This window comes from Triplophysa dalaica, chromosome 23 (genome assembly GCF_015846415.1).
Source record: "Triplophysa dalaica isolate WHDGS20190420 chromosome 23, ASM1584641v1, whole genome shotgun sequence".
NCBI lineage: Eukaryota > Metazoa > Chordata > Actinopteri > Cypriniformes > Nemacheilidae > Triplophysa > Triplophysa dalaica.
Window position 1 is genome coordinate 13,214,247 of NC_079564.1, and position 72,089 is coordinate 13,286,335.

General features: G+C 38.0%; 2 protein-coding genes across 5 annotated transcripts; one reads left to right on the top strand and one right to left on the bottom strand.

Annotated features, from left to right (window-relative positions):
* Positions 1-1,749: 1,749 nt before the first annotated feature.
* On the bottom strand, positions 1,750-7,825 carry LOC130413676 (uncharacterized). 4 transcript variants are annotated; one of them, XR_008905521.1, is made up of 3 exons: positions 7,598-7,825; positions 1,910-7,511; positions 1,750-1,823 (listed from the first exon to the last, which is right to left on the bottom strand). XR_008905521.1 is itself a non-coding variant. In XM_056739063.1 (3 exons), the coding sequence occupies exon 3, from the start codon at positions 6,667-6,669 to the stop codon at positions 2,584-2,586; it is 4,086 nt and encodes a 1,361-aa protein (XP_056595041.1). In that variant the 5' UTR covers positions 6,670-6,803; positions 7,266-7,511; positions 7,598-7,825; the 3' UTR covers positions 1,762-2,583. The 4 variants fall into 4 exon arrangements, 3 of the variants coding, with proteins under 3 accessions (XP_056595041.1, XP_056595040.1, XP_056595039.1); XM_056739063.1 differs by having other exon boundaries at positions 1,762-6,803; positions 7,266-7,511; XM_056739062.1 differs by having other exon boundaries at positions 1,762-6,803; positions 7,079-7,511.
* A 2,152-nt stretch (positions 7,826-9,977) lies between these two features.
* Positions 9,978-47,493, top strand: dipk2ab (divergent protein kinase domain 2Ab). The gene is made up of 4 exons (XM_056738996.1): positions 9,978-10,416; positions 22,178-23,059; positions 41,382-41,685; positions 45,842-47,493. Exons 2-4 carry the CDS (start codon positions 22,406-22,408, stop codon positions 46,171-46,173), a joined length of 1,290 nt encoding a protein of 429 aa, XP_056594974.1. The 5' UTR covers positions 9,978-10,416; positions 22,178-22,405; the 3' UTR covers positions 46,174-47,493.
* The last annotated feature ends 24,596 nt before the right edge of the window (positions 47,494-72,089 follow it).

Sequence of the window (72,089 nt, forward strand, 5' to 3'; positions counted from 1 at the left end):
TCTTTGCGGAGGTCTACCAGAAGTTAAGTTTGAGCCACATAATGATTGTTAATGTTGGTGCAGCTAAAGATCTGTCTAAAGATCCAGAGTTATTAGGGGTCAAGCCACGAAAGACATAAACACCTTTGCTTCCGTTAGTGTTCTTATTATTCTGCTTCTTCTTCTGCCATGGAAGTCTATGGCATCCCATGGAACCGTAGATGGGAAAGTTGTTAAATTTGGCACGCCCAGAGATGATAGTCTGAACCGATACCATGGTAAGTCTCTAACCCAAACTCCATAGCGTCACCAACAGTCCAAACTTCCACATACATTTTTGCCTATTACTTTTGAACCATTCATCCTAGAAACAACATTTTTCCCTCTGAACCCTTGACTCATGCCAATTCTATACTTCTTCATTTTCCGAAAATTGTCCCGACATTTTGAATTTGACTAAATACTTACTTTTTCAAACTCCTCCTAGACGGTTTAACCGATTTGCACGAAATTTGTTGAACAACATCTAGAGACACTGCTGACAAAAAGTTATTAGAATAATTTTAATTGGTCAATCCATTCTTCTATAGCGCATCTACGAATGTGAAGACGAACACCAAAATGGATTTGATGATGTATCTTAGCCAAACTTTGGGGAATCGACTAGGGCTGCAACAAACTATTATTTTGATAATCTATTAACCTATCGATTAATATAATGATTATTCGACTAATCATCGATTCTTTGGCAGATTAATCAGTAGGTTTTGATTTATTATTCAATATTGAGATTATGCCTATTTTAACTAATAAATAAACAAAGTCATTATTTCATCTTTTGTAAGTAGTGTTTTAGTGAACGTCAAGCCATATGAATGGAGAAATTTCCTTCAGGTGTCTGTCTTCCAACAATAGTTATCAATAGTCAAACTGCTGCTACTATGTTTTAAACTAGGAAGGACATTGACACATTTCAGAGAATGATTTCTAAACTTGCAATTTTTTTCCAAATTTCAGCTTAAATCAATATCAGTTAATTTGGATATTTAAAGTAGTCTCTAAAGAGCCGGTGGCGTGAGTGACAGTGGGAATCAGCCGTGTGCAAACAGGTCCTGCAAATCTCAAGGAGGAGATCGGGAGCACAAGAGGACGAGCGACGGGACTACGGACGAGAGAAGACTGTTAAGTCTGTTTTTGATCTTGTGGCCGGAAGTCGACCGTGAGGTGGCTGCCAGTCTTTTACTTCCGTGTTATTGTTTGTTTATTCTGATTAAACTTTGCTTAAATGTTCGACGGTTCCAGCCTCCTTCCTTCCCTACTTTTAACTTTGTTACAGTATACAACTGCATATACTGTCCATTTTGAAATAATAATGTTCTAATAATAACTAATGATTCTAAAGACTGACCAATTAGATGATTTATTTAAGATGAATATAGGCTACCCCAGCTGGGAAAAAAAAACAATAAAAACTCAGTAAAACCAATCAAAGAAATCTGAATGGTTTCCATTCAAATAGTGTTAATTATCTGAGACAGGGCTGACAAAAGGTTATTGAATATGATTGGACAATCTGTTCTCGAATGGTGTGGTGTGTCGACGAATTCGACGAAGAGTGAGGCAATGTGGTATTGAGGCTGTATCTTCGCTAAACTTGCATGTGTCGAGATGAAAGATATAAAATATATAAATTTGATATAAATATTAATAAAAATAGCTATTTTGCTTATATCTTATGAAATAATGAATCTAAAATCATGACACTAGACTTATGCCGCCCATCGATTGAATGCGAGACTCCGGTTCCATACACAGATGTTTATTAACACTTTAACACCGTAGAACTAAAAGTTCAAGTAAACAAAATAAAAGACATCAAATATTGCAAAACAATACATAAATGACAAATAAAGAATACAGTAATACTGACCACTTTAGCCTGCTTCTCAACCAACGGCAGAGTCATTTCCCAGAAGCAATCTTCAAAGTCAAATATACTTAAACTTATACGCAGTTGAAACAGGGAGTATAAAGAATTAAACTAGCATGAATCGCTACATGTGCGCTTGGTCCCTGCGCTTTGGTTACGGGGCTTACTTCCGGTTTTCGGAATGTCAAAATAAAAGTACATGAGTATTTCAAATATATTCAAAATACCGGCTGCATTTACACTCCCACCATCACACAATGTGTGATTCACATCACAAAAATAGACTTTCTAAACAGAACATTCTAAAACAATGATGTAAATAAACGCATATACATTCAAATATAAACAAAACAATGAAGAACTAGGCTACTTATTCGGCCTCAAGCAGTAGTACTGTTTTGTGTATTGACCTTTCTAAATAAACTGGCTTATGTGAGCGTGCGCCTCTAATGTCTAGTGCTGTGTCACTAAGTAACAGTTTGAGTTTTCTGACTCTTCCGTCAGATCCTTGGAAGACTTCAACTACCTTCGCCAGCTTCCACTTATTTCTTGGTGCGTCATCATCTTGCAACAGGACAATGTCATTCACTTTAGCATTTCTCCTGTCCTTGTTCCATTTGCTCCTCTGCTGCAGATTCAGCAAATACTCCTTTCTCCATCTGGTCCAAAATTCATTAGACAAGAACTGAACTCTCTTCCATCTTCATTTCTCTCCTTAGCAGGTCACTCGACCTTGTGGCCACGACTGCAGCTGAGAGTTCCAGTCTTGGGATCGTTGTTAACTTTGTCAGTGAAAGATTATGAAGGTCTTGGAGCCACGCTTCCCAACGCGGCCTGAGATCATCAGGAAGCTGCTCATCCCATCCCACCTTGTCTTGGCACATCCTTTGTAGAATCTGTTTACCTTTTAGAATGATAGGTGCCACAAATCCAAGAGGATCAAAAATTGAGGCCACTGTTGACAATACTCCTCTTCTGGTGAAAGGATGATCCTTTACCCTCACTTTGAACTGGAACTTATCTGAGCTAATGCACCATTGGACCCCGAGAGCCCGCTCCATCTTGTGCTCACCCAAGGCCATGTCCAGGTCAGCTACAACTTCTGCAAGTTCTTGCTTTGGGATTGTGGCAAGCACCTTCTTGTTACTGGTAATGAATTTGTGTAAGTGGAGTTTACCAGTGTTGCAGAGGTCTCTTGCCTCTCTAACAAGCTCGATAGCTTCTTCTTCACTGTCCAAACTTGTTAATCCATCATCAACATAAAAATTGCGCTGAATAAACCTCACTGTAGCTTCACTAAACTTGCCTTCACCTTCTGCAGCCAGGTGTTTGAGCCCAAAGTTTGCGCATCCAGGTGACGATGCAGCACCGAACAAGTGAACCTTCATGCGGAACACTGAAGGTGGAGCCTCCATATCGCCTCTTTCCCACCACAGGAATCTGAGATAGTCTTGGTCACTTGGTGCGACATGAAATTGATGGAACATCCGCTCTACATCACACATGATGGCTACTCGTCCTTTGCGGAAGCGACACAAGACCCCTACAAGGGTATTTGTAAGGTCTGGCCCGGTGAGTAGATGCTCATTCAGCGATGTATTCTGAAACTTAGCCGAGCAATCAAATACCACGCGAATCTTTCCTGGCTTTTGGGGATGATAAACCCCATGGTGAGGGATATACCACGTGGTCCGATCGTTTAACTCTGACTCTGGAACCTTTTCAGCATCACCTCTTGTTATGATGTCCTCCATAAAAGCCACATAATCCTTGTGATATTGATTATCTTTCTTAAGACGTTTTCCCAGACATCTGAGTCGATGTTGTGCACACACTTTGTTGTTTGGCAGGCTTGGTTTCTCTTCCTTAAAAGGCAATGGCATTTCGTAATGTCCATTTGGCTTTTGCTTGATTCCTTCTTTCAGCTTCACCAAGAACTTAATATCTTCTTGTGATATTAGAACTTCTTCACTGAACTTCTCAGTAAAATCTGCCTCAAAGACCTTGAGTATATCTGCTGGAGTGATCATTTCCTTGACTTGAGTTCTATAAACAAAATGTACCTCAGACTTGAGCTCAGTAAAGGCCTTGGTAGCTGGCTGAACTTTCTTTATGATGATACGGTGGCTCACACCGATTTCATCCTCATGATCATAATCCACACCAGTGCTGCTGTAGCCGATAATGCTCCAACCCAACACAGACTTTTGTGCATATGGCTGGTTTTCATTGCCCGAGATGACATCTCTGGGAAGTAAGGCTTGTGGACAGTTATAGCCGATTAACAATCCCACTTCACAATCAAGCTCAGGAGACATTTCATCTGCCAAATGTTCTAAGTGAGGCCAAGACTTTGCGGTAGTTCTTGTGGGTATATGGGATCTGTTTGCTGGTATGTAATCTCTGGTATAAGTTGTTGGGAGTTTGATTTTAGTGTCAGAGCTGATGCCTCTTACCTGTAGTCCTTGCACCCTTTGGCTATTCACCACTTTTGTTTTTGATGTTATTGTGGACACTTTAAGTTTTACTGACTCTTTCCTGGCACCCAATGTAACAGCTGCATCCTTCAGGATGAAGGTTGTGTCACTCTGACTATCAAGTAACGCATACACTAAAACTTCCTTGTCTGGTTCCATTGCCGTGGAGACATAGACTGGAACAATAGATGAAGTGTGAGTGCTGCTTTTCTCTTGAACAACTCTGTTAGAGGTAGCTTGCTGTATTTCAATTGATTCAGACTGTTGGTTGGTGTGTCCTCCGTTTTCATTTTGCCTTTCTGGTTTTATTCTTACAGCTTGTTCTTGGTTTTTCTTCCCACGATCTTGATGTAGGCAAGTAGGGTGATGTTTTCCACATAAGTCACACACACTCCTGGATGTACACGCTCTGGAGTTATGGCCTATCCTAAGGCAACCAAAACACAATTTCTCCAGTTGTACAAATTTAACTCTTTCTTCAACAGGTTTTTCCCTAATCTTGAGACACCTATGGAGAGTATGGCCTTTCTTCTTACAAAACATGCATGTGCTGCTTGTCTTCTCAATTGTATTAGTGGTGAAAGTCTTAGCACTAAAGTTTTGATTTCGTTGATACTTAGACTGTTCTCGTTCTGTTGGCTTTGATCTTTCTTGGTCAGTTGACTTCACAGCATACAATGATGTGATGGGGTTGCATGCAATACGAGCCTCCATATTGAGAAATCTTACAAAATATCTAAAGTCCGGGAACATTTTGTGTCCATCCTGATAGATTGTTGCTTCTCTATTCCAGCGTGAGCTCAACCAATCCGGGAGCTTGACAGTAATCCTTTGGTTTTCCACACAGTCGTTGAGAGTTTGTAGACCTTGAACATATGGCATAGCTGATTCCACACTGCTCAGAAAATCAACAAACTCACGAAGATTTTCGCTATCCTTGGGGGCAATTTTATGCCATGTATGTATCTTGTCACGGTATGACTTGGCAACTATGAATGGATTACCAAATCTGTCTTCAAGTATGTCCCAGGCAGCACGATAAGCGGTTTCTGTTCCTACAAGGAAATGGCCTTCAATAGCTTTCTTGGCTGGGCCACCAACGTACTTGCGTAGAAAGAAGAGCTTTTCTTGAGCTAGCAGGTTCTTGCGCTCAATCAGAGTAAAGAAGGAAAGCTTCCAATCATTGTACTTGAGAGGATCTCCTTTGAACACTTCAGGTTCTGGGATTGGAACTCGATTAGCTGTGATTGCTTCAGCAAGAGTTCTCACAAGGTCATTGGTAGCTTCATGAGAGGTTAAAAAGGCTTGAGTGGTTGGCTGTGGAACAGAACATGAGGTGTACATGGAGGGATATAGGAGAGGGGATTTAGTGGCTGTAACCTCATGAGGGTGCTGGACTTGACTGGGCTTGGCTTGTTGCGCAAGTAGAGCTTGTGAGACTGGTGCTTGAGAGGGAAAAAATTGATCCATTAAAGGGTTAAGTGCTAGTGGTGGATCGACAGATTCTGAATAAACCTGCAGTCTTGCTTGAGCCGCAACATGCCCTTTAAGTTCTTCTAGCCTTTGTACTTCTCTCTTTTTTCCTTCCAGCTTCATTTTTCTATCAGCACTTTCTGCTATGAACTGAGCTCTTTTTTTAGCACTCTCTGCTTCAATTTCCTTTTCTATAGCTTCTCTTTCAGCCTTCAAGATTTGATCTTCCACCTCAAGTCTTTGAATTTCTTCCTTCTGCTGATGTTGTGCATTTGTTATCTTCATCATTTCTTGCGTAGCCACAACTTCGGCTGCCGCCTGTTTTGCATTAAGGGACAGGATAGAAGAGTGTCTGGATACTTGGGAAGGAACCTTTGACTTAGCGGTTTGAACGGAGGAAACACTAGACACTGTGCTTTCAAATACTGATTTAGCATCAGGCCAAGTTATGATTTGTGTATCATCATCACTGCGGAAATGTTGAACATTTGTATTTGCAATCCTAGTAAATGCCTGGCATGTGTCATTCATTCTCCGAATGTCTGGTTCAGGAGTTGAAATTGCTCTTATTTTGAGGTAAGTAATGTCCATGTCCACTTGTGCGGTATTGATTGCATTTACAATCTCCTCAATCAGATCATCAGCATCATTATTCTTAATGGACCGTTTTAAGCCATTGATATGATACTTCCATCTTCTGTACATCTTTACAAAACTTACAGTTAGATCTTTCAATTTGTCATCTAACAGAGCTTTGCCCTTTTCAGTGAGCTTTTGTATACGTCCAGATTTCCTAATTCCAGGAATCATTTGTGTGTCATCCACACCAACCTGAGATTGTGTGGCCTGCGATGTGTCTTCAACTTGCTCATCAGCGTCAGCTTGCTGTGATAGGGTAGTCCTTTCTGCGTCACTATCTTCTTGAAAGTCTCCATGAGTGACCTCTTCAGTAGGAAGAAAGGTGATTTCCTTTGAGTGTGACATATTAAATGCATGTGATGTATTTGATTAAACTGTATTCTGTTGTCTAATGTGTGCAAATATGAAATAAAATTAAATGCAAAACTAATCTCTTTGCTTCCCTTAGCTTAACCTTTGAATATTGCACATCAACACACTACAGTCTTATAATAACACACTTCAATAAATGAGCAATAAAAGGCAATTAACAAAGTGAGAAATAATAATAATTCGTCACAGTTTAAATATGAAAACTTACTTGTTGGAACAAACTTTGAATTTAACTTAGAACTTCTTAGATTCAACTGGGAGAATGGTTCATTTACATATCTGCTAAGTTTCTTTGTTTCTTACTAGATAATCAAACTGCAGCACAAAATAATGACGACTGCTGATTTAAGAGGAAAAAACACAAATGAAACGTCCGTGTGCTATCATGGCAGTACTTGCGCTACTTTCGACACACTCCTTTCGACGTGCTTGCTTGTGTAGCCTTGTCCACTTGCCCCTTTGGATTCACACGAACCATTCACAAGGTGACCTCTCGTTTACCGCACGCGGTCGCAGCCAGCCCGTATTCGTCCGCTCAGAGCCTTTACCGTTGCAGTAGTGTTCTACTATGCCGCCCATCGATTGAATGCGAGACTCCGGTTCCATACACAGATGTTTATTAACACTTTAACACCGTAGAACTAAAAGTTCAAGTAAACAAAATAAAAGACATCAAATATTGCAAAACAATACATAAATGACAAATAAAGAATACAGTAATACTGACCACTTTAGCCTGCTTCTCAACCAACGGCAGAGTCATTTCCCAGAAGCAATCTTCAAAGTCAAATATACTTAAACTTATACGCAGTTGAAACAGGGAGTATAAAGAATTAAACTAGCATGAATCGCTACATGTGCGCTTGGTCCCTGCGCTTTGGTTACGGGGCTTACTTCCGGTTTTCGGAATGTCAAAATAAAAGTACATGAGTATTTCAAATATATTCAAAATACCGGCTGCATTTACAAGACTCGTTTGATTCCTCTAGACATGCCGAGTCAAACCATATGTTCGTCGGTTTGCCATTCGGGGCGCCACTAATTCCAAATTTTGTCTCAAATGCAGTATTTTAAAAATTTAACGGCGAATCGCAACAAAACTTTGTAGGCTATGATTCGTCTTGGCGATATTCTTACTTCCTGTAAAGTTCTAAATCAGCATCTCCTTTTGGTCCAGAGATATAACAAAATGTGTTTAGTTGCTCATGGCATATGAACAATTCAACTTGATGGTATGTGATCAACATTAACATATTTGTTGGCTCAAGCCTAGTGCTTTGATATCAAACTATGGCATATTGTATACAACATCAGGAGCAGATCTTGTTCGCCTCATATTAATTATACAACAGCGCCGGATTGTGGACAAAAGTTATAAGCAATTGTATTGTGTTCTAACAGCCTTTCCCTGTGTTTTTAAACTTGGTTTTCAACATCTGACATGTCCAAAATGTTTCCCTTTCAGCCGTGGTTGAGCTTGACCCAGTAATTGCAGCTTGCAGCAATTTTATTTTAGTTATGTTTCAATTTAATTCATATTTAAAATGAACTTTTATTTTTATATTTTTATGTATATTTTAGTTAAAAATTTTCCAACTTTGTTATATGCTTTTGTCATTATATAGATTCTTTGTTTACTTTTGATGTTGCTTAATATTAATTAATTATAGTTTTATTATAATATTTTAGTGATTTATACTATTGGTTACAATTAAATCTTTTGTTCGTTTATTTTTTCAGGTAATGTTTATGCCAATCTCTTTTATTTCAAAAACAAAAACGCGTTAAAAGTTTTAATTTTTAGTAAACAAAAATAACCTTGTATAAATCTATGGAATTTCCTGCCCTGTCCAACAGCAATAGGATTCATACAAAACATGAAAACAGTCCTTAACATTCAACTTGTCAAGACAAACTTTATTTGAGGTGCTGTTTTCATATAATCTGTTTGAACAATGACTTCGTATCATCTAACTTTAAAAATCTCTCATCCACCACTAGGTGGAAGCAAATACAAACATTTCCCAGCAGCTCAGTTTTACTATCGCCTAGATATTATGAAGCTTTAATTAATTTATCAAGTTTTTGCTTACGAAACTAACGAAAAAGCAACAACAACATATGTATATTTCCACCAGGGTTGTCCTGCAGTTGATGCAAATGATTTTCATTCTTTTTTTTAAATGAATATGTTTCTTTAAGGAACATTTATCATCTTTCAAAGTATAAAAGGATGTTCCTGCCAGAGAGCAATTTTACAAGCAACAAAACCCTGTGTTGGTAATTTTATCAACCAAAACATTTGTCTAGATATCTTTTATAAATCAGTGGGATTTAACAGTAACACAGAGACAAAATATGCTTGTTGTCTGTAATATAATTAATAATTCAGAGCAGGTCCCATCTGTTTCCCCGTTTCAGCAGCTGATTCTGTGTTTTTGGGAACAGGTCCAGATCTGCCACTGCCTCCCCTGGTTTTGGCCTACATTCGTCCTTAAGGAATATGGCCACATGCTTTTACAGACATCATTTATGAGGAAATTGTGAGGAACCGAGTTTCCGACCACGACTCAGAAGTATCACTCCGTTAGGCAGTTTGCCAGCAGAAGCTCTTCTTTCTCCACAAGGCCAAACATGGAGATATTACCTCAAAGAGACACTGCTGGCAGGCAAACCCTTTGCTTTTATTTCATGAATACCATCGCATTTCTTTAACGCATCTCATAAGATTGCATCTTTCTTTCTTTCTTCTTTCTTTTTTACTTTTTTCTTTCTTTCTTTCTTTCTTTCTCAATTGATAGAGTACTGCATCACTAAGGCAAATGTTCCATTCACACAAATGTACTTTAGGTGAAAGCAGCAGCCAAATGCAATAATAACTGTACATTTCTTTCTTTATTTTTTCTCAATTATTTGTTACAAACAATAAAAGTTTTTATTTCATTTTTTATTTCACTCTCTTTTTATACTTTGCTCTCGCATGAATTTATCAGTGAAAAAAAAGAGGGCACTGCAGCTCCGTAGCGGGCACCATGACAACGCCCTCAAACCAATAACGTAAAGCGATGAGGGAAGTCGTAAAAACTAATGGTTCGCTGTTGGGAAGAGTCGGTCGCTGTGGTCGTTGTAGTGCTGGAGAGCAGCAGCAGTGGCGGGTAGGGAGACCGCGCTCGATCAAGCTCCTGTCCTCGATAGATCGACATGAGAAGCGGACTCTGACGCTCCGCCAGTTTTACGCAAATAAAGGACTGATGCATATTTAGTGGTTGAGAATTAGATGAGTTAAGAGGCTTAATCACTGGTTTTCTCTCTGGCTAGGTGGCTAACTGCCTCATCTTATGGAAAGACCATTTGAGTTTTTTTGATCCGTGAATTTGAGCTGCTGTGCGTCTGGGATACAATGTTTCTCGTGTTTCTTCTGTCGGAGCGTCTAACGCGCTACAAAGTAACATCAAAGCAAGCCATCCGCTCCAGTATGAAGAATGAGACAAAGTGAACCATCCAAAAGAAACACTCCTGCAAGACTGAGTACAGAAACTCTCTGAGGTTTGTTTGGCAGCTTTTTCTTCATTGTGCTGTTGCAGTGTCTGCTTTCCAGTCAGGTCACATTTGATTGTAATTTATGGTTGATGTGAATTTAATTTAATGTAATGGACATATGTTTCAATATAAAATGTTACGATTTTAAGACATAGATATTAATATATGTAGTTCCATACGAACATTGTAAACACGAGAATGTCAGGGAGTTTTGTAACTGTGGTTTACAGCTGTGAAAGGCACGGAAATGTATTACAAAGAGTCGTGGAAGAAAACTATAGAAATCAAGGTTTTAATAAACGTAATCGCCTGAATTAATCACAAACTATAGGGAAAATGTTAAATCGTTATGGAAAAAAAAGTTATGGATAAACACGGACATGTTCTGCATTAGAGAAGCCATATGTTTTCTATTTATATAAACATACTAAATCGTCTAGGAATTGGGTCGAGTTTAACTCGATTTATTAATGACATGCGACTAAAAAAAGTTATGGAAATTCTGGAAAGGAATGATAGTCCATGTTCTTTTTATCGTTCCTTCCTTTTCCTAAAGAAAATGACACCATGCGTGTATGACCTCATTACAATATAAAGTTTTCGTTTTTAATTATAGTCCCAAATTGTCTGTGGTAGAGTACATGACAAGCATCGTGTATTCCGAAACGGCACAGCTCAGTGTATCATGAAGTCAGCATCAGATTTCTTGGCACAGATTTGACACTTGAAATAACACGATAGAATTTAGCTGCTGACCTCAGACCAGTCTAAACGATACCTGCATTAAATATTTATATGTGCTGTGCTGATCATTAAGGCCATACATATTTGTTTCAATTGTAGACCTTTTCTGAAATGTTGTGTTTGAGTCGAGCCTGAAATATATACATAGGACTGATGTTTTTTAAATCAATTTTAAAGTAAAAAAAACATACTTTTTAAAATTAAAAGTGCATATGTTCCAATCTTTCAAAAAACGAAGTGATGTCCGATTAGCAAAGTGTATTAAAAAATGTTTTAGACTTTGAAATTGCTTTTCACGTTGCAGGCCATGTCATCTTTACAAAGATTTTTCAGGTTTACTATGAAGTACGGTTTTTATTTGGCACCTTGCGGTATTGTATGAATAAAGGAAAAACATGCCTTGCACATGTATGTTTGATGTAAAGTGATTATTATTTGCCAGGACACAGTGTGGTGAATGGGAGAACACCACACCTGTATGATAAACTGTGAGGAAAAAGCAGTGAAATCCATCCCACAATCAGGCGTTAACATGTTTTATTAAACATTCTTTTTTAAGTTGTCGGCACAACATGAGCTCTAAAAATATGAACAACAATATGTCAAGTGTTATCTTGCACTTAAATTTGTATACATTATGGCAGTTTTGTGAGTTTCAATATACACTTTTACTGTAGCCTAACTCGGCTCGGAATCTTAAAGGCTGCTTAAACTGATCATCTTGTCTCACAGTAATTGTGAACACAAGGTGAACATTGTATCGAAATGAACCGCAGCAATTGTTCGATTGTGTCAATTCAATGAGCTTATTTGCCTAAAGAACTCTCTAAAGGTTCCCGCTGTTTCTCTTCTGAAGGTAGAAAGTATCAAGATCAAGATCTATTAAGCTTCGGGGAAACTTGAGGAATCATTAAGTGAAAGTTTAACGTGTCACATTCGAATGCAAATGCGGTTAATCAGTAGTTTAGCGTGTTTGTATTTGTTAAGCGTATGAAAGAGAGAACTTGTTTCCATTCATCATTGTTTGTGCGGTTTGCTGGACAGAGGCGGCTCGGTTGTGGATGGCTGTTTTTGTGATCAAACATTATTGACTCTTGCAGTCGATAACCTTGGCAACTGCACTTCTTCACCAGAGCGCCTGCAGCTCCGCATGTGTGAAGCTAATGACACGGCCATTGTGAACTGCTTAACATAATGGGAATAAAGTTAGCAAACTCTGGCTTGAAATAGTATTGACTATAGTCTCTGTGCTTCTTGCTTCTCAAGGGTGTCAAAATTGCGTTTTTATTTTTTACTATTTAATAAAGAAATGATGGTCCTTCCATCTCAAATCAACCAAATCTTTAATATTTTTTGGAAATTTTGTTGGTGGCACTTTAGAGCCATATTGGCACACTTCATTCTGTAACCCATATCAGATGTAGGCTACATTTTTACCACCTCTGTCATGTATTCAAACTTGAATTTTCAAGCACGTTTAGGCTCTCGAATGCGTTTCATTTTGAAGATTATAACAAACGGAGCAATTCCTCACATCATCAGTGCTCAGGCTGTAATGAACAACATCCCTGTATTAAAATTTCCTTATAACTCATAATAATTTATTAAAAAAATTCTAAAAAAAAATTGAGCAAGTTAATGCCTCAACAAGGGGTGTAATGATACTTCGTACAATTTCTTTTACAATGCACATCGTAGAGTGAGGGTGATATTTATCATTATGATGTTTAATTCTATTTGTTGAGCGATCAAGACACCACCTACTCTGTGCCAGCGCTTCACTTGTGCTTATCTGACATATATGGTAGAGAGAAGTCTCTGGGAGAAGGGGAAGCACAAGAAAATCTGTGTCTCCACGTGGTTTACAAGAGTCTTATTTTCCTTCGCAATCGCCGGTAAAACACAGCAAACTTGAGGCGTAACTGCTTGTTAGTAACCCCGAAACTCTTTTCAAAGGCAAGCACAAACCTTTTCTATATGTTAAAGTTAATTTATACGTTAATGTGAGCTGCTACATAACGTGAAATCCAACATAAAGTAAGCCAAAAGAAAGCAGCGCTGTTCTGATTAGAGAAGTGATGAAGTGAGTCCTATTGTATGTTAAAAGATCGAATGACATGCTAATGATCGAACTAAGTATGTTATTTGCATGATTGAAGAAATGTAATACAGTTTATTTAATATGTCTTTTTGAAAGATTACTGTCTCGAGCAAAGACAGTTCAGCTTTTAAGATACATGAGCCAATAGCATTTGAGTTTGAGCTGTCAGGAAGTTTCATTGGTTGAATGTACTGAATAAATACACCCTTCACTGAACGAACAAGTTAATTGAGTCAAAAAGACTGAATGAACTGGTACATGTCGTTCATGGTCTAATATTTTCTGTATTGCAATAATGCATATCCAGTAGTCACTGAACTTTTCTGAAAAATAAAGGCAATGACCTGGTTTAATTTAATTCACAGGTAAAGTGAATTATGTCAAAACAGTTTAATCTTTGCATGGAACAATAGATTACACCAATAAAATGAGTTAAACCAGTTAGATTTTAGTACACTAAATATAATGTTGATTTTTTTTAATTAAACTAAAATGATGGGGATGATTAACATATGACTAAAACTAAATTGCATTTTAGTCAAAAGATTATGACTAAAACTAATTTATTTTAACTGATCTTAATTCAAATATTATTTTAAATTGCAAAAAAAAATCATTGACAAACCTGCAGTAAAGAATGTTAAGATTTTATGTGCAACAAAAAAGTAACTGAACTTGTTTATATTTTAAAAAATAAATCTTATTTGAATTTCAGTTTTATTGTTTCTTTTTGTTCAAAGTACCGCGATGCGTATCGTATCGAATCAGCACCAAGATATGTACCAAATCGTCTCAACCAGGTAATTTATGTCAATAACTCTGTGCCAAAAGGACACTGAAATGGTCATGTTCAATGCAATTGTTTTGTTTAAAGAAAAAACAATTAACTATCAGATTTTTGAAAAATCGCCCACATTTAGTTTTTTGATGACTCACTCTCATTTCATCTGATCGGTCAAAGTTGTTAAAAGAATTAAGTGACATTTGTTAATGTTGATTTACATTGAATAAAAGAAGCAGGTCTTACTGAAACAATTTTATAATATCCTGCAGAGACATTAATTAACAATTTAAATGCTGACACAAATTGAATATTGCATTACATTATAATAGAACCGATTTCAAAACGATTTAATAGAAAAAAATACTATTGTAGAAGAACATTGTAATACATCCATAAAAGAGAAGGAAGGAGGCGGGAACCGGCAGACATTAAACACAAAGTTTTAATATAAATAATAACAGCCGGAGGCCCCTCACAGACGACCGCCGGCGAAATAACATAAACAACAAATACAAAAACAAATACAAACGTAAAACAAGTTTGGGCCCGGTCATCTCTCTTCGACGGTCCGGTCGCTCGTTCCTTCTATATGCTCCCAATCTCCTACGTGATTCGAGCCCGATGTGCGCACAGCTGGCGCTAATTCACAATTACTCACCGGACTTGAACCACGGTCTCGCCCCGCCTACTCTACTACAAACATTTTTCTTTATTTTAAAGGATGCAAATTAAACTTAAAGCTGACCTTTTTCCTCAAGGTAGTATTGTATTTTGGTAGATGTTTATTTTCTCCTTGAATGTGGATGTTCTGTCCAAGCATGCATTACAATCTGACAATCAGCTCAAACTTCTAAGACGATCTGATCAGGGATTTTATGGAACAGCTACTACTCTTTTCCAGTGTTAATATCCTTCAGAAGGATATGAACAGGGACAAGTGCTAAACTGAACCAGAAACAGTAAAAGGTTTGATGGACTGTATTTACTGCATTTGACATTAACCAATCATTTCTCTAGTTGTGAAGAATAACAGTATCTCTTCTACTTGTATCTCGTTACTGTGACTGGACACTTCTGTCCCTCAGGCATTGCTCTGTCGATATCAATTCTGCTTTCATAGTACAATGTTCTCTATCAAAAATATCAAGAAAATATAGGCGGTTTCATCAGACACACGTCACTGACCCGAAGTTAACTTCTGGTCTGTGTTTGTTTAACAGTCTGGCTAGTGGCTTATAATATAACTATTTATATTCTATTTCGTGCTGTCAACGATATAACATTTTTATCGGATTGTAATACATCTCCATAAAATGGAAGGAAGGAGGCGGGAACCGGCAAACATTTAAACATTTAATAAAGTAATATAACAGCCGGCGGCCCCTCACGGACGACCGCCGGCGAACAAAACATAAATACAAATCACAAGAACATAATTATAAACATAACATAAGTTCGGGCCCGGTCCTCTCTATTCGACGGTCCGGTCGCTCGTTCCTTTTATATGCTCCCATCTCCTACGTGATTCGAGGCCGGTGTGCGCACAGCTGGCGCTAATTCACAATTACTCACCGGACTCGAACCACGGTCTCGCCCCGCCTACTCTACTACACGGATTATTCAAATTTTCTCAGTGATTAATCAAATATAAAATCAGTGTTTTTCATATATTTCATTCACATATTTCATCATACATTCTAATAATTTCACATTTAATCTTCAAATTAATGTTAGAGTTCTTTAACAGCATTGTTTTATGAATGAAAGCCAACCTTCTGATATTAGTACTGCAGCTAATGTCTCCATTAAATTGATTATTTATTTTAACATTAGCCATTCATCTGTATAATTGAGAGCTATCATGCCTAACAGGGAGGAAATATGTAGAAATTGAATTAAGTTCTCTTTACAGTCTTTAATGTTAAATTCTAAATTAAATACAGAAGAATTCTCATTAAAAATACAAAATGACACTGAATTCCTCTTTTCTTTTGTTCTTTGATTAAAATAAGCGACCGCGGCATGTTAAAAAGTGGAACCCCTTTAAGAGCTGTCTCTTTTCGGAGATCTGACGCCTCTTCCCTTTTCACTACTCTTTGCATTAATTTAACATTTAATTTGACACGTTGAAGACTGTGCTTACGAAAATGCTAGACAAAACGGCCTTTCTGGCATAATTGTGAGTTCCTATACAATTGTATTGCATACGTCGTATCTTCAAAAACAGATACAGCTGTACGATAATTTACGGAAAAAGACTAGCTGCTGGAGGCAGGCAGGGGGACGGAACTACGGCACGAGCACACAATACATCGTCACATTAACGATTCATGTTTTTTTACATTTTGCACGTACATGCCTATTGCCAACAAAACACAGACAGTGCAGCCAATCTTGATGTAGCGCAGCCAATCTTGATAAGCAGGTCTTCCTATCACTCGTTGGAAAAGCAAAGTGAGTCGAAGTGAAATAAACTGAACTGAGCCGAGTCGTACTAAACCTGACGGTACCATGCAGTGGAAAAGTGCCATTAGAGAAGAGGAAGAGCTGCTTGAGTGGTTTTTGGTTATCAGAGATTGTAAACATTTGACTTGCACCGTGTCCACACCGGATGCAACAGGCACGATGCGACATGACAAAAGACATTAGAAACGTATTAGAACCCAGTATAATTTCAAATTTTGTCCACACTGGATGCGAACAAGCAGGTTGTCGTGTTGCATCACGGCTGTCGCATACAGTATAGACACTGTGTTAGCTGCGCCAGGGCTCCAGACTACAACTAAATAATCGTTTTTTTATGTATCCCAGGCATTTTTATACAAGTACTCGCGCATGTATGACCTGCAAATTTGGAATTTCTTCTAGTTGTGATGTCATGTGGAAAGAATAATCAAACGCGAGCCCGCCTACCGTTGAGAAAAGACTTGATAAATGTGAAATATAAAGCAGTTTTTGATACTAGAAACATGACCATCCATTGTTAAACCAAAAAACATAATCAAATCTTCGAAAAGAGCCAAAGAATGGTACATTTAAATTGCGACCAAACTACAGGACTCATTCAACAAATTGTTTATATAATAAAATGAACATACAATAAAATAATAATATACATTAATATTAACATAAATTAAATATAAATAGTTATATTATTAGACACTAGCCAAACACAGATCGGAAGTTAACTGCAGTTCATGCATGCACTTCCGATGAAACGGTCTCTATGACTCGAGGGATCTCTCACGACAGGGAGAATCTGGATGTGTCGAACCATGGTAGTCAGACGAATATCCCACTCAAGTTGAATTTTTTTATACTTGCTTAGAGAATGCGATTGAAGCTAATCTCTCACATTTGTGGCAATCACGCCACCCTCAATTCATGTCATTTGTGTCACGAATTTGCGTCTATTTGCGTGTTGGCATTATCTTTGTATGCAACTTAATAACGTAAATAGTTCAATATACCCTTGATGTGAACACACCTTTAGTTCTGTGAAAAAGCCAAACTAATGTTACTCGCATGTTGATGTCAATAAAGCAACCTCGGGGTTGATTTTTTGAAGATTTTCCTCTCCAATGTCTCTGTGCTAGAAAGCTATCCCCATAGCATTGCGTCTTGTTTAGATGTGTTAGGTCTTCACGCATTTTTGTTTTAGTAAACCTGCAGCAGAGTTCGCACCAGTCGACCAAGATCCACTTAGACGTCTTGTTTGGTGCACAGCAAGGTTTGGCTGGCAGTGTTCACTTTAGAAAACATGTTAAGAAAACTACCCTACAAGGTACAAAACATATTATATACATTCAATGTGGCTTATTCTCAGTAGTGTTCCTTCACTGAGCCTGTTTGTTGTGCTGGGCAGACCTTGTTTTGGCATGTTTTGAGCTGCTTCTTGGTGGTAAGAAGCGTTTAGATGGCCTCCAGGCTTGGGCTTTCTTACATCCTTCATCACCTCAGCAGTGGGCGGGTAAGCAGAAGATGCTTTATGGGTAATGAAGTGTTAATTCAAAACAGAGGCCTGTGGGCAAGTTGAGTTTGTTGGAAATGAAAACATTTCTTCCTGGAATAAAGAAAAGAAAGTGAGTAAAGTTAATCCAAATGCATCTGCTTGCGAGTGAGGCAGATCTGGTTCTCCGCATCTGGTGAAGGCTTTCACTTGGCTCTCAGCTGACATACGAGCAGCCAATCATTTACCAGAGTGACTTAACGGAAAGCTTTTAAAGATTGTTTGAGAAAAGGAAAATCTAATTCCGCTGTCATTTTCAGTTTGCGCGAGTCTTGATCTGATTCGTACCCCCACCGGCTTATCCCGCTGAAGTCTGAAATAACCCTATAAATGTCAAAGTGAAAGAATCAACAGGAACCCTTATAAAATGCGTTGATTTCCCCCACCGAATCTTTCAAAGTGTCACTCATTTAAAAAAGGCCCCAGAGTCCTGAAATATTGTGATGGAGGCTCCCTGACTGTGGGTGGACATGGACTTGACTGCCGGAGCGAAAACTCTTTAATTTGCTGTGGTGTGAAGCCGGCAGCTCATGCAGCATAGCTTGTTTGCTTACTCTCTGCCAATCTTTAGTCAAGAGTAAGGCTGTGCATCACAAGCAGGGCTGCCTAAACCATAGATCATTGTGAAAATAGCTTACAGAAAATCATAAATATTGCTATCATTTTAATGCCGTTTTCTGCGACCCTTTAGTTTGCTGAAGGCTTTTAAAATCCTTCCTGTTTTCACAATTTCTGTAGAGAATTAGCATCTGTGTTTGTCAGTAGCAAAAGAAGAGCTGTTTAATTTTATATTAAAATAAACTTGATTCAATGAATCAATGGTGTCATCATTGAGTAACTTTCATGGAACTGTCATCGTGACATATTACCGTTACTATTCTACGCTTATATAGTGTTATGATGTTGCCTGGACGTTGTTAAATATCAGTTTCTCTTGTGCTCATTCAAAAGATATGAGGAAAGTACATATTTGCTATCACTCAGTCATAAACACACAGACCAAGGTTTTCCTTGACTACCTCATGTTTCTTGAGGAGATATGTGTATGGTTTATCTTCGTGAGTGAAAAGCACAAAATGTCTTCTGTTAAATGGCATGCAGAGATCATATCGCGCTCAGTTGTTCTAGGAACGTTCCATCAATCTCAGTCTCTGTAATAGACTGTGCACTGTGTTCTTATCAAGATATGTGTTTGTTTTTTCCCTTTTGTTTCATTTCACAGGAGATCCAGGTATCCAGAATTGAATCCGTATTGCACTTAAATGGTTACTTACTCTTTGTTTTGGCCCTGTTGAAATCTGCAGCTGTTTTCAAATTATTGTTCTTTTCCTGCTTTAAAGGGATACTTCACCCAAAAATGAAAATCCTGTCATTATTTACACACTTTTGAGTTGTTCCAAATGTGTATATATTTCTTTGTTCTGATGAACACAGAGAAAGATATTTGGAATAATGCTGATAACCAAACAGATCTCAACACCAATTGACTCCCATAGTAGGAAAAAAACAATGGTAGTCAAAAGTGCCCCGAGAACTGTTTGCTGTCCTAAATTCTTCAAAATGTTTGTGTTCAAAATAAGTTTTATTTTTTTATTTTAGTCCACTATGGTAGTATACCCTTACAGGGCATCTCTTAAACTAAACAGATGAGCTGGTTAAACTTCAGGAATGTGCGCAGCCTGTGTCTAAATTCTTTGAAATGTGTGAACAAATAAATCAACCCAAAATATACTATATGTAATATTTGATTACATTGAAAGCTTATTAATTCATTGCTTTACTTGCATAAAACAAACATGCATATACATCTGTCCATTGAAAAACATATTTAAACATTTAAAAAAGATTTTGGTCACACTTTATTTTAAGGTCCAATTGTAGGTATAAATAAGCCACAGCAAATTGCCACAGTAAATTGGCACGGTAATTTGCCACGTAAACTACTAATTTGTTGCTTATTAATAATTTGTAAGGTAGTTGTTGTTTTGGTATTAGGTAGGCCAATAAACAACCAATATAGTAAAAATAGGCATCTAATAATCAAAAAGTTAATAGTGAGAATTGGTCCTTATACTAAAGTGTTACCAAGATTTTGCAGGTATCTATGATGAGCCAACCCACTTTTAATATGGCTGGTCCAAGCTAAATACAATTTATTTAACATTATTTATTTTAAGAGTAGTAGTACCTTTAAAATCTTAATGATATCCATGCACCCTTTATGTTTGTCACTTGGTTTTGCAAATATCTATCCAATATTTTTTTTTTTTAAGTGCTAATTTAAAAAGTGCAATGTTTTTGTTCTTTTTGAAAAGCAAGGCATTTGGACATTCAGGTTTCAGAAGGACAGCAATTTCATTTGCATTTAGGCATTGGCTGGACAGTTTTATCCAAAATGACTTACAATGCATTCATGGTATACATTTGATCAGTTTGTGTAAACATCTGAATGTCTGAACAGTGTGGATATATTACTATTGTGGAAATACTATGTTGTATTCATTTTTAGAAAGAACATATTTATAATTACTAAACATTCACATATGATAAAATATTTATAATATTAACATCGGAATTTGAATACTTTGCATTAATTCTTATTAAACATCTTTCAACCCCTATTTGAAACATGAAGAGGTAATTGAACATATTGTCAGATAAAAAGAAGAATAGAAACAACTTTTTGAGGTAAATGAAAGTGCAAGACTGCAAACGGTCACATGGTCATTACTGTCATCCTTTTTAATCGTCAATTTGTTGAGTGTTTTTGACCTACATTTTTTTTTTTTTAAGATTTAATACTAAAAAGTACTGAGTCTCTTGACCTTGAGTTAGAATCAAGCGAGATGGAAATCCTGGTATAGATTATCTCTTTCACACATCGCTCAGGTCAATTAAAATGCGCAGAAATTCGTCAGCATGCTCGCTAATCACACTGACTTGTCCACTAATAAGCAGAGCCCTCGAAAGCCATTGCTTTTAATAGGCATGGTGTAATGAACTTTAATTGAAACGTTCCATTTGCATGGTAAGCAGCCATATAAGGTTTGCGCCAAGGGTCTGATTACCTGAATGGAAATGAAGTCTTGGGTGGCCATGTCATAGTGTGTTTAACTATAGTAAATAACACGCGTGTGGTATGTTACATTTACATTCACATTTAGGCATTTGGCAGACGCTTTTATCCAAAGCGACTAACAGTGCACTTATTACAGGGACAATCCCCCTGGAGCAACATGGAGTAAAGTGTCTTGCTCAAGGATACACTGGTGGTGGCTGCTGGGATCGAACCAGCAACCTTTTGATTTACCAGTTCAGTGGTTTAACCCACTAGACCACCATCTCCCCATGTCTGTTGCGTTAATCTCTCTATCACGGGCGTCCTCCTCCGATGAATCGTTTGAATGACCATTGGTGTGCTTTGGGTAACAGTGACACCCCTGCGTCCGATGGAGCCACACTGTTTGGTGTAAATCATTGATTCACCTCCCCACTTTTTTGTGGTGACACCAGGAATTTTCAAAGGGAATACTTCAAAGAGAGGTTAAAATTTCCAGGGCAACTCTGATCAAGGGTTAAACTACCCTTGGCACGATTGCGGGTGGTGGAAATAATCACAGTGCATTTCTTGGCTTTTCAGTAGCAATATGATGAACTGTTTCTAGCTGTACCCTGTTTCAGAGGGGTCATTAATACCTGTCACTTTTATGTTTGGAAGTGAAATTAGAGACCTTATGGAATGTACAGTTTTGCCATCGTTTTAACCTTATTTTTATCTGTGGTTGTTGGGAGTTATTCTGAGGGAAATTTGAGCTAGCAGTCTGGTACAGAGTGTCTTACTGTTTATTGGTCTGGCAGAAATCCATCTCGTTACAGTTCGGAAAGCAATGCATTCGCTCAAATGACCTGAACATTTCCAATTTTTTTAACATTTCGAAATGACACAACAACTAGCTGTTGCTTCATAGAGGTGAGTACCCTGGGACTGGAGAAATTTCAGACCGGGGAAACAGAAGCTAGCCTTACAAATAGCGTGGAGTTGTCCACAACTTGGTTTTGTAATTAGTTTCAGCCCTGGTGAAATTCAACTTCCTGTAATAAGTTTTTTTGTTCATGTGCTTCTTTGCAGGCAGGCTTCTATGCTCATCGGGACCATGTGCACCAGAGCAATTTCTGTGAGAATGTCTTAGCCCAACAAGTGATCACAAAGGGGGGACTCAGTTAGTTTCACCCCCTCCAGGAACTCCGGGTGATGAGTCGGCAGCAGAGATGGAGACCCATTGAGTCTTATCCCTGACATCGACTGCCCTATTCCCCTTCGCCCTTTAACCCTTCCCTGCCTGGCAAGTGGACGAACATGCTGCGCTTCGTCCCTCTCAAGCTCGGCCGTTTGTACCGGTGTTTGAAGCTTCTCTTCGTCGTGGGTCTCTTCGTCATTTTGCTGATGAACACGCATAACCTCTTCGCATCTTTCCAAAAGAACGAACTCACCGACAGGCGGTTCATACACCTCAACAAGTGCCCGGCCTGCTTCGGCACCAGCTGGTGTCGTAAATTCATGAACGGACAAATATCCCTTGAGACGTGGGGACGTCTTCGTTTTCTTGATGTCTTTAATGTTAAAAATGTGTTCTTTGCCCAGTACGGGGAGCCCCGGGAGGGCACGCGGAGGATTGTGCTCAAGCGTTTGGGTTCGAATCAAGAGCTTGCCGATATCGACCAGAAGATTTGCAAGCGGGCGACGGGTCGACCTCGTTGCGATCTCATCCAGGCCATGTACAAGACTGAGTTTGCCAGACTCAACGGGGACGTCAGACTCTTGACCCCGGATGTTGTCGAAGGATGGTCCGACCTTGTTCATTGTCCTTCCCAAAGATTGCTGGACAGAATAGTCAGGAGATATGCAGAGACAAAGGACTCTGGAAGCTTCCTGTTGAAGAACCTTAAAGATACAGAAAGGATGCAGCTGTTGATGACATTGGCTTTCAATCCAGAACCCCTAGTGCTTCAGGTAGGTTCAGCTGTAATTACACACTCGTCTCTCTCTCTTCCTCTCATATATTATTCTCTACAATCTAAATCATAACATATCAGCATTTCCCATACAATGCTTTTTCTTGGGTTGGACCGACCAGGTATATTTATTCCCGCCCAAGTATATTTGAAAACTATATTTTCCACTCCGCTCGCTCAATATATGCTCAGTCGCTTGCTCAGCCCTGTTGGTGATTAACTCTTTTGCTGCTGGTATTGTCCTATGTACACCGCAAGTATTACAATGAAGTATGAATATATGCACTGACAATGAGAGTACAGTATAAGACTGTTGTTATAAACTGTTGTTCATGGGGTCTGCACTCTTGGTCTTCATCGCTCTTCACTCTCTATTAGATGCACAGTTTTAGTGTGTTGCGACTCTCTGTCTTTAGGTTTGTTTATTCTCGCACTTTATTGTGCACTGCAAGTCTCTGGTCACTCCACATGTGTCTCGCAGTAGCAGCACATCACATTAAAAGCGCTCACATGGTGCACATGCGCATCATCGCGCGCTTCAATGGAAGTTTTGCCTTGGCTCGCCTAAAGTTCAACTTTATTAAAACTATTAACAGCTTAACAAAGCGATGTGAGAAATTGTTTTTTATATATGCACGCTCAGATCATTGCACCCCTGCACGAGCAATGCGAGAAAGTGCAGGACTAGAGCAGATCACAGAACTACAGACTGAAAGAAGGTCAAAAGAGTATTTGATTTGATAATATGTTATGGGAGAATTAATCCACGTGTTTTTTTCATAATTACGCCCTTCTTATTTACATTGAGAGGGAAATACGGAATAGTAAAATCTCTTACGGTTGACATTTTATTCTGCGGTAACAGAATATTCCGTCACTCCGCCCAGCCCTAACCAAAGTAATTATAAAGGTATAGTGCATTTAATCTTTTGTGCGTTTATTTTGAATGTTGCACTATGGCAGCTATATGTTCACGGAAATAAAGTAACGAAAATCAAATATACTTTATCAGTTATAATACAGTTATTTTAGGCACTCTTTAAATAAATATGACAAACAATGTCACAGAATGTTGGACTGAAGCATAACTGCTCTTTTTCAGCCTACTACTTAGACATTTATTCAAGAAGTGTATTATAAATTGAAAACAATTAAGGTTACTTGAAACATTTATGTCAGAGCGGGATCTGAGCTGGATTTGGTTATCCGGTGAGATGAGCGTAATGTGAGAGGAGCGTTTGCTTCGTCCGTGAGCGACTGAGCGATGTGCAGTCATTGAGAGAAATATTGAGACCGCTATGCACACATGCACTCTCTTCCGATGAGCTACATGTGTGTGTGCGAGGCCTCGGCCCCTCGTATTTAAATGGCACTTGCATTTAAAATCAAAGAAGCATTCGTAATATAGCAACACATTTTTTGATTTTGTCCGATGGTGTTGCGTTTATAAATCAGACTTTTAGCAGCGGTTAAAGTGACTGCTGGTGGTATCCTGATGTAAATACAGGATAATGTGACAGATAGGCGAGTAGAAGAAAAACAGATAACTGCTAACACTGACACAAATATGCTTTGTAGTTTTTGACGTCACCAGCGCCACAAGTCTGTCAAAATCCTATGGGAAACACTGCATATGCTCTTGAAATGCCCTTGATATTTCTGCCAGAAGAATAGAATCTGTTTGGTTTAACTATAGGGTGTGCTACTTTCCCTGCCTGTTTCCCCCAATTGATGGTTCCGTGTTGTTTGTAAGCCACAATTCTTGAGTTTGAAGTCTCTGTAATCTTGAAAGACCTTTAAAGGATAGTTCAGACAAAAACTCCAATTTGCCGTTTAGTTACTCGCCATCAGGGCATCCGAGATGTAGGTGACATTTTTTCTTGAGTAGAACCATAAAGAAGATTGTTTGGTAAATCAGCAGCCCTCTCTGCTTCATATAATGGGAGTATATGGGGTCCGCCGTTCTGAGAGAGGTTCTAAAGCACATCATTCCAAAAAGCGGCTCCTGGCGACATGTGGACGTTTCGTGAAGTGACTCGCTCGTTATTTTCATTTACTTGAACCTCATTTTTAATAATATTAGCCATACTGTACAGCCTCAACACTCCCTTTCTGCATGTGGTGCTAAACGTACCAGACCCTGGTATGCCATTCGCCACCAAATACTACAAGAAGAAGATTGTGCTCATTATGCCAAATATTATTTAAAATGACGTTCAGTTTTATGAAAATATCAAACGATTCGCTTCAGGAAATGTCGCCAGGAGCCGCTGTTTGGAATTATTTGCTTTAGGAACTCTTAGAACGGCAGACCCCATTGACTCCCATTATATGAAGCAGTGAGGGCTTCGGATTTACCAAACAATCTTCTTTATGGTTCTGCTCAAGAAAAAATATCACCTACATCTCTGATTATTAAAAAATGTAAAACTGTTAATACCCATTACTTTTTTATCTTTTAAACTGCACTTACGGAATAGCCTGGATTGCTATAGACCCGTTAGCTTTTCTCACTTACACAGTATCTTCCCTGTCCTTTATATCAAAGTTTGAGTATTGTTACATGCCATGCTTTTAACTGTGTTGACATGGCATTGTAATGACGGCGGCTGTCTGGCTGATTATTCGATACTGATTTACAATTGGCCGATCGATTCCAATTTCAGCTGTCATTGACTGCAGCTGATAAAGGCACAAAACATCAAAAGAACAGAAGGCCTGTGAAGACATTCACTTTCTTTCTGACCTCAAATCCATCACACAAGGTCTCAACATCCTCTGGCATTTGGTAGACAGAGGGGAGATCAGCGCAATCTATAAAATCTGATTAGGTGTGTGTGGTCCCTGTCATTGGGCCCCTTCCCTTTTGTCTGTCAATTTGTTTTTCATCTTTACTCTGTTATTCCTTCAATTTCTTCAAATTTGTAATGTCATTACATATCAGTTATCAGTGATCTATAATTCCATTCCTCAAACTAGGGCTGTCATGATGATTAAATAATCGTCTCGTCGCCATAGTTTGACCTCATGGCGGGGATTTCAGATCACCGCAATTATTGCAGATCTTTCCAGAAAACAAAAGGGGGAGCTGTATCGCCCTACATCCACTGCTCTCTCATCTGCTTGCAAAACAGTGCTCTGTTGATTTTGGTTTACGGGTATCATCTGACTCCGAGTGGTAAAGTATCCGCATTCAAAATGGATCTAGTTTCAAATCCGAATACGACGGCAGCGATCTGGAAATATTTTGGTTTCAAACCAGACGAAAAAGTGAAAGCAGCTGAAAAGACATTGACTGAAAGACATTGATACGGCAATATTTTGCTTGTTTAAGAGAGAAATAGCTGTGAAACACTAACACCACAAACTTACCGAATCAACTGAAGTCACATCACCCCACTGAATTTGCCGAACTGGTAAAAAAATCCTTGACCGCGCATACTTCTCGTCAATTGCCATAACGAAGCCTTTTGAATGAACGACTAAGTTTAAACGAGACCGTATCAGGTGGCGCTCCTTAACTTAACGGAAATGCAGCCATTCAATACGATGGAAAGAAATGCTGCAAAACTTTGATAAGCAATATGAACTGCCAGGAAAAACATACATTTCCAAATCAGCAATTCCAAATTAATACTGGGAAGTGAAGGATGCTATTCTCCAGGATTTGAAAGGAATTGCCTTTTTTGCAGCCACTACAGACATTTGGTCCAGTACTAATATGACCCCTTACATGAGCTTAATATGTATTAAGTGTATTTGTATTTACTGCCAGGGACAACTTGCAAAAGATTAACCTAAATAATGACAATAATGTGTGAAAATGATTTCACGAACAAACAAAACATTTTTTAGAATTAAATGCCAAAGCCATTAAACGGACAATTAATCGTCAAAGCCCCAAAACAGACAATTAACCGTTATAATCGCCACGATTAATTAGACAATTAACCAAATTTCATAATCGTGACAGCCCTACCTCAAACCATTTTGAAGACCTTATTTCATTCTTTTTGTATACCATTCTGCCCATCATTATTCTGTTTGATTATTCTATGTTTTTTCAAACCTCATAAATAGTTAATTCTGCAATGAACTTGTGAACCAATAGCATAGGGAATCTCTCCCCACGGGGTTAACTCTGGATAATATGAACTCTTGTGAGCTCCAGATGAGCTTCCAGGAGACCATGAGCGGTGGCGTGAGTGCCTTTGGCTGTGCTTTAAAGAAGAAACACTGTAAGTTTCAGAAAGAGTGGGAAACATATGGTGGTTACCCAGCAGCTAATAAAGAATTAATGGCATATACGGTTGTGTGCAGTGTTGTAATGTAACGGAGTACAAATACTTCGTTACTGTACTTAAGTAGAAATTTCACGTATCTGTACTTTACTTCGCTATTTAAATTTATGTCAACTTTCACTTTTACTCCACTACATTTCCTAGATAAAATATATACTTTTACTCCGATATATTTCCACTAAGCATCTTCTTTACTCGTTACTACTAAATAAAATAATCAGAAGAAGAAATGTGTGCGACTGCAATAAGGGAGGTTTGGCGAATAACTTCTCCTAGATTGCATTACGCACGCTCTGCACGCTCTATTTCAGCGTAGTGCTTATTTGTTGCCAAAGACGGAGGAAGCACAACTGAAACCGCCGGCGCCATGGAAGCACCTACTGGAGGACCTCCCGTTATCTTAGACGACCACACCCGGTTAACAGGGTGAAGATAACGTTATAAATCCGTGGCCGTATTTGCAAGAAATGTTTCTGTACATTGGAGTGTAAGATTCTTCCTACCGAAAGAAGTGCCTCATATGCCTACCGAAAGTCACTGAAATTTTGGCATTCAAAAACTCCCCGTCCAACCTGAAGAAGCACATCAAGGCAGGTTAAATTAATAGTTATTCAGTAAAGCCACAATGTCAATGTGTTTCAACATTAGTTATCATAAGCCGTATCAGATATCTAACGTGATGGCCAGGCTAACATGTTAGAACCCCCTTAGCTGTTCTAAATCCACTGTAAAACACGGCTTCAAGGGGCTTTTTGCTTTATAAAACAGTTACTCCATTAAAATATTCATTTTTATAAGTTACCTTCTCCTAATTCTCCTAATTTACAGGAAGTGCTTTCCAGGTCTTTCGGTAAATAGCTACACTACATTCCCTCATGAAAGTTAAACATGTCTATAGTAAACATTTTTTATTTTGGTTATTTGTAGTAAGACCGTTGTAACCACACATTTGCCAAGGTCTCACTATAGTAATCATAGTTAATCCACGATATTTGTAGTTTATCTGTGGTATTACAAATTGAAAATCATTAATAAAACCTCATTAACCATATTTACCTTAAGGGTGACCAGGCCAAGGCTGGCTCGACATTGGGGAATCAAATAGTCTGGATCAGCAAATATATAATCCTTCACGTTCATTACATACATAATTTTCACATTGTTCTTTGAATAGATTGACAGATCAATATTTAATAAAAATAGAAGCTTTTTCTTTTTTTTTAATCGTCAGCTGGATATCTTTGGAGGAGACCAAGACCCATAACTTGTCCTAACAAAAAGTATTTGACTAATTGAAATCTATTTGGGCTTTAACATCGTAACACATTTTTAAATTATGTAATATTCATTTAACAGTTCAAGTTAAAAAAACAAGTAAAATTTTGCAAAACATTCATACAACCCCCACACTCTTCATATAACCATGTTTAAATTAAATGTGCAAAAACACAATACTGCTATTCTCTAAAATACTGGTTGTATTGCGTTTCACTTTTCTTGTTTTTTCTTAGTATTGTAATTTAGCTGTTCAACTTTTCATTTTCTAAAATGTAATGAAAGCAGCACTTATTTTCTTTTACAAAACGTGCCTTCACTTGTCTCCCCCATTATACACTCTATTTTTGTTAAATAGCATGACACCATTCACTGCTGTTTTATTTTATAGCTCTGCTGTGAGGTTTCTGGCAGTAAAAATCACCTTTTTCTTCAGCTGGGTGAGAATGCAGCCTGTCTTTGTCAGTGGAAACCAATCGACAGTGCTCCTGTGAGGTTGACCCACAACAAGCTCCCTTTTTTGTGCAACAAATCACTTTAGTACAAAACCAAATTTTCAATATTCTTAGAAAGAAATACCTTAAACACTATTGTTTCCCCCTTCTTATTTAAATCTTGTGCATGCAAAAGACCACTGAAAAAGAGGCCAGTCCCAACATAACACCGACTGTGTCGTTACAGTAGGGATGTATGCCCCCAACGTTGCATATACCCGCAACATTCCTGGCCAGCCGGACGTGCACAGCCGAATCATCAGAAGTTCTGCAGGTATTGTGAATGGGGTTGATATTAATATTCATAACCCTTCCAAATATGGTAATAACAGACCTTTTCATCATAGGGACAAATCCTTGGGTTGTAAATTGACATGTAAAATGGTTTCTGGGTAATCTTTGCACTTAATAAAGCCTTCTATGTAGATACATACAAGAGAACAATTTAACATATTGTATCAATTCTTTAATTCTTTAACACCTTTAAGGGCAAAAGTCCTTCCACAAAAAGCTCAATCCAGCCGTTACTTTGTGTTCATTTTTCCTTATTTTGAAAAAGCACTACAATTTTACTATTTGAATAAGCCAGATTTATCCATAAAACCTTATTCTGTCCTTTGCTCATTCTTGAAGTTGAACTTATGTGAGGTTGAGGAGATTGTGTGGCCCACATTCTCTGCAGAGACTGTTATTAATTCACACTTTCTCGAGCTTTCCCTGCATTTCATCTTCTCTCTGTGAAGCTATGATCCACGAGGTCATGTTCGATAGATGAACAGGCTGGTTAATGTGACATTGCTCAAATTTAGCCAGGAGCGTGCTACTTTGTTAACATCCCCCGTGTCAGAAAAGGCTCTCCTTGCTCAGCCAGCTTGACAACAGGACATGACAGGCCTGTGGGGTTAACTCGGTCAAGGGTGCAGCGCTCGCCTCCAGACTGGAATGGCCGCTTGTCGAGACAGCCCTCCGTCGCTACACCTGACACACTTTTGAGTTCAGATGCCGAAAAAATGGCAAAACGGTTTCGCTGAAGTCTGCCTCTGGGCTGTTGAGTCAAAGGAGGGTTTTCCAACGTAAAATAACTTTAAATAAATATAACATGAAATGAGTTTCGGACACAGACGTCCATTGCCCTTTCATTTCCACATGGCTTGGTTATGTTTTTTTTTAATGTACGTCACAACATTAAACATAAATCTCACTCAGATGCTTCAAGTCCACCTTTTACAGTGACAAGGTGCCAATATCAGTACCAGTGCCAAGTCTGGATGTAGTATTCACACGTTTCCATCACAAACAGTATAACATGACTATATTGAATTGTGAGAGTAGTATGTAAAGTGGTGTACAAAATAAATATTCTCTAATGGCAGGACCATGCATAAATATAATGCTATTTTTGCATGTCTGGTTGAAATAGATCTAAAATATGTCCTCAGCTAATCTAAGTTAATGTTTTTTAAACACTGTGGCACTTTTAGATGAGTAAAACTCTGTAAAAAGCACAACAACACAGACTTGTTTCATAACATCATTTTTGGTTATTCATGATGAACTGTTGAATCATTTCCTCATAATTACACCTTTGTCTTTTTGACATTTTGTTTTGATTCCAGAATGTGATTCATCTTGGGGATGGTATTTGGTTTGGTTCAATGCATGAAACGATATATTAAAGTTTTCTTTTAATGCCTATGGAGAAAATGAATGGAGAAAGTTTCTCATCTTCTGCTCTGGTGGTCACTGTTGCCTCCCACGGTGATTGGTATTGCTCTTTTTCCACCCTGCAAGCTAATAAAACTCACACCTTCCAGATAAAGATGTAGCCTGCTTAGATGCGGGGTGGCTGTAAGCCAACTGCAGTCCTTTCTCTGGCGCTCCATAAGAGATAACGGAGGTTTACTTATCACCACTGCTGTTTTTTAGACATCTGACAAATATATTTCTAACATTTATGTGCAACAGGAGGGTCACTTGGGTTTAGAGAGTGTGTGGTTGAATTGAGCAAAATGACAGGAGTATGCAAAACTATGAAATGTTATTGGCCAAGCTTATAGCCGCCTGGTTTATCTGGATGGCATAAAGACCGGCAGAAAATCCTTTACAACCAGTTAACAGACCAGTTTAACCAGGTTAAGACCAACCAAGATTTGCAAACTTTCAAAATTCTTCAAAAACGCCTACTCTGTAAGAAATCACTGTAAAAAATGTAATTTTATGGTTCATATTACATTACTTTGAAACAATGAAAATATCAAATTACAGAAATTGACTGCAACTTACAAATTGACTTATTTTCAAGTTTGGTGTAAAATAACAAAGAGTTTGAATTTTACTTTGCAAAAACGGTTATTTTACTGTATTTTTCGGCTGCCCCACAATGCCAGAAATTACTGTTTTGAGGTATTAGGAACGTGTAATGGTAAAATAAAATTGGTTAAAAAACTAAATACATATCACCTATCTTAGGTTCATGTCTTCTTGCTTGTCTCATGACTACAACATGATCTTTAAGATGGTGTTCGTCTTGCTTTTTAGATTTCTTTTGGTGCACTGTTCCTTTTAAAAACGTTGCCTTTCACACAAATCGGTCTGTATAAGAAGCATCTGGTAAAATGACAAGCAATCAAAATGACACATGAGCATTACTATGTAAGTTTTGCCCACCTACTTAGCACCTCCCGTCGTTTTCACACATAAAAAGACAGATTGCACATCTCTCTTCTCTTATTGTCTTCAGTCGTCCCTAGTCTAGGATCGGATGTTGAGGGATTATTGGGGGGGGTGAGGGGTAGAGAAAAGTCTGGCAAACCGTAGAATTAGCACAGCACCCCGCAGGGATCAGCGTTCTCTGCAGACTGGCTGGGTTTTAAACTTTAATGGCCAAGCAAAATGCCAGACACGGGCTGTTCTGCTTTCACGCTTGTGTGGCGGACCGTAGGTCAACGAGTGAGTTTGAGGGAAAAGGTCAGGCGATTAATGTGAAGAACAAAACAACTTATGTAGTTCTTCCTCCACTGCTCTTTAAATTGGCCTATCAGACTGTGTAATGCGTGTTACACAGTCAGTGAGATCATTGTGTTTTTTTATGGTGTTATCCGTCATCTGAACTGATGCTAGACGCTTGTTCTGACCTGTTTGTTGCAGGTCTGAGGGATTGAGGGCGGAAATGTGGAGAATTTCACCGCACCCTGCCGGAGTGTTTTAAATGAGGAAGGTTGGCTGATAATTAATGCTGTGTGTAATTTAGCTGTTTATGCTTTAGAGCTGCGTCAACAGCTCTTCTGGTAATTATTGTGTAAGTGGTCTCCATACAGTAGCTCGACTGGGGATTGCAACATTTATTCTTGCATGGTATAGTAGTGGATTTCAATAAAAGTCTTTTATTAAAGAGGGATAGGCTTTTGGGTTAAACACAAGGATCAACCTAGCAACCACCCAGAACACCCTAGCAACCACATAAACAACACAGCATTGTCTCGACAAGAGTTGCACAGGCAATCTCATGCTTTTAAGCTTCACCTTAATGTCTGGTCAACTTTCGAGCTTATTTTGGCCATCGGAAGCAAGAGACCATCTGACCAATGTGAAGTGGAGAGAAAACAGTTTGTTTGAGTTTTTTTTAGCAGCTTTATGTAAAACAGTTTACCATATTGAGACCGACAAGACGAAAATCTACTGTTCACATGGAAATTTTAATTATTTTGTATTTTCTTCACCTTCATGCTCTTTTATATAAAATCTGTTCCTGACTGCTTGGGCACTACTTAGGTGTCCATTCAAGTAAATTAGGGTTGGTTGAATACCAGCGTTCTTTGAAATATCTTCTTTTGTGTTCTGCAGCAGAAAGAAAGTCACACAGGTTTGAAATGACAAGAGGTTGAGGAAATTACACTTCTGTTTGTTAAACTATCCCTTTAATAATGATGCAAAATTCTCCCAGACATCCTTTTTTTTACAAAAAACTTTGTCATATTTCTTACAAGCGCTTGGCTGATCACATTTGAATTTGTAATTTTAGATCTTTTTTTTAAACCAGCTTTGTGTTTTACACGTTTGATGTGTGACATCTGCATTTTGACAAAGGAAAAGCTAAAGAAGATAAAGTACTTTGACATTATCACATGGTTATTTGGATAAATGCAGGTGTTGGTTGACAGAAGTACACCAATGTTTTCATGAACACAAGCAGTTTGTGGTTGAAATTTGATGGTTGAACAAATGATTCTGTGTTTGATCCAGCTTTCTACAAGACTGAGAACTAAAAAGAACATCTGCTTAATGAAATCTGTGCCTTGCTGTTAAATTAAATATCACATCATATTTTCAGCCAATTTCACCTTTGACATTTTACCTATATTTGCATTTCACACAGAATGATTAAAAAGGGATGATCACATCACATAGAAATATCCAGATCTTTCTCACACACGCTAATCATATTTGACAAATTTACGGATTCTGACATTTCTCATTAAAAGTTGTTCGCATGTCTTCAGCTCTTTGTCTTACTGACCTATGTTATTTTGTTCAATTGCCTGGATAATGTTTTTCTACAAGGAATGTATTATTTTATACAATATTAGCCTATTACATCATTATAATTTCAAGTAACTGCTCACATTATTTTTTATTGAATGGCTGATTGAGTCATTTAATCCAATCATTACATTTCTTTATGAATCAAATATATAATTCAGTGACAATGCACAAAATAGTTGGTGGAAAATTACACTATGCTATTCGAAAATTCTTGATATTGCGTACTATCCCTTAACCTGGTTTTTTGTTTGTTTTTAAAATGTAGTAAATATGTTTTTTGTTTGTGTTAAAATGTTTTGGTGTATGAATTACCATAGATAGGCTTTCCTGTAGCTCAGCGGTAAGAGCATTCCGTTAACAACCCAAGGTTATGGGTTCGATTGCAAATACCTATGTAAAATGTATAGGATAAAAGCAATGTAAGTCGCTGTGGATAAAAGCGTCTGCCAAATGCGTAAATGTAATTGTAAATGTATAGATTCTTTTTTTCATTTTAGCTGTAGTAAAACCATGTATTTAAACCATGGTTCATTTTCATGAGGGATGGAAGCAAAGATTTTTGAAAATGTTGACCCATTTTTATTCATATGCAGTCATGTGACCCATTTCACCTTAAGCTATAAGCAGCATGGTATTTTCTTTTTTGTGTTCATTATATTTTTATAATGTATTATTTTGACACAATCTTTAATTTCAAAGTTTTTTTCTTTAGCATTATTCCCAGTCCACATTTTCTCTTGCTTTATAGTCTCAAAACTCAACATTTTTTCTGTCTTGGGATGTAACGTTCACTGTAATGTTCGCTCACCATACCAAGTCCGATTTATTAACGATTTATTTTTACTAAATCAGTTGAGTCAAATTAGAAATGAACAATTGCCGTTTGATTATTTCTCAAATGCTGCCCATTTCTTTGTAAATAAAAACATATTTTATATCCAGTAACAGAACTAAACTGCAATTTTAAAACAAATTCCAAATCGAATAAAAAAATGAATAATACAAATTTATCTTTAATATAAACAAACTGTCTGTTCTTTTTATGGATGTTTCTTAAATTTTAGAAACATAAGCATATCGACGTTTTCCAAGTTTGCAGTAAATCCATCCGCCCCTCCTGTCCTAAACACATATTGCGATTCAAATAACATCTCAACCGGCTGAATAGTCACATATAATTTTCAACCGCTTCATGGTGATTCGTTACATTTCTGCAACGTTTCAAAGAGGCAGAAAGTAAATAAACGCCTCACGAAAATTACTCCTGTCGAAGTAGCTTACATTTTACTCGCAGTACGCGAATATAAGCATTTCAAACATTCCATTGTAGTTAAACAACCATCAGTGGACGGTTACAATTTTTAATGTGGATGAAGAGCGTTTTAAACGATAACTGTTTTCAGATGTTTCTGAATTTGTGTAGATCAAGCCTCAGTAGGTTTTGGAAAGGAGCCAGTATCATGGTTTGGTTATATTTAACATTTGAAAGATTTTTGTAAAACCACCACTTAACACTGCACAGAACATTAAACGCAGACAATGTACAGTTAGAGCTGTGTATATAGTATAGTGCATAGTTAATGGTTAAATGCTTTTTTTCTTTAGTGAATAACAGTGGTCAGACAAAAGAAATCTGTAAACAGTATGAAATGTATGTATTTGAACTAATCTCAGTTAAGCTATTATGTATGCAACACACAGATATGTGATCGACAGAAGTGTGACATTCTGACTAAACATCACTAACTATGGAAAATGACTTTCAGGTCAGTCCCTCACACCGGCCTCAGGCCATCATACCATGCATATTGTTTAACCTTGGCAATGTGATTTCTGCAGCATGATTCTGTCAGAAGGCTGACCCCACACATGCAATACTGTTATTAAGGCTCTCATACTGCCATAATGGTTTTCTCACCCACTGACACATACAAATAGCTTTTATAAAGAACAGTCTTAACCGTCTCACTTGTCTTACAAACACACAGTAAATGTGTTCTCTCACAGGTTACACTGCATTGTAAAAAATCCATCTTCTCTTTAGGTGTAAAGTTATCTGTTTGCAGCTGCGTACATTTTTTTTTCCAAGGGTGAGATTCCTTTTTCATTTTCTGTCTTGTCTGTCTTTTCTGTAAGAAATGCAAGTGGTACCCAAGTGATACTAGGTACACAGGTATGAAGGTATTTTTGGTGCAAAACATTATGTGAATTCATGCAATGAGGGTTGAATGCTTGTAACATATGAAGAGTTTGGTCCCAAAATGCGGTAAACGGCATTAAATTAAAACGGATTTTCCTCCAAAATCAGGATTGTATGAGGTCGTTTTTGAAAAGTCACTTTTAATTTTACGAAAATGTGATATTCGTCGTGTAATTCGGTCATGTTTTCTCCCTTTCTTCTTTGTAAAGAAAACACATTTTTACTCAAAATTTTTACTTCCGCAAAAGCATTTGGCCCTACCTTAATACAAAAAGCTTAAAAAATGACTCATGGAGAAGAGGCCTGGTATCCCTATAGTTTAGTTGTAATTGTTACAGGGTGGAATTGGCCAAGAAACAAAATGAAATTGACTATTTGGTGGTGGCTCTCATTTAAGGGGGGATTGGGGGAATTATATGTTGAAATGACCCCTTTAAAGATAAACCACAGTAAAGCAAAGAGGCCACTTGTTATTGTATAAAAGCAAGAATGGAAATATCACCTCTGATTATTCTGAGAGGCCACTGTATCACTTCAGCTAGAGTTTGCTCTCTCAGCACTTCTGAATGCTAGTGAATTAATAATCTCTCTCTCCTTCTCTCTCTCTCTCTCTCTCTCTCTCTCTCTCCTTCTTGCTCTCACTTGCTTAAGATAAAGAACGAGAGCAATTTCCACCCAAGCAGTTCTTTTTTATATTAAAGTTTATTCAAAGTTAGATTTTTTTTCCACTACAGTGCTGCATCAGTAAATTTAATAACTTTTGGATCCTGGATTAGAGTTTAAAGTGTATTTGCGCGAATGCGATTGGTCGAAGAAATTGAACGACCTTCTCCATGGGCTGCTAAACATGCATTTAAATGTGCGTTTATATCAACGTTAAAAGAAAGTTTCCCTCAATAATGACTTTACACTTCTTTTCTACAAGCATTTCTGTGTCATTTTTGTAGATGCCGATTGTTCATGATTGAGTACATGATATCCCTACAGGAGTGGGTGTTTTGAAGAAATGTCATAGAATGAATCATTTTATATCCAAGTAAGATAAATGGTGATGTAGTTATTTTGCATGAAATTGCATCAATTTAACAGGAGTCACTGCAGTCATTCACATTTATGAGTCCTGCTCAATGTACATCAAATTATTAATTTAACTTAAAAACATGCGTCTAGAGTCTAGACAACAGCATTCTGCTACTATGTGAATACATCTGGTAAATGTCCCCTATCGGGGTCAGGTGAACCCAGAACCAGTCCAATTATTCAAGGCTTCTTTATCAACACCGAGTACTCTTACTACTCGACTTTGAAAATATGGCCAGAATCAACTCCTACTCAGCTTGAGGGTCCTGTAGGTCTTTCTATAGTAAAGGCCACTCTTTCCCTTATTAACAGAGCCAAGACATCAACAAAGCCCAGCACTAAAGCTTTTGGCTTGCTGTTTCTCTTTTCAAATCTCTCTCTTTGAGGTTAAGAGTACCCCCAACACACACACACAATGGTTTTTTGCCCGTTCCTCTTGAAATCTGCTTGAACGAACCCATGCAGGATGAATGCTGGGAGTGAGCAGCGCTGTGAGACCAGGCCACTCTCCACCGATTGACCCGGTCCTTCTTGAGGATATCGACCGCCCCTAGTCACAGACTGGACGCTCACTGCTGCTCCAGCTCATGCTAATTACTAATATTACACTAGGCTAATATTGTTATTATTGGAAACTGCGTTTGATGGTGCTTTGGAACAAATTGGATTTGTAGAAATAGTTGGCAGCCTTTAGCACTGATTAGAGGGGAGCGCGTGTTGTGCTTACCGCCTGGATTTTTTGGGCTAACCGGCATTTTTTTCCACTGCATAAAAGCTATGGTTTCTATACGAGCTTAACCTGATAAAAGAAGTCACTGCAACATTGGTTTGTGCGCTTGGCGTGCCTGTGTGTGCACGCATGCCTGCGTGTGTGTTTGGCACTTGGCGGGTCTGGAATGAATTCCCTCCCAGTCCGTATCCGCAGATTGATCATTTGCGCAACGTTGCATGAAGTCAAACACACCCGATATTATCGGACATCGCAATGATTTTAAAGTCGGAAAAACACCCAGCCCTACTACAAACACTGCAGGTCCCGTTACAAGGAATTCACCATGTTGTTTCTACAGTAGCCCTAAATGGACAAACTGCTCTGCAGAGCACATTTCGTAAATACGTTATCTCATTCGAGAGAGAAGTGAAATGTGACAACGTCTTAGCCCTGTGTCAGCCACCGTAGTATTTCGAAAAGGAGATGGTGATGGAGTGAGCCGTTGGTTGCAATTCGTAACCTCAACGCTTTAATAGTAGTATAACTAGTAGTGTACTATTACAACAATTTATCGTTTCTTTGATTACTTCTTTACTGCTAAGTCACACCAGGCTACTATGTTCGTCGTGAAATCTTATGGTCCAAATTTTCACTCGACATAACTGGCCATTTGAACATGAAACGACGTCTGATTGGCTGTGAGTGTCAATGGAGAGAAATTTAGTTTGATGCTAATAACTTGATATGGTGTAGCATGGTTGTTCAATGGAATAATGAGAGCTAATCGATTACAAGTAATGAATATTTAAGACACTGAAAAGTTGAAATGAGGGTTTAGAACATTTTTTTGAAGTGGCTAAACCCAAAGAATCGCACAATGAGTACGATTATTACTTGACTATCACTGGTGCATAAGCAGATCATACAAAAAAGAAAAAATAGCTATGAATTGTCATGAGATTGTGTTGAGAAACACTCCTAGAATGTAATGCACTGTGCAGTGGTTAAATAATGTGCATTATTGCAAAATATTTTTCGGCATACAGAATATTTGCATACTTGTGTACACGCTACATATTGCACAAATAGTGGTATTAGTCTGCTATTCTCCTCTTGTGTTGTTCACCCTTTCTAAGGCTGTAAAGAAAGAACTGAGCCATTTTTCTTCGTGTCGTTGTATTGATTGTATGTTTTTAAATAATATGTGTGTATTGAAATATTAATAAGTTCCTCCATTAAAGTTTAATCAGATTCTGAGGCAGATTAAACTAGACTATTAGATTTGTCCAACTGCGAAATAAAAGGGAATCGGATTGCAGCTGTATGCCTCTTCCCGTGCGCAGTGCGATCTGTCAATATCAATGAAACTTGTTTGAGCCATTTGAACAGCTCTGAGAAATAACCCGGGGAACATTATTGCTGAATATCAGCTGTGCAGTCCCATCAAAAACAAGACGAAGGTTTGTACGTTTCATATATAAAACATTAAAACAGAGTGGTGCTCCACTTGAATAAAGCACACCGTTTGCCCCGCACAGTCAATGCGTTTTATTTTGCTTTAATTTGTACTCTTTCATATCTAATTGCCTTTGCTCTTCCACACAGCAGTAGATGAAATGGAAAGAGAAGCCATAACGAGACATACCCAAACAAAGCCCTGAGAGACCAACCCATATACTGGGGTACAGCTGCTTTACTCACCTCATTTGTGTGTCTAAAGAGGCTCGCCGTGAAAGTCACAACTGCCAGATGCCACCCTCAAATCCACCATTTTTTGTGCCCAGATGTGACTCGGACAACAAAAGCCCTGCATTCAATAATCTGCTCATTTATATTCGACTGATGTCGTATTTTAGCCTCTTGAAGTATCCTTCCTGGGCTTCTAAGATGATGTGTTTGACAAATAAAAGCACAAATCTACTGCCAGGTTCATGCTGCTAGTTGTCATAAATAGTGCAAAACACAGTCATGTCCCACTCGATTTTCGTTATATCCACATTTTTCACACATTTCTGAAGGTTGCCAGCAAGAACATTAACAAATATGCAAATATTTAAGAAATATAAAATAAAAAATGATGTATTTATTTATTTCATATAATCATATAAATATATATATTCACATGCTGATTTTTCCACACTTGACAGAACTTAAATGTGTTTAAGTTTCTTAAAAAAACTGCATTTTGTTAAAGGAGCAATATGGGATTTTTAAGAGGAGCTATTGACAGAAATGCAATAGAATATACAAAGCTATGTTTTCCAGATGTATAAAGACCTTACATAATGAACTGTTATGTTTGTATTACCTTAGAATGAGCTATTTCTATCTACATATAGAGTGTGCCAACATGCATGGAATTCGCCGTGTTGTGCCTCAATGTTTTGTACAGTAGCCCTAAATAGACAAACAGCTCTACAAAGGGCATTTCCTTTCCCTCTACACTGCAGTACGTAGTCCGGTAGTCCCTGACTTTACAAAGGGGGAGAAAAACGTCTACTTTTACTCTGTCTACACTAGTACGTTTTCATTTTGAAAACAGAATTTTTGTTTTCAAAACGGTCTTCGTGCACACTAGCTCTTCAAGCGTTTCCCAAACGCTGCCCATCCACACTGAAACGTCTAAAAACGCTTACATCCATGTACTGCGCATGAGTAAAACCTAAGACACGTCATTTCTGTCAGGTGTTTATTTACTTTCTGCCTTGGTATGTCGCGACAATGTGGAGCAAAGACACAGAAATCAACAGTGAGGTAACTTAGAGATGTTGCTGCTGGACAGAAAAATATGTGTTTTCAAACTAAAACGCATTTGTGTGGATCGGGTCTTATTATCCCGCTGTCAGATTAAACGCCATTAACAGCAATGCTATTTACCATTAGCTAGCACTGCCCTAAAACGTGCTATGCAAGGCATAAAATGCTTAGCTCTATCAGACGATGTTTCTCTCCAACGTCTCTGCTCCGTTATAATACTAACATGTGGCCATGCTCCTGCCTGATTTTATCATTCTCTTAAACTTAAAATCCAAAGACCCTTTACTTCTATATAATAAATTCAGTCTACAGTCTTTCTAATGCCCGTATGCTCTCTTCCCTCCGTCAACATGAGCAGACACTCCCCTTACTGCTGATTGACCACAAGTTTGTTTTGGCATATTTTTGATCTGTGGGGGCCACCGTCATGTTTTGAAAGGGAGGGGTAAGACTGAGAGCGGGGGAAGACTGAGAGCTGGAAAGCATTAATATCGCGGGTGCTACGGTATCTCTAGTGTTTGCTTGCAATTCTCATACGGAGCGCAAAAAAATGTGATAACAAACAAAATAAATAACTAGTTAATGACATTAGTTAGCATTGGTTAATTTCTAGCCGGTATTATTATGGGTTACCAGAAAAAAATATTGCTTGGATAAACTTAAAATGCAACATAGCTACGTACACGACCCATTCAACAAACTGTTTATTTAAAAAAATGATATACAATACTAATATTATGAATTGTTTAATACAATTTAATTTAATAAAATATGCAGTTATGTTTTCATTCATTTATATGAATATAATTTGATATTCATAATTTATAAAACCGTTGGTAACCGTGAAAAACACACAGTTTTATAAATGAAAGAAATTCATGTCAATGGTGTGGAAAGTGTTAATTGTTGCCAAATATAAACTCATTAATGTTTGTGATGATTTTTTATTGCCTTTTCAGAGTTTCCCGTCCGATGAAGGCTGGCCTTTCGCAAAGTACCTGGGCGCTTGCGGGCGGATGGTGGCGGTGAACTATGTTGGTGAGGAGCTTTGGAGTTTCTTCAACGCACCGTGGGAGAAGAGAGTAGATCTGGCCAAGCAACTGATGGATATTGCCGAACAGCTCACTAACAATGACTTCGACTTTGCTCTCTACCTGCTCGACGTCAGCTTCGATAACTTTGCCGTGGGCCCGCGGGACGGGAAGGTCATCGTTGTGGATGCAGAGAACGTGGTGGTGGCCGACAAGAGGCTTATTAAACAGAGTAAGTGAATAAAATAACTCCTTCCCCCATTTCAACTCATTTTTGGTCAATGAGTAAGTAAATTTGGATATCACTAATGAATGTGTCTTAAAGTTGGTAGGAGCCCATAAATAAGTGAACATTGTTCATATGGGCATCCATTCGTGCTTGAAACAGACTGAAATTGGCAACACATATGTCTCCTTTCCTCCCACACCCAATCATCATTTTTTCTCAAACGCGAGTGCCACTTTATACAGTTTATTCAAACTTGTTTTTCTCTGTGACTAGAATCTTTAATATCAGAGAGGACACTGTTCAGAGCTCAGGATGTGTCGCTAAACATGCAGATAGATTATGTGTCTTTGTGTAGGGGGGTGACTGAGAGACCCCCACATGTGAGGACAAAATGACGCCAGTCCGTTCCTCTTCAATGGCTATTTGTCGCTGTGCCAAAACCTTCACAAAAGAAGCTCTGTCGTTGAATTTGGAGAGACCCTTTTAGGGGAGGGTGACCCCTTTACCCTGAAACAGCTCGGGCGGGATGAAATCAAATGGGCTGAACTCAGCTTTTAAGGGATACTAAAGATGGGCTTTGTTTTTACAAGCAAGCTTAAGGACATTGTACTTTATTTCAGTGGAAAGTTATCATTACTTTTAGAACTCGACATAGAAACTATGCACAAGAAAGGTAGAAAAGATCTTTTGTGATGAACAAATGATGGGACAAAGGTTAGTGGTCAATTAGACTGCACTTTCAGCAGTGTTAAAAGAGCACAAAGCAACATTGATCCGCAGGTCTGTAATGAAATCATCCGCAGTGCTTTGGAGAGCAGACGTCTTGGATACAGGATGTTTGTCTAACTCAGCCATGCAGCGAGAGCCATGGACTAGAATGAATTTAGATCTGCAGCGCCGTGCCGCTCCGCTCCACTGACTCTCACAATAACATGCGTCTCCTTGGCCTACTAAAGATGATCAAGTAGTTTCCTTCCACCCTTTCAATGGCTGAAAGTCTTGTTTTCCCATAATACACCACAGACTAAAATGATGTATCGTACAGACTGGCAAAAAACTAATATTCGTCGAAATTGTGGAGCTGTTGCAGGACCTTATTTGAATAAGATGAAGACATTTCATGTTCTATTATTAAAGTTTAAGGAATATTCCTTGGTAGTTAACTTAAGGGTACATTTATACGACAACAATATACTAACAATGGAAGTTTTGTGTGCAGATAATAACCTTGTCAAAAGATCAGCAGTAGTTGGGGATGACACTTTGTTCTTTTATTTTCTTATTACACATGCGCATGATGTCACCATTCACATTTAGTTTACAGGAAGACCAGTTCTTTTTTTTAACCAGTTCTCAACAGTTTGGGAGTTCATGCCCCCAAAAGGCAGTTGTGGATATGAACAAAGTGTTACGTTTAAAAAACAGCAAGAAGGGAATTAAATATCGCTTTATATTTGGAAATATTCTAAGTCGAAGACATGTAAAGATATTTTTAAATATATATTAGTGGTGGGCCGTTAATGGCGTTAACGCGAGACTCTTATCGCGCGATAAAAAAAATGTCGCCATTAATCTATTCTCAAAGTTGGGTTGGGAGCTGGGTCTATACTACGCAAGCTATGATGACTCTCCCCTTGATATTTTAGCCAAGATGTATACCAAGCTTAATTGAAATGTAGGGGGCGAGAACAAGAGTTTTCAACTTGCGTTATTCGCGTCTTTCAAGCCGCCTCATCATCTCAAAACCGGGCTTCATTCGCCCCGCCACATCATCTCATAACCAGGGCTTCATTCGCGCGATTCGCGCAGCAAGTAGCCTATGTCTATCGCGTCTTTGCATTGACTTAACATATAAATACCTCGCGCTTGACGCGCCATTCGCGTTTGGTCTGAACACAACATAACGTTACTGTGTAATTACCCCATTAAACGTGACGTGCTAACATGGATGCAGCTATGAAGCCGCCGGGTTTGCTTCAGGGAAAATTTATTTTTAAGAAGCTTCCCAATGGAAACATCGACAAGACTAAAGTTGTTTGCACCTTGTGCAATGCGGAATTTGTTTACTATACGGAATTGGTTTACATACAGTTGGTTTTAAAAAAAAAAACTTTCTCTCAACAGGTAGTGGTCTAGCTTTAGTTGAAACCAGTAACTTTGTATTGGCTACTTATGTATTATGGCTCCTGTATGACATATCGCTTGTTGCTCCCTATCTCTTTGTAAGTCGCGTTGGATAAAAGCGTCTGCTAAATGACTAAATGTAAATGTACTGTAGGAGCTCTTCCAGTCTCAAGTACCACCTAAACGCAAATCATCCCTTAGCTAATGCGGAAGTAACACAAGTACATCTTATTGAACATAATTTAATTTTCATCACAAATTATCCTAGTAGAACAACTTTCTTAAGAAGTTTGTGATGCATTTTGGAAACAGGAGATGAGCCCCTGGTCTAATGCGCCACCTGGCTTGAGAAACCCGTTCTCAAAGACTTACTTTTAGTCATTATTTGGGTAGCACACATATTTTGAATGCCTTCGGCAGAATTCAAATGAGCCATTTTAATCTAGATTAATCTAGATTAATTCCAAGATTAATCTAGATTAAATCTAGATTAAAAAAAAATCTATGCCCACCACTAATATATATATTTTTGGGGTGATCTTAACCATTGGGTTGTACATGCATTAGTTTCCTTTTAAGAGTTAGCTGCTCTCTGGTTATTATTCCACTTGGGCATAGATACAGATACACACATTTATTTAGTCTTTTTTAGATATTTGATTAGAGGCTTATGTAATTAATTTGAGAATTAGCACAACAATATTCAATCTGTTGTGAGTTTTCTAAGGAATGGGTTTTTCTCAGGTTAGTGGTAAAGCAGGTCTAAAGTAACAGTCTTGTCACATGTAACATGCAATAAACGGCTTCTGTGTTCATCTTGGTTCTGTCCAGACGGACAGATCGGTGTTTAGTTGTGATTGACTTTGTGCATGTGTCTGGGGCCCAGGGCAGAATGTGATGCCAGGAAAACTTAGATTGAGTGCATTTTGTTTCTCAAACGTGATTATGGGTTGGCATCTCTTGGGCTTTTTTATTCTGATCAATTTGATCATTAACGCGACTCTAAAGAGTTTCTCATCATAGAAAATGTTATTTATTTGCTCTGGTTGGCAGGTCTTTGAAAAATAACAGTGGAGATGAAGGTTGTATGGATCGTTGTTGTGTAAATAGAAAGAGGCCAATTTGTGTCGCCCTATTAAGGAAAAAGCTGCAATCCAAAATTGGACACTTCATTTCCTCTATGCTACTTTGAAGTAAAATATTACTCTCTTGGTTCAATAACTGATATGTTCATTGTGATCAAACTGTATGAGTGTGTCCAAATATCACGATTTATTAAAAGCTGAAAATATTTGATCACCTGAAAGAAGGAAAAATGTCTACAGAACACAAAGGACGACATTTCAACGCTTTTCTTTTATTGTGCCATTATTTATCTTACAATGACAGTTTAAAATGGCCACATCAATAATATTTAAAATAGGAATCAATTACAATTCTTAAAACTTTAACTAAATAAAAAATAGAAATGTTTTCTCAGCAAAGTTTAAATTGAGGCAGTGAAAACAATAACTGAAAATAAATAAAACTAAAAATGAAACTAAATTTTATTTAATTTCAAATAATAGACAAAAGCACATAAAAATGTTGCTAAAACTTTTAAAATAACTAATAACTCTAGGCCACATCTTTCAAGCTTTAAAGCTCAGAAAGTCAGTACGACTCCTTTCCTACATTCTTATAAATCCATTTAAGAGTTTGGGGTCAGACATCCTTAAAATCTCATTCATACTGTTATTCAGACAAAAACGATGTAGTTGCTTGGGTTAAATGAACAAAATGCTTAATAAAATAGAACATCATTGGCTCTTACATGTCATTTTTGAGCATGACACAAATTTGAGTCTGTGAAATGGTGAATGAGGTTTCACAGCTTTTAAATTTGAATCTGTAACTTGAATTTTGCTCTTAGGCAATCGAATGGCTATGATTTTCAAATTTTTAGGTGGGAAAATTTCAGTAAGCAGTACAGTTTTTTGTATATTTGCTGCACGGCTGGTTTCTTACTGTTGTTAATGTGATCTTGTGTTTGCAGATAAGCCGGAAAACTATGACGTCTGGTACGAGAGCAAGTTCGAGGAGTGTGACAAGGAAGCCTGTCTTTCCTTCTCTAAAGACATGTTGTGTTCACGGGTGACGGTGGACCATAACTATTATGCCATCTGCCAGAACCTGCTCTCACGATACGCTACGTGGCGGGGCAGCTCCGGCGGACTCCTCCATGACCCCCCGCCGGACATTGCCAAAGACGGCCAGCTCGAAACTTTGTTGGAAGAGTGCGCCAACCCCAAAAAGCGGTATGGCCGCTTCCAGGCAGCTAGAGAACTGCGTGAATATCTAACCCAGCTTAGCGGTAGCGCTAGGTAATGACTGTCCATGACTGTCAGCGCTGAACGTCCGCCCATCAATGTCTGATGACATCTTCAGGGTTCGGGGATTCCTGATGGACTTTGAGATGGTGTCTTGAAGGTCTTACATCACAAAGCTTAATTGTTTTAGACTAATCGTCCATTACTACCATCAGTCATGTGTACATTTCGTTTCACTTACATGAATTGTTAAATTATTGAAGAGTCTTGGGTTCATTGTTTTTATTCCGTGGTTTATTTTGCAATAAAGGCAGCAGTTATGCTGTTATTGTTAACATCCTGTTTTCTGCTGGATGTCAACTGACAAGAGCGTGTTTTCTGCCTAATTGACTCACTTACATTCCAGTAAAAATGAGTTTGGGGTAATTTTGGAAATCTGTACATAATTGGAGCAGATTGGAGAGGAAATGAGTTGGAATTGCTTTGCATATACCAAAGAGCTTTTATGTAACTCAAACCTCTGAACTAAAGGGACAGAGCTGTTCCGTACAACTGAGCCTGTTCAACCCAACAGAATTCCTCTTGAGCGTCAACGCGAAAGCATCGATGCTCATGGTGAAGGTTTGTGTTTGTATTAATCGAGGGAAATCCACGGAGGTCCACAATAGATCAAAATGATGCATCATTTTTAAATGACAGCTGGGCCCAGGTGTCTAATTGGCCATTAACTATAAATAATGTATCAAACTTGGAAAGGTGCATCCACACAGACCAAAATCAAACTTTCCGTCTTTAAAATCCATCGTAACGTTTCAATTTCACAGCTCTGCAATTGAATTAATGGAAATTGAATTAAATGTCTCTAACACTTAAGATCGTTTAACTTCGAGTCATAAGCCTGCAGGTTTTTTTTCTTCCCTGGTTTGATTTTGCACTTGGTGGACCAATGAATTAGATCAGTATGCTAATGAGAGCTCGTAAGATAATGAATTATCCGAGCGCTTGACTGACAGCATCACTCCATTGAGCCTGGAGTTTGAAAGCCAGCTAATCGCTTTCAACTTGATGTTCTTGCCAGAGCGAGTTAATAGAATGAATTAAGATTTGAATCTTTTTTTTCAATGTTTGGCCGGTCCGGCCCTGAATGGTTAAAGCAATAAGTGTATATCAGCTGAAGATCCCCCGCTCCTGTTCATCTCCACCGGTGAACGGATACATGGCCTCTCTTTGGGCACGTGAGAAATTCTTAGGGTGCATTAATAACTGTCTGCTTTTGTACTGTAATTATATTTCAGTTGAGTATTATATCAGCTGTGTCTGATTTTACTGTGCCTTTCATTCAGAAGTTGTATTTACAACTTTTTAGTCGGTTTAAATATCAAATAAATGAATATATATCTATATATACTCACAGTGTCTGTTTTGTTTTTGCTTCTGTTGCTTTGTTTGGTTAGTGTTAATGGTCAGTGATGTGAGATAATGGTTGGGTAATTGACATTAATTTGAATCAATAAAGTGCGTGCAGTAAAACCTGGAGAGAGCAAAACAAACATTCCCTGTCAAGTTCTTCGTCTGGTACACACTGTTCTGGAGGTGTCACATTGTGTTTTCATCGCCTGAGACATAAACGTCATGTAATAAACCTATATTGAATTATTTGCCGTGTAGAAAAAAGTGTCCTTCAAAAAAGCTCCTTGAATATGTTAAGATTTGTATATATTTTTCATGTCTTGAAAGAGTTTCACAAGACTTTGCATGGAATTTACACAAAAAAGTGATCTTACGTTTCTGCATTTTGTGTTTTTTCACTGTGTGCTAGTTTAGAACAATCGTGGACTGGTATGATGTTAAATTCTGGCTAATGTGCAGCATAAACATGCAGAAATGAGTCCCGGTACTCGGACACCCTGACATCTGTTAAGATCAGCTTCATTACTGCGACATGCTTCTCTTCCTTTGATGATCATCTTCATGAAAGTTTTTTGAATGTGCTAGTTCTTCCACCGGCTGAAGAACTTGGGCCAAAAACATTTCAAAGCATTCAGGAGAAACTGCGAGGAACACGTAGGCAGCTAAATTATGTGTTTGTGTGAAGACGAAAGAGAGCATACTGTAGTTTTCTATGACGGTCAGTCTAAAATAACGCCTCTGTTTTGACGAACGCAGTTGTTGTCGGTCTTCATCATAACACAGACACTTATGAACATTGTCTTCTTAAGGTGCTTTATGAAGTAGAATAATTCAAATATTGTGAGCTTATAGGAGAGCACTGCAGGAAATGTATCCGACTCCAGAGGCCTCTGCCATCCACGTTTGTTGAAATAAACATGAACCTCAACCAGCCCAAGTGCTTTTATCGATAGAGGAAACCTACTAGCTTAAAAACTTCCTCAATCTCCCTTGAGACAGCCTTTCTCAGAGAATCACTCTCATACGTTTCTGTTTATTTCCATTATAGGAAATGTAATGTTACCAGTTGAAGAGTTTGGTTCCAAAATGAGATGACTCCGTTATTACTATTTTTCAAAAATCACGTTTTTTTTATTGTTATCATGGTTTTATGGTGTTTATTGTGTAAGTTGGTTGTATTTTTTTGTAATTATGGCTTAAATCAATGTATAAAATGTCTTGCCTTTTATTCATCTGCGCACTTGAATCTGATTGGCTCAGTTGTCTGGATTCACAGGTTTGTACTTGCTGCATGGATTCGACACAATGTCATGTTTATTTAGCATTTTGTGTTGAGCTATTCTCTGAATTTGTCAAAGTTAGATTTGTAACAAATTGACTTGATATCCACATTTATACATTTAAAACAGTTTCCGCAAATGACAATACTTTGGGAGCCAATCAATGTTCTGAGTCTAGCTCCATCCTTTTGGTACTGCACCACTGGTACCCTGACAAAATGGTTTCAAAAAAGTGGTATGGCAAGGTTCGCTATTTTTGTACCATTCATAACTTCTGACAATGAAAATATAAATCATTGTGTACCATATCGAACCATACCGCATAGTGGAAACGAGCCATCATTGTACCGTTAGGGATTTGGCCATTAAAGGTGCACAGTAGAGAATGTGAAATATACATCATGCCCTATACTGCAGTAGCGATGCCATTTTGGAAGATCATACTCCACGGCTATTATTGTTTTGATAATTGTATTGAATGACATATGGAAAAATCGAAAGTGAAAGAACCAGGGGAGTCTCCTGAACGACTCTGCGTAATGATATTGTAGTTTTTAACACAGCAAGACCGACCTACTATAGTTATACTTCCTGAAAAAACAATGCACTGCATTGAACACACTAGCAGCGATCCCCTCAAGATGGCGCAACATTCAACGCACCATGACGTCGACAAAAAGCTCTACAGCAGTGGTTCTCAACTCTGGCCCGCGAGATCCATTTTCCTGCCGAGTTTAGCCCCAAGTCTGATAAAACACTTGAAGAGGCTAATCAGTGACTTCAGGAACAGACGCGTCAACTTATGCTAGGTTGTGCATATTGTTTGGCATATCGCATTGAAGTGCCGCGAAAAGCAGGAAAAGGAATCTCGCGGGCCAGAATTGAGAACCACTACTCTATAGGGACCATCGTAACACATGAACAACTATTCGCAAGAAGTACCTGCTGACAAAGCTTGATAAAGACTACATTTTTGCTAATTCTAAGCGATAAACTATGGCATAGTTTTGATTCAATGCAATTTTTCATAGAATAATTCCATTTATGTCCCACAGTTGTAATGAGTTTACTATTATATTATTTACTATTAGGAAGGGATTTCAAACATTTGACAATGCATACAAAACAAAATGGAAAACTGTGGTTGGTTGTTCAACATTTCTTTCAAAGAGCCTAAATGGAAGCAATAAGATGCAAAGTGCACCAGACTTTATGCCAATGGTCAAAATTCTCCCCCTGCAAGACTAGTTTCAAGAGAACTATGTTGTCAGCAGCATAATTTAGCGGCTGTAAATGTTCTGCTTGTCATTCGATCCCACCCCAGATATAACAGCAGGGATACTAAAAGCTACCACCTCTGAATCACGTCTTCCTGGCTTATCAACCGAGCACTTTAAATAAGAAGTTTGCTGGGAAGGTCCTGGGATACGTTATCTTAATCTGACCATAACTCCAGCTTTATTTGTCAGATGGCAGGACTTGTGTTAAGGTCCTGATATCTCATTTAGACCAGAAAGTGCGAAACCTCCCTTGCTTCCATTACGAAGCCAGAACCCATATAAAATGAATAGCGACAAAAGGAAATGTTCCCAACACACCGGTGCTCCGCTAACTTGATAAAAAGTCAATTTACCATATGCTTTTCATACTGAGCCAAAGAAAAATAAAACTGTTGGGAAAAAGCTCCAACAGGCTATGTCAGAAATAGTTTCGCTGTTTAACCGTGCTAGATATTAAACATTGGGGTAATTTACTTAAGAAACAAAATTTCATAGGATCGCGTACGGAGGTTTGTTTAGAGAATATATCTTGATTTAAAAAATTTTGCTTTGTTATTTCGTTATTGTTTTATTGTTCTAAGCACCATATACGAAAAAAAAAATTTGACTTCCAGAACAACAAGTATCCATGTCTTCATGTCTGACAGATGGTGTGCAATAGTCGATGGGTTGATATACCTAACAGGTGGTTAAATGGTTGCTTGTGTAAATGAGATTTCCTGTTGAAAGGTTCAGGTGAAACAAAGCATGAAAGCCGTATTTAATGGTCTTCTTCAAAGTGAAGCTGATAATGGTGTGGTACTCCAATTCGTATTCACAATGGAAATGTTGGTAAAAATATATCTATTTGGGGTAGTTTGATTGTTCACATTCCTTAATTAACAATGGTTACTGAGTTTTAATAGCTCCAACCAATATAGGGAGTAAGCGTTGCAGTTTCCATGGTGATGCACTGTGTTTACCTCAGACACTAATGAACTGCTCCTGAGGAAGGCCACTTACCAGTGTTGTGCTATTGTTTTTATCCTTATATTTAAGATAAGTGTTCACAAAGAAATTGAGAATATGTTATTTTTTATGTAAAAATATGTCATTTCACTTTTGAGATGTGTTTGATATCAAACTACATATTTGAATAGGAGTTATACTGCGTGTAGTGTGAAGAGAGATAACGGACTAAAATGATGAATAGTAGGCCTATAGATTAACGTTAAATCCGACTGTGGCTACCTATTCACATATAAATAATAGTGAATGTGTTTCAGTATGAGACAAATAATACTTATGGTGAAAGATGTACTTTAAGAGAAATGTGTCTTAGTTTAATGAGAGATAAAGGTTATATAAAATATATATAAAATGTGTTCACAAACAAAAAACTTAAAATGACTGACTGAAGGAACCTTGATGTGTATTTGGTTAAGCAACAACAAGTGCCACCTTGTTTTTTTTTTAAGAGACTCGCTGTTTTTAAATAGTACAACAGTACTGCTTTAAAATCACTCTGATGTCGGTCGATCAGTCTGTGCGGTTCCGTATGATGTCAAACACTGCAGTTAAAGCAGAAACTGAGATAGCGCAAAACAGGTGCTATTGACGGGCGATGCTGGGACATTAACTTTTCTCTGTTGCCATTTCTTTAAATTCAAACATTATTGAAAACATTTAGGATAATGTAAGTACACCAGTAAACAACATATGTAACACTGTACTAGTGGAGTGTGGATATTTCATGTAAAAATCTTACATACTGTGCCTTTAAGGTAAGAGTCATAAATGTCAATAGTAATGGTAATTCTTGACCTTGCATGTATTTCTAATAATGTAATCTTAAAAGATTCCTTATTTATTGAAATGTATTCTATTTTGATGAGAATGCAGCCTTTTAAGGGTGGTACCTATGTAGTCAGTAGACAGCAGGTCAGATCACTGGGGTTTTGCAAAAGAGTGTGTTCACATTTATAAGAACTCAGTGTAGCTTTCTATCATCTTCTGTTAATGATTTCCTCTCAAACTCCTCACCTCACCTGAACCTCGCTTTCCCCACCTCTGAGGCAACCCCAGTTCTTGGCCGTCTCGTATCATGGATTACCGGATCCGTCTGGCCGGCGGTGAGGGGGGAGTCTGGAGTTTACCCAGCGGGGGGTCACAGGCCCCGGTGCAATTCCATTACTCGCCCGCAACGAAGCTTAAACCCACATTATCATCCACACCAGTAGGGTATGAATAGACAGATGATTTGAGCCCTCTCGCCCCTCCCCCATCTCTCGTTACTTCGCTTATCTCCCGTGGCACATTAGCAGACGCCTGGCTTCATTATAATAAACATTATTTATTCAGCATGCATTCGATGTTCGTTTCCAGCCAAAACAATGTAGGATTCAAAGCTCACACTAGAGGAAAGGCAGACATACGTGAAGCACAATAAGAATGAAAATGGAGGAGATGCAGGTAACCAAATCCTGTGGCAGAGCTAATCTGTGATAGATATGTTCACAAAGGACCTCATTACAGGCACTGTCCAGTCAGTGAGCCTGGTTGTGTTTACAGGCTAAGAGTTGTTAGCCGTATAGAGGAAAGAATCTTGTTAGGTATGAGAGCCATACAAATCAGGAAAGGATTGTTGTGTTGGACATAGAGTGACTGTCCGGTGAGGAAGCATTGTCAAAAATGCTAGGTTATTGTCAGCCCAGTGTTGGGTCAAAACTGTTGTCCCAACTGTTGGGTTAAATGAACCCTGAAAATGATTGAAACAACCCAAGGGTAAGATTTTTCCTTTTTTGATCCAAAGCTTTGTCGAAACCTGTTTGACTTTCTTTCTTCTGCAGAACACAATAGAAGATATTTTGAAGATACATCATGAGGGCAATACATGATGCCATGTATTTTTGGCTGAACCTTCCCTTCAAATTCTTGTTGTGATAAAAAGATGCAAATGCAATGTAATGTGCTGAGGGACCCTGTGCTCACAACAACAAAAAAATCGGAAAGTGTTACCCCCCCTGCAGGACACTATATGGCTAAACAAATATTACTGACACCACTGATAATAAGTTCTTCATCAACAATAATAGGCTCGGTCTCAAATGCCAACCACAGCCCATGCGGTTCTCTCAGAGTTCACACTTTGGTGATGTTATGGTGCATAGACTGTCAGGTAATAGCTCGCTGTGAAATCTGTATCACTGCGGGCTTTGCCAAAGGACACTTTTATGGTTCATTACAGCCATATGAAATGACAAACGGGGAAAGTCGTGCACACTTCATGGACATGCACAAGTGAAGGCTACTAAAGCATAGCTACCAAAAGTGCACATCTAAAGCGCTATTTGGGATTTGTGCAAAGCTTTCAACCTAAATGTAATTCCTTTTGATACGAGCAATCTTGTTTTTTAAAAGTACAGATTCCTTTTGCACTGCATGACATTCTCCCATTGTTAAAAAGCTGCATTTCAGTTTTGTCACTTGTCAAGGCTTACTAATAGTCAAGTCTGACATTGAAAATAAGCACAGCGTGTGCAGATAATAAAATGCTGACAGCAGTGGGAGCAGAAAGCAGCGGATGTGTTTGACCTCATATGTTGCCCTTTATTTGGCCTTGTGCAGCATTTACCATGTGCGCCCCATCCGAGGCCCCTTTTCACACTCCACCCTGGGCCGTCCATCTTCACACCACTCCTGGGTTATATTTACACTCCTGTGACCCCAAATGGCATCCGGTTCCCCTTCAAGAGGGACACTAGATGCTTTTCACATCTACCTAGCACTCTTCTGGCTTTTGTCCTAGTAGCCTCGCACCATGGCAGAGTACTTTTGTCCGTCCATTAATGCCATATAATGAAGATATGGATTCAAGGCTGTTGCTAAAATGTCTTTGCCACTTCCAGAAGTGTTCGATTGAAAGCATTGCTCGTGTTGTTTACTTACATCACAAGAGACGAGTTGTTTTGCTGCCGGCTTGTAGGCGTGTTGCTCGCAGAGAACTGAACGAAACACAGAGACTTTCCAAGTTTTAGCCTGCAGACTGCTACGTGATACCGGAAGGAAGAGTTCTTACTCTAGAGATCAAAGTGTATCATCAGGTGTTAGATTTACTCTGTAAAGGCGGTCTGCTTGACTCTGCAGAGAGCTAGCCACGTGTTTCCGCATGGTGTCTGTCGGGCAGATGGTATGAAGCGTGTCACACTCTCTCAACTTCTATGTCACCCTCAGACACAAGAACGATTTCAAAGGATCAACGTTTTATTATCACAAAAGGATTCTCCGGCAGCAAAAAGGCAGATGAAAATGCGAAATTGCTACACTATTCCCAGTTGCCAAGACTTCAGAATGCAAATTCCTTGACGAGAATTAAGAAGCAAGTGTTACCTGAGTGGATCCTAAGTTACGTTAAAGAAATATATTTAGGGCTGTGTTTTGGTGTTTAGTCCCGCCATGTTTTGGTGTTCTGTGGGTTGCTTTCCTGTTTGTTTTATAGTTCAAGGTTTTATTTTTAGCTTCAAGATAAAGAGCTGTGATGTCACCGTTTATGGGATTTTGATTGTCCAAATATGATTAAAACCTGCAGCTAACAGTAGCTAAACCTGCTTTGCTCTGTTACATGTGTAAGTGGACATGATGCACACTAAGAAATAAGACACAAAGGATTACATTACGCATGGCACTGGATCTCAGGAACAGAAGGATTACGGGCAGCATTATGTGGGTCACAAATCATCATGAGTGAAACCAACCACTCGCTGGATTACATAAATCCTTTCGGTTCATTGTGAAAAGGGTCAATCCAAAGGTTTTTTCAAGGTCATGCCATCCCGTCTGGCTTTTCAGGAATGCAATGCGGTTTATCAACATTATGTATCAAAGCTAAATGTTGCCCTATACAGAGAGTTTTTCTTCTATCAATTGTTTTGGAATGGTTCACTTGTATATCCATCCTTTTACAATTTGACTGCAAAAAAAACCTATCAATGGGTTGTGCATGGCACAAAACATTCAGACAGCAAGAAACAAATAGTTGTGATTGTATCAGAAATGGAACTCTGTGACACAACTGTAAACTTGGTTTAGTTCTTATTAAAGGAGTGATTTTTTATAGTTTTACACAAATGTAATATAAATCATAGGGGTCCACATGTGTCCGTGAAGTTTCGGCTACATGCCCACTTTTGCATGCTAGGAGAAACGCGCTGTTTTAGAGTGTGTTTCTTTAAGTGCAAGTGAGCTGCTAGTCTATGCCCCCTTTTCATCAGAAAAGCCAGCCAGGTCTGTGAGCCTGTGCTTCCAGAGACAAAACCATAAAGTAGGGTTACATAAAGCGAACGAGAAACAGGGTCTCGTCTTTGAACACCAAACACATTGTTTTCGATAAGCACACCTGTTTCCCCCAGGACCATTCGCGAAGCCCCTCCAGTCCCTGTAGGTCCGGTCACGATCGCTCTCGGGAAAGAGAACAGCGTCGCATGTTTACAAACCATACACACAGTTTTCTGAAGTGAAGATACTCAAGACAAACGCATCGCTAGGTCAAATTAACGTTACACAGAACAATCCCATCGCATGATTACAAGCTAGAGACATTGCTTTCTAATAGTGAACGGACAAACATGTCACAGTGGCATTTTATCTACCTTTAAGTTGCCACAGGTCCCTTGGGTCTTGCTTAAAAAACCCCGGTATTTACAATGTCTTTATTTGCAGCTTTGCCTCGTTCAGAGTGGATGATTTCCATTGAAACTAAATATAACCATTCCACTGTTGTCTTCCGTGAGGCTGGGAACATTGTTCTGTGTTTGTCTGAAGCTTTGCTACTTTTGCCATGGTGTTGGAACTTCACACATGCGAAAACAAAAATGGTGGCGGCGCAATGGGTGGACACGTTCAGAACAAGGGGCGGAAATATTATAATAAGAACGGCTGCCTATGTCATTAAAAGAGCGATTTCTGAAGATCTCCATTTTCTCACAGGCTTGCAGAGATAGGCACACATAAAAAAAGTTAATTTTCTGAGTTGCCAGATGCACGAGTGAACCGATTTTTGCATTTAAACATGGAGAAATTCTGTTTTTCATTAAATCACCCCTTTAAATGCGTCTTTGTGTAGATATTGGTCAACACCTTGATTTATAGATTGAAAGTGTTTGGCCCAGGTCTTGGTTTTAATCTAGGCCTTAAAATTTTAAACCTTATTGTAGTAGAGTAGGCGGGGCGAGACCGTGGTTCGAGTCCGGTGAGTAATTGTGAATTAGCGCCAGCTGTGCGCACACCGGGCTCGAATCACGTAGGAGATGGGAGCATAAAAGGAACGAGCGACCGGACCGTCGAAGAGAGAGGACCGGGCCCGAACTTATGTTAAGTTTGTATTTGTATTTATATTTATGTTTTGTTCTTTATTACTTTATTAAATGTTTGTGAATGTCTTCCGGTTCCCGACTCCTTCCTTCCATTTTATGGAGATGTGTTACATTGGTGCCGAAACCCGGGAGACATTCACAAACATTTAATAAAGTAATAAAGCCAGCGGCCCCTCACGGACGACCACTGGCGAACAGAACAAAACATAAATATAAATACAAATACAAACTTAACATAAGTTCGGGCCCGGTCCTCTCTCTTCGACGGTCCGGTCGCTCAATCCTTTTATATGCTCCCTATCTCCTACGTGATTCGAGGCCGGTGTGCGCACAGCTGGCGCTAATTCACAATTACTCACCGGACTCGAGCCAAGATCTCACCCAGCCTACTCTACTACACTTACCAATCTTGAAATTGTGTGTTTTTATATATTAATATTACAATTAATAATATTAATTATTATCTCTCTACATATTTACACAACAGGGACAAGCTGGTTATACTGTCATAACAATAAATATCTACTATCTGCGTCAAAGAGACGAAAGGAAACAGACCTTGACCTCCATTTAGCTAACAGCTGGATGGTGCTTCACTTGACCCACATTCTTTAGACAACCATCCTCTAACACGACAGGTCAAAGACAGAGCTGTGATCAGTGTGAAGTCAGTAACCCAGAGCTCCATTACAGTGCGGCCAGACTTATGATAAAGTGCTTTTCAGAAAGGTCCTGGTATCAGTTCACCCTTTCATAGCGTCATGATAATTACCCATCACGATACACAATGATCCGTCACAATACAAAGAACAGAGTGAACGCAGATACAAGTCAGGAAAATATTATTATTCTATGAACAAAATACGATCTCTGTCATGCCAATGATGGTCAGGGTTGGTAAAAGGGTATTACTAGTGAGCCTCTTAATATGTTTTACTATATTTTCCATGATTTACTCACCATTATGATATTCCAAACCCGTATGACATTCTTTCTTCTGCAGAAGAATGTTGGCAACCAAACAACACTGGCCACCATTGACTTCCATTGCATGGACACATATATTATTATTTTTTATATGAAATGAATCACAGGTTTGAACCACATGAGGGAAAAAATGATGACAGAATGTTTATTTTTAAACCCTTCAACACGTGGTTTCATCTTTTGTTAGGTCCAAAGGCTTTTATCTTTGCGTGTCATCCTTGTGTTTTAAGCCCTTGATTTGACATGCTTACTTCCCCATTTGGTTGTTCAGGAAACACAATAAAAAGTTTTTAGTATTAAGGATGTTTAGATATTTCTGGACCAAAATATAAAAGTGTGTTTTTATACATTAGATCTCCACATTTCGTTACAGTTTTTTTTCTGACAAATAGAAGCTTCAGATCAGGGGTCTTCCACTACATTTCTTTGAGGGGCAGATTCCAAAAGTATAAACAGGATGCGGGCTAGTTTTTTTTACAATATCCTAATTTCTTGTGTTATTTCGAATTTCTGTTATTAATTGCATATTGAAGAAGAAGTTTATTTTTATATAGCGCCTTTCAACAAGCTCAAGGTCGCTTTGCAACGAGCACTTTAAAGCAAAAATACATTTTCAAACAAACACAAAAATACACATGAAAAAATGCTACATTATTGATAAACATTTCAAACAAGTATGTTTTCAGTTGTATTTTGAAGATGGATAGAGAAGAAGAGTTACGGAGCAACATGGGTAAAGAATACCTGAAAACCATACTTCTATAAAAGTACAGATACCTTGCAGCGAAAATGTGTCCATTACAAGTTACAAGTCACCAATTCCAAAACGACGTCAGTAAAAGTGTTAGAGTATCTGATTATATCAGTACTTGAGTATTTTACTCATACTGAATATAGGCTCAAAGAAGCACTAGTCCTCAACACTTAAGAGCATGTCAGTGAAAAATAAGAAACAGTTGATTCGTGAGGAAAGCAATCGCATTTATTTTCTTAAATCATAATAAGACGCAAAACCTCAAAATTGCAACAAATCATGGTTGACACCATAACCTAAGTTTGTTACAAACACCAAAGTCTCCTTTAAGCTCAAGTCCTCATAAGTAAACCAAATTTCTTCTGAAAATTATCTTCAATATAACGGATAAATAAAATAATGTTGAGTCAGATCAAAAAGTCAAGCCTTTTTGCACTTGATATGCTGGTTTTGGTCATTAAAAATGTAGTGGAGTAAATGTACATATACTTGTTCAAAAAAAAGTAGAGATTAAAAGTTGCTAATATCTTTAACACTCAGTTCAACCACATAGTAGTCAAAAAGATACTTAAATACAGTAACTAATTACATTTACTCCATTACTTTAGATCACTGAATCTGGGAGCATTAACACTAAATTACCTTTCACCTGCAGTGGACAGTCTAAACTTGGTGTTGCTAAAAAGCCCCAAATCAGATGATCTAAGAGACCGAGTCAGTATATACTGTATAGGTGAATTTGGTTTTTGATATTGCCAGCTGCAAGACTATTCAAGCCCTAAATGTCAGCAGAACAATCTTAAACTGATATGTGAGGAATCGGGTAAGCAGTGATGACTGAAAATAAGTGGTGTAATGTGAGGACTGTGCCTGGTCCAGGTAAGTACCCTAGCAACAGAATTCTGGACAAACTGAAACCTGAAACCTAAAGGAACCTTTTGTTCCCTTTATATTGTTTTGGTTGCTGGTACTTAAAGGTCATATATTAAAACATGCACACAAATATTGCATGCGGTATTTGTACCTTTTCATGATACTTAAAAGATTTTATTTTATATTCCTTGATGCTGTTGGTCTACTCAAAAATAAAAAAGATATTTAGGAAGATATTTGGTTGAATGATTGAAAGTCAAATGATTGAAGGTCAAAAACGCTAGTACATTCAGCAACAACCCCTGACACTTGTAACGTTACACTGGCGTCTTATAAAGCTTTTAAATTGATCTTTGCAAAAAACTGAACTCTATTATAGCATCTTCGGGTAAATTTCAAGTGCCCCACACATTAGGGATTTCAGATTTTTATAGGGCAAGTTCTGAAGGGAGATGAACACATGTTTTTCGTAAATTTAAGGCAGGCCAGGTAAAGATCATTGGCGGGCCGCATTTGCCCCATGGGCCACCAGTTGACTAGCCCTACTTTAGACGTTATTTCTAACAACTTAAATTTATTTGAGTCTTTATAACCATAAACTACCGTCACACAGAGACAGAGCTCATGGCTTGGTGTTTTTATGGCAGCAAAATTGCTTGCCTGTTCGTGCAAAGCATTAGATGAGAACAATTTCAAAGGATTCACAGGCATTCTGAGTTCGGTCTTAGACGGCAGGGTAGCTGGCTTTAAGAAAAAAAGCCTCGGGATGAGCAGTATCCTTCCCACACGCTTTCACAAACACACACATGAACAATGCAACATCCAACCCCTTCCCACAATTCCACATTCACACTACATCTCCTTTACTCCACATCCATCTCCTGAACTACAAATAACAGGAGTGCAGAGAGATAACAGCCAGGAAGTCAATATGTAAAATAAATATCACCGACACGTTGCGGTCTCCGGTCCAGTTCGAGTTCTTGACACCGTTCCTGAGTGACTATTGAGTCCTCACAGCTGTGGATTTAATCATCGCAGGCCTCTTGTGGCCGTTGTGCTTGTCAGAAAAACAGTACAAGGAACAAGAAGGAAATAATCCTCTTGCAGACTCACGCAAGGGTACAAGCAACACAACTGGTATAATCATCACCAAATTATGCAGCGGAAAAGTCCAAAAATAGTTTCAGAATGCAGTGTTTATTTCTATTAGTGCAATAGTCTCTGTTATTCAGTGTTTGTCATGATAGTGAGTGAAAAAATGGCAAATATAAACTCTAGAAAGGACTGTGATATTTTCAACAGTTAGATTAAATAAAGCCAGAATCAACAATTGGCATATAAATTAACCAATGTTTAAAGGAATAGATTAGCGCCAAATAAATTAACTGATAAATTACCCCAATATAACTGTACACGACTTTGTTCCTTGTGTTTCTTTTTTTAAGTAAAATTATATTTTCGCATGCGATGTTAATCGCTAAAAGTGTCTGCCAAATACATAAATTTAAATGTTAATACAAACTTTCACAAGCTCTTTCAACAGAAATACTTATAAGGTGTGAAAATGTTTTTTTATAATACCTGTCAGAAGTGGTAAAAGTTGAAACATTTTTGAAAAACAAACTCTTAGTAGACTAATATCTCAGTTGTCTCGATTTTCTTGTTATTTCATTTGTGTTTTTTTTAAACCTTACAATGTTTACCTTTAAAATAAACATATGTTTATAAAAGTAATCTTTCAGTACATATAAAATATAAAAAAACAATTTAAACAAAAAGTACACAATGATCATGTATGCAACATATAGATAGCAAGCATAAGTTTGGTGGCCATTTGAAGTTGAAAATAAATGTGAACAAATTTGTGTGTGTACACATGTGTTGCAAATTGTTGGATTTATTAAAAAAATAGCTTGCCTGGTTGAGTTGATTCAACTGAAAAAGATCATTCAACAAGTCAATTACCTTAAAGAGAAAGTAATGGATTTTGGCAACCATTTTTAAGGTTAACCAACAAAAAACTACAAATATTTTTTTTAACAGTGTTCAAATGTGCGTATAAATACAAATACTGTTAGCAATAGTTAGTAAACGAGACCCATTACCTTAGGCATGGGGGCTGGAATATATGAAGACATAAGGAAGAAAATTTGTTGTCTCAAAATTCTTAAAAATATATAAAGAATATATTTTATTAGTTGTTTGGGCAATTCCATAAAAATATCAACCTTTCAAATCAAGAAATAAAGTTTTACCAAAGGTTTCCAGCATAGGTCAGAGATCTCCATAATGGTACATACTGTATTCCCCATAAATGGGGACATGGAAATTAGAATATAATAACTATTTTTTTTTATTTGTTGGGTATTATTACCTCTGGTTTGTGCATGTTAATTCACAGAAATCAATATCATCTCTCAAAAAAGTTTATTTACCTTTATTAAAATATTAATCCCATGGATATTCTGATATTTTTCGGATGTCTAGACTATCAACGGGGGTTTGGTCTAATAAACAGATTGTTCACTCCAGTATATTGGTAATAAATACATTCTTATCTTGGAAAAAGTTACGATGTGACCACGACTGGCAGATTGCATCACAAGGTTACTTCGAGGCGACAAATCCAGAAATTTCCACAAGGGGTCTAGGTGCAGCCGATGGGGCAAGTGAAGCTGGAACAGGAAATACGTCAAATCCACTCCACATTAAAGAAGGGGCAAAATTGTGTCGCTGAGCTATCCGAAGTTTAAACTTTAACTAGGTTTATTTTTTCACAGAATCCCCACACTTCTTGCAGACTGACGCTGTCTTAACATACTATGCAAGAACAACACATATGGCTTCCGTGAAATTACACAATAAGGATGAATACCGCTGATGGATTTATATATTTTTGACGATCAATATTGATGTCTGACTAATGTTAGCTGATGTTGCATGAATTTCTTTAAAATACAGGTTTAGAAAATCAGATTTTTTATATAATCCTCCTAAGTACTGAAAACCCTGACGTTACACACCTCGGTACCGTAGGTGGCGATATACACTTATACACACTAATAGCATCCCACTATTAAAAGGAAACTGTCATTTGTCATGATAGTGAGTGAAAAAATGGCAAATATAAACTCTAGAAAGGACTGTGATATTTTCAACAGTTAGATTAAATAAAGCCAGAATCAACAATTGGCATATAAATTAACCAATGTTTAAAGGAATAGATTAGCGCCAAATAAATTAACTCATAAATTACCCCAATATAACTGTACACGACTTTGTTCCTTGTGTTTCTTTTTTTAATAACAAGAAATAACAAGAAGGAGAAGAATGATCGTTGAACGTTATTCACTGTTACTTGCAGTTGATGCGTTTTATAAATATAGTTTGTGTATTTTACTCAAAACAATTAAAACTTAATTTGTGGAAATGATTCAACATTTTACTGTAGTTGTTCTGTATGATATTTTGCTTTAAATACAAAATTCCCACATTATTTGTCTTCACGTTTTTTCATTTTTATAAAAAATCTTTATTTGATGTTTCTTTTATTGTTCACTACTAACTATTATAATGTTTACTTTCTAAATACTATCCTGGAAGCAATGTCTGGATTTAGTAACATGAAAGGTATTTAATAACATTTAAACAATAATTGTGTAGCTTTAAAACATTACAAGCATTTATTGACGTTAAAACAGAGCCGTTTCAAAAATTACTTCCGGGTTGAGGTGATAATTAGGTGACGTACCGCTCGGGCTTCGAGTGGAGGTAACGTATTTCCGCTTTTTCTCGCCCCATCGTCTGCAGCCAGCCCCTATTGGTAATATCACTTTACCGCCACGACGTAAATGTGGTCATACGATTAGTACGTTGACATTACTTAACAGTCACGTATTTTGGCTAGCTGGGAAGACACCTGGAGAGTAATATGATTTTTTTAAAATAGCCACACGTTCCCGAGCACTGATATACGGTCCAGGTACGTCGTCACAACGTAACGGTGTTATCCAGGTTATGAGATTGTCACGGCAATTGGGGAAATTATTATAGTGTTACAGGGTTTAATGGCCCAGGGGTGTTGGTTAACTTCACTGTTTTAATTTCAGACTGATATCAGAGAGTGTAATTGGTCTTGAACGAGTATGTGTCGTTTTTTTATTTTCTTCTCTTTCTGGAGGATGATTGGTGAAAGGCACGAAAGTGGAGAATTATCTCGCCGCTACGCCTTTAACCGTGTTCAAAGGAGAAGTTATAAAAGTCAGGCTTATATAAAAGCATAGTTTAATAGAGAAAAACTTTTCAAATGCTTTTGGAGAAAGTTAATTACTGACACTGCTTGCGCATGGTAAGAAAATGACATCCCAAATCCAAGTAAATGACTGTGATTTGCGGCAGCACCTCAACCATCCACCTGCCAAAGCAAATGCTATTTGCATGCATATCAAAATTCTCCCGTGTTTTCCAACAACAGTGCACGATTGTTCCTGTCTAAAACACGACAGCTTCTCACGCAAAAGGACACGGGTCTCTGAGAGAGACGTAATCGCGCTCATTATGAGGAACGTAATTGGAGCAGTGTAGTCGCGAGGATGTTATCGGAAATAAACAGCGCATCAGGCGGCCGCCCCCGCCTCGGAGCTCCCGGGGAGATGTAATGAGACTAATAACATTAGCTGCCTGGGCAGGACTCTCTCCGCTCATCCATTCTCTGTGGGAGTCAATCATGAGACCGCGGAAAAGCGGGCATGTGGCGAGTGGGGGTCTGCAGGGGCGTCCGTTTCATCACAGCAGTGCATCACAATGCTTGATATCCGAAATATCCCGAACACAGAGAATTTATAATAAACAATTACTACAATAGGCTATTTTTAAGAATTAACGAGCCCTTGCTGTTTTTCTGGTGCCGTTATTAGAACTTCGGCTGTCATTGTCCTGGAGTTATTAATAACTTTATCCAAAGTGTATAATAGCCTGAAAACTCTAAATCAATGTTTTAGTGATAAATGGTATTCAAATGATATTGCTGAGGCGTTAAATTGTTCATACATTTACCGTGTATAACAAGAGGATTTATGAGGAGTTGAAAATGATCTTCTTGCTTGGTTTTTTAGTCATGCTCTACATTACAATATGCTTTTAATGAACTGTCAAATAAACAACACACTTTTAATTATATATATATATATTTTTAGATAGTTGTCTGGGGTGAACAACATCTATATCCAGAGACAAGAGTGTTTGTAGGGGGTGCACATATTTATGCTAAGTTTATTTTTTTAAGGCCCCAGAATATTTCATTTGCTGCCATTACTTACAATATAACCTAGCACCTATAGCAACCACATAACAATTGCCTAGTCCCAATTTTCATATCCTTCCATAATAGTATCCGAAAATAGAATTTGTCTGTCACACATTGTAGTAGACTATGTTGAAAAGATTATTCCAGGGATTGATCAATTGATAAATGAGGCCCATTGCTAGTTAAACTGAGCTGTGGCTCACATATGTTAGCAGTTCACTTTCCAGATTTCTGGCAGCAGGCCTGACTGACTGTCTGTGGCAACACTGTGAACTCCCTGTCAGTCATTTTCAGTCCCAGTAGGAGGTGGGGTTATAGAAGTCTGCCCCCACCCCCGGTGAGACCCCTCCACCAGGCACCGCCAGAGCGAAGGCCACCGGGCGGCCCAACCCTGGCTGGGAGTGACAGATGGACCATATTTGAAGTCATGATGAAGTTCAGAAAGTTTGAGGCATCTGTGGGGAATGATGGTGGAACACTGTGGATAAGAGGCTTATTGTGAATATTGATGTATAGGAGGAGAGAGATTGAGAGAAGGGGAGAGAGAAAGAAAAAAGGGAAAAACAAACCTATGGAGGTTTATAATCCACATTTGCGTGAGTGCAATCACTGTGAAACAAGACACATCATCAGAAGAAGAGAACGAGAGAGAAAAGAGGTCATAGCTGACAGTTTTGACCGAAAAAAATAATCTGTTCCTAAACCTACTGAGCTGCCTACTTGGACAGGAGTTTAAGACATCATTCATGCTATCTCAAATTCTAAATGTCTGTGTTCTTCATTGGAGAGGCAATCCCAGAATGCATTTCAACAATCTGGAATTTTACCTAATATTTGTTTGTGCAAATGATTTTAACGTAGCTTTAGTTAAATCTAATGTCCTTCCTCATGACTATCATGTCATTTCAAACCAGTATGGCTTTCATTCCTCTGCAGAACACAAGATATGATATTTAGGAAATGTCGGTAAACAAACAACATTGATCACCGTTGACTTCCATTGTATGAGCACAATATCCTTTAGACATTTCTCAAAATATCTCCTTTTGCGTTCCACTGAAGAAATGTTTAATACTGATTCTGCTCTCATTTTGGACTTGAATAGACTAAGACAGAACAGCAAGTGACCATGTGATAAAAAAATATGTATATTTTAATTATTTCTCTCAACTGGTTCCAGAAAGAAAATTTCTAAATCAGACCCACACAATCATTGAAGCTACCTTCTCTAAGTCATCCCTTATTTTCTTTGTGAGTAAACCGCGGAGAACCGTGTAATTTTTGTTGGCTATTTCCTGAGAGCGACAGGAAAGATTCCCTTACATGTTTTCTGGCATTTTTATTCTAAGTATTCTTTAAGTGTGTTCAAGGAGGGCTGATAAATACATCAAAGGAGCAAGTGGGAGCACATCTCACAAGATTACATGCTTTTCTGAGACCAAAATATTCAGAAGAGTGCATCATTAGCGACTACACAAAACAATTTCCTCCGTTTAGCATTTATTTATTCAGCAAGCATTCTTTAGTGGAGATACAAAACTCCCCCATGAGCAGAGAAATCGGACGGAAAACATTTTCCAAATTAAACTAAACGACCGTCGTGAAATAAGAAGTCATAGTAATTGGGAGGAAAACTGTCAACAGAAAGACGTTTATCCTGTGTGAATCTGCAGAGACGAGCATGTGATAGCTTGCTGTCAGTGGGTGCATCGCACGACTTGTTCATATTGTACCTTGAGGGCCAGTATCTGTTTACCTCTGATAAATCTCACCAACGCCTCACAGCAACATTAACCATCAAAATCATAAGCATGGAAAATAAATACATAAAAATACTTTCTTTTTTTGTGTTTTGTTGGTTATGATAGATAATCCAATTGTTTAGGATTAAGCGAAAAGTAGTGTGTGGAATACTGAACCAAAACTGCACATGTTTAACAGCATTAAAGTGTATTCCAGGTCTTATGAACAGCAGCATCGTAATGAATAAGCTTGCAAGAAATGTGGAATGTTTATGCCACGTTAGCCCGCGACTGATATTCGACTTTGTCAATTTGTATTGTTAGCGTAATGCTACACAGTTTAAAACAGTCATACAGTCGTTATTTAAAAAAAAATTGGAACAAACCCACAGCATTTACAAGTAACGTTATTGGCTACATATTTTTGTTGGACATCTCCTGAATTTCATAGGGTAACTGCATTCATAAGATTTTCAAATAATCTGTGCATGACAATTTCGTCTACAATAAAAAAGTGCTAACTTGTCTATTTAAACACATGCGGAGTCTCTGTCGAGGTCAAGTTGGTCCCTAAGCTCTCTTTTTTTATTTTATTTAGAGCCTGCTTGCCTCATTTGGACTTTTTGAGGGTTTCCTTTACTCACCAAAGAGTAATCAAGATCCATAATAACAGAACAACTGATGCTGCGTCCCAGATGCTGTATAACCATTTCCGCATGTGCATGTTTGCCGTAGTTTCTACAACCGGAAACTGAGGGTAGTGCTGTGCAGCGTACATTAAGTCACTGATATGCAACAAAGACAAGGGAGAAAATGTACGGGCCATTATTTTAAATAGGGATTTCTCTGGATTTGCACTTTCTTGGGAACATTTGTGATAATATAAGTACACAACTGCATGAAATATATCACACTGTGCAAGTAATTCTTGGATATTTTATAATACAATTCTTCCATATTGTGGCTTTAAATGTACAGACGTTACATGGAATATTTTTGTGTTTCTTTATAGCTTGACAGAATGGGCTGTTATTGTATGGTACAGAGCTACATAACTATTCTATACATTTCTACTTTTGTGTTTGGAATAAAACAGACTTCCTGGGTGAACTCTTCCTCAAACTCACAAGTTATAATTGAATCTGTCATATAACTCCTTCTGATTTTCTCAACATTTGAACATCTGAGGAAAGGATCTGTGCTAGATGAACAAATAGCCTACGAGGTGATATGGGTGGAGAGGAAAAGGAAACAAGTTGCTTTCGAGAGCTGAGGACAAAAGGGATCAATAGCAGTTTCATCAAAATTGCTTTGGAAAGCTTATGATGGTCCCCAACCTATTCATTCGACAGTTTCCCCTACTTGACTTTATCCGTAGAATCACTGCATTTCTAGGAACTCTGAGAGAGGTTTTTAAAATCCACTCTTCCAGTTTGTCAGTACACCCTTTTATGTGAACTAAAATGCAAAGCAAGGGGTAATTTTGCAGATATTCATTGTGTTCTTATTGATTACAGAGGCAAGCAGTATAGAAATATCATTCAATTTCACTTCACAATATTTTTTTATTATCCTCAAACTTTTGTAAGGATAAAAAGGTGTGCAAAACCAAAACTTTAAATGAAAAAAAAGGCTTAACTTCAAATATTTTTTTTATCACCTATCCATTGAAAAGTTACAAGATATGAACACCCATGTGAGATAGTCCTAGAAATTACCAGCAATGTATAAATATGACATTTACAATAGATATTTTGAATAATTTGTGTTAACAGCCCCCCATTCACTTGCATTGGTTACAATAGAAGTGAATGGGGGGCTGTGCTGTACCAAATTTTTTTTAAATATCTTTTGTGTTCTGCAGAAAGAAAGTCTTACGGGTTTAAAATGAGGGCTCGTAAATGATGACAGAATTTTAATTTTAAAGGTGAACTACTGACTTAAGGCAGCAAAATAACTGAATATAAAGGAAACTTAACTCTAACTAACTAAATAAATAATGAATAAAAAAAAACTGTTCCAGAATCAGATTATAATTTTTTTATAGTAAATATCAATCAAACTGCAGCTGGTTTGTTTTGATTGAAGACATAACAATGGAAAAAATACAGCTAACTGACTAACACAATAAAACACCGTAAAAACATGATAACATAATAAAAAACATGATCTTTGAACAATTTGGTACCAAACTCTTCAAATAATTCATCAGCAATCAAACAAAAAAATATGGTTTACTAAATGATCTTTCTGTATTTTACATTCAGGTGGGTTTCTGTTTGGAGAAACATAAAAAAAGATCAGTTACACTTTATATTAACCGTACACAAATACATCATTAACTACTTGCTTATTAACATGCATAATGGTTGTTTTAGCATGTATAGTACATAATAATGCCTTAATCTGCATTTCCTTATTCTGCATCTCTTAATCCTACACAAACCCTAAACACTACCTTATAAGCAGTCATTATGAGTTTATTGATGCGAAAGTCATGGTTAGTTAATAATGAGAAATGATCCCTATTCTTAAGTTTGACAAAAAGGCAAATAGTGAAGTTTAGCATGAGATCATCGGCAAAGCACAATTTGTTAGGCTGAAGTTGTAGCCTGATAAGAACAGCAACCTCATCTTCACAGTATTATTAACCTTATCTGACGTCCAGCCACCCCTAAATTACTGTGATATCAGTTTCATTAAATCTTTGAATCATATGAATTTTCATCCAGATCAACTATACCTCCATCTGTTACTGTTTACCCATTAGGGGGATCAGTGAGCTCACTGGATTAATTAGGCTTGACACTTGTTAAGCAGACCCAAAATGTCAAACATTTTAACATCTTAAATCAGGCACACATGACAGTACAAACAACTTCTTTTTATGACTTTCTCATACTGCAGAATGATTACCTTAAGATGACCTCCAAACACCTTCAAATACTTACATCAAAACATTGAGCATTTATTCAAAGTTCAAAGTCAATTTCCACAGCCTTCATCCCTTTGAGAATCAAAAGATTTTCTGTTTTGAAGACTGGCTCAACATCTTAATTTTGGTTATTACAGCAATGGAGGAAGGGCTTAAGCTGTTCTGAGGGAAGGGCTAGGCATGAATATCTGACTCATAATTAAGAATTTGGTCATTCTATTGCTTTTCTTCAAACATGTTCCTTTCCCTTCTGTTTGCCAGATTATTACAGCATATAATGTGTAAATCCTCAAAAGTGTTGGCACTTTGCTTACCTTAAAGGGCCGCTATCCAGGTGTTTTCTGCAATGTAAAAATAGTCAGAGGTATCCCCAGAATGTGTCTGTAAAGTTTCAGCTCAAAATAAACAACATTACTTTCAATACAATTAGTTGAACATGGCATTTTGTGGCTGCAATGGAAAGCCCGCCGTTTTTGTGTGTGTCTCTTTAAATGCAAATGATTCCCTTGTCCAACCAAAACCATACACTTCCTGCAATAAAAATCACCTTAATGCCTTGTTCATAAATACAAATTAAATGGAAAAGACGAAAACATACATAGAACAACATACACTGGCCCTTTAGTGTATGACAGGGGTGTCCAATGTCGGTCCTGGAGGGCCACAGTCCTGCAGAGTTTAGCTCCAACTTGGCTCAACACACCTGTTTGGAAGTTGCTAGTCTGCTTTGTGAGACCTTGATTAGCTGTTCAGGTGTGTTTGATTAGGGTTGAAGATAAACTTTGCAGGACACAGGCCCTCCAGGACTGACTTTGGACACCCCTGCTGTATGACATGTTGGCCATTAATCATTAATCGTGTGCATGTATATTACTAACAGACATAAACACGGATAAAGGCAAAAACATGCATTCAGAGTACTTGTATATGACAGACAGGTATGTAAAGATCAGCAACCAGGTGTTATTACGTTGTAAGTAGCAATTTTTGCGTAACCTCATTGTCTTATAAATGCGAACTCTGTTTCTATCCACTCTAAGTATTGTCGCACTTAAGACATACGAGAAAAAAGTCTTCTGAACCGATGGGCGCGATGCGTTTTACCACTAACGTTATAACATAACACCTGTCTTTGGACTCTGTCTCAGGTTTAGCCGCGAATATGTTTAAAACAGCCGCTAACATGCTAACACATTGTTTAAGAAAGGCCTATGTGGAATGCTTCTTCCAGAGACAGTTGGTACTGATCCACTCAATCAATTTTTGGGCGAAACCCAGGCTATACTGACGGGCCAACGGGTCCCGGAGCTTAGAATTTTCAACCTTTCCGGCTAACGGGAGCTCGAGCTCACGACCTAGGGGTCGCATCGACTCACGTTCAGCGTCGTTCGAATGCCCCGGTGGAGACCTTTCCATGAATCCTGGTATGTTTCTCTATGTCTTTCCAGACCAGAGATGCGGACTGCTGAATGTTGATTTGTCGATCCGAAACAGTTAGTTCTTCCCGAACGGCAAGTCATCATCGTCCCGCCTGTGACTTTCGATCTTTAATAACTCTGGCACAGAAAGTTCGGAAAGGTTGAGCGGGACGAACCTGGGCTTGTCGGAAAGGTTTCCTCCCGGCCTCCTTTTATGTTCCATTTTACATCCAACAACAGCACACATTTGTTGTTTCTTAGACCGTTTTTTCACTGGCTAGTTGCTACAACTGCTCTTGCCTGAAAATGGCCGACAGCGTGTCTCTGGCGGAAGGTGAACATAAGCGCTCATAAGGCGGAGTCTGTGAGCGGTCATGGGCAGGGGGTAACAATGTGACATCAGATTGATAGGGGATTGCCAACAGCCTGTTTTCTGTCACTGTTGTGGGTTAAAGGAGATTACAAAAAGAAAAATAGATTTGTATAATTACGCTGTCGACTCCATTTTTTGGTAGATAAACATTTAAAAGTGTATATTCTGGGATAGAGGCTCTTTAAATCAAAATGTAGTTTTGTAGCTTGCGTTTTATTTGTAATTATTGTTGTTCCTCTTAAAGGAAACAAAATAAATACTTATAACCATTAACCTTTAAAGAACCTCCAGCAAAGGTAAAAGGTAAAGTTTTCTTTTCAGACAGTGTGATATTGCTATGTCTAAAACATGCTCAATTCTTTCTTATACACATCGGATCAAACTGCTTAAAAATATGCAATGCCAAGAATGAATTAAGAGGAAAAGTTTCAGATCAGTTTTATTAAACACTCCCTCGTTCCCCCCTAAAGCACGTCAGTACCTCAGTTTAATGGTGTAAGAAAGCCATAGTAAAATATTTGAATTCCTTGTGCATGGTGTAGAATACATTATAAGGTGCAATTCATCAGTTCACACTCTGTAATAATTCGGGGAATAGTGCTCATCGTTTGCTTTATTACTGATTAATTTCACCATCTGTCTTTCTCTGGAATCTCGGAAGAGAATAAAAATCTGCGGTGCGTTTCATTATTCAGACAGGTGATTCGAGTCAGGATAGTGACTTTCCATCCTGGTGAGGGTTAAGATGAGCCGCGGCCGGGCAGCTCAGCGAATATTCTCACACGCACATGACAAGAGCTTGTCTAGTACGTCGCTGGTTATTTTAAAGATGGTTTCAGTCTTCGTGTCTCCTGTTGATAGAGTCACATGACCACCCATGGCAAAAACAGACCTTCTCCATCATAAAGGGCATCGATGATGTGTGTCTGAAAATAACATTCAGCAAAGTCGAAGACTAACGGAAGATGTGTGAAATGGGTTGCATGGGAAAAATAACCAATTAAAAGCATCAATAGAAATTCCTTTGATATTATCAGTTTACCGAGTTAAGAGTAGAAGCTGAATGATAAATGTCAAATGTACGCTTTTGCAAATTCCAGGCAATGGGTGATAACTTTAAAAATGTTAAAATATAACATGTTGTTAATTCATTTTTTATGATTTTCGTCACAACATAATACCCACAAATAAACAGTTTTATGTATTTGTTTTTTGAGTTAAAAAAATAAGCCATATCAAAAGTCTACCATATTGTTTTCAGTCA

Coding starts and splice junctions, on each gene's coding strand:
- LOC130413676 (XM_056739061.1), bottom strand. CDS start 6,843: ATGTCACACTCAAAGGAAATCACCTTTCTTCCTACTGAAGAGGTCACT.
- dipk2ab (XM_056738996.1), top strand. CDS start 22,406: ATGCTGCGCTTCGTCCCTCTCAAGCTCGGCCGTTTGTACCGGTGTTTG. Junction 23,060..41,381: donor CAGAACCCCTAGTGCTTCAG/GTAGGTTCAGCT, acceptor TTGCCTTTTCAG/AGTTTCCCGTCCGATGAAGG. Junction 41,686..45,841: donor CAAGAGGCTTATTAAACAGA/GTAAGTGAATAA, acceptor TTGTGTTTGCAG/ATAAGCCGGAAAACTATGAC.